The 67,942-nt window shown below is 38.3% G+C and overlaps 5 protein-coding genes and 1 pseudogene across 6 annotated transcripts in view; 5 read left to right on the top strand and 1 right to left on the bottom strand.

Annotated features, from left to right (window-relative positions):
- Window positions 1–292, top strand: part of LOC144667250 (uncharacterized) — a 5,626-nt gene extending 5,334 nt beyond the window's left edge. Inside the window, exon 5 of the mRNA XM_078528649.1 lies at window positions 239–292. Coding sequence (XP_078384775.1) covers window positions 239–292 — 54 coding nt within the window. The remainder of the gene's footprint in view (window positions 1–238) is intronic.
- A 1,763-nt stretch (window positions 293–2,055) lies between these two features.
- On the top strand, window positions 2,056–11,940 carry LOC144667251 (CUB and peptidase domain-containing protein 1-like). Its single transcript, XM_078528650.1, has 6 exons — window positions 2,056–2,205; window positions 2,731–2,871; window positions 7,379–7,544; window positions 10,539–10,714; window positions 10,965–11,130; window positions 11,757–11,940. Exons 2-6 carry the CDS (start codon window positions 2,838–2,840, stop codon window positions 11,938–11,940), a joined length of 726 nt encoding a protein of 241 aa, XP_078384776.1. The 5' UTR covers window positions 2,056–2,205; window positions 2,731–2,837.
- Window positions 11,941–23,293: 11,353 nt separating this feature from the next.
- LOC144628479 (uncharacterized) lies at window positions 23,294–27,353 on the top strand. Its single transcript, XM_078486585.1, has 3 exons — window positions 23,294–23,378; window positions 24,225–25,781; window positions 26,925–27,353. The coding sequence occupies exons 2-3, from the start codon at window positions 24,293–24,295 to the stop codon at window positions 27,344–27,346; spliced, it is 1,911 nt and encodes a 636-aa protein (XP_078342711.1). The 5' UTR covers window positions 23,294–23,378; window positions 24,225–24,292; the 3' UTR covers window positions 27,347–27,353.
- Window positions 27,354–30,245: 2,892 nt separating this feature from the next.
- On the top strand, window positions 30,246–33,524 carry LOC144628499 (uncharacterized). Its single transcript, XM_078486608.1, has 5 exons — window positions 30,246–30,494; window positions 30,616–30,940; window positions 31,454–31,807; window positions 32,098–32,555; window positions 32,925–33,524. The coding sequence occupies exons 1-5, from the start codon at window positions 30,348–30,350 to the stop codon at window positions 33,222–33,224; spliced, it is 1,584 nt and encodes a 527-aa protein (XP_078342734.1). The 5' UTR covers window positions 30,246–30,347; the 3' UTR covers window positions 33,225–33,524.
- A 462-nt stretch (window positions 33,525–33,986) lies between these two features.
- LOC144628524 (uncharacterized) lies at window positions 33,987–37,316 on the bottom strand (annotated as a pseudogene). Its single transcript, XR_013566261.1, has 6 exons — window positions 37,087–37,316; window positions 36,827–36,981; window positions 36,434–36,559; window positions 35,792–36,094; window positions 34,621–34,744; window positions 33,987–34,156 (listed from the first exon to the last, which is right to left on the bottom strand). The product of XR_013566261.1 is annotated as an uncharacterized LOC144628524 (transcript).
- Window positions 37,317–37,557: 241 nt separating this feature from the next.
- LOC144628500 (CUB domain-containing protein 2-like) lies at window positions 37,558–58,226 on the top strand. Its single transcript, XM_078486609.1, has 12 exons — window positions 37,558–37,602; window positions 37,845–37,922; window positions 41,077–41,208; window positions 41,423–41,579; window positions 41,996–42,171; window positions 44,608–44,773; window positions 48,875–49,050; window positions 49,282–49,447; window positions 50,433–50,599; window positions 55,275–55,392; window positions 56,113–56,184; window positions 57,043–58,226. Exons 3-12 carry the CDS (start codon window positions 41,118–41,120, stop codon window positions 57,170–57,172), a joined length of 1,419 nt encoding a protein of 472 aa, XP_078342735.1. The 5' UTR covers window positions 37,558–37,602; window positions 37,845–37,922; window positions 41,077–41,117; the 3' UTR covers window positions 57,173–58,226.
- Window positions 58,227–67,942: the final 9,716 nt, after the last annotated feature.

Here is a 67,942-nt window from a genome sequence, read left to right on the forward strand (position 1 = left end):
CCCCCTCCCTATGGGCCTGATTTATAATTTACGAATTACTTTTATTATATTATTGAGGATAGTGTAATGAAATACTAAATTTGTTTGGATTTCTCAAGAAAAACCCTCTATTCCGAAAGCATAAATACCAACTGAAGCATTTGATTACGTTAGAAAATTGAACAAGAAACATGTAACTTAGCAAATAAACTGCTATCTCCGCTCGGTTCATTAACTTACAATGTTCCAGTGTTTACAGTGTAACGCGCTGTCTGACAGTAGAAGAAAATTCAACAAGATAGGACCTAAATAAAATAATTCTTGTCCTTGAAGCCAACTTTCGATGATTTCCTGCCTTACTGGACTTTAAATTGCTTTTCCTTGTACTGTGAACGGATTTATTTTACCAAATTAAACGAAATGGAGCGAACTTCTTCTCAACTTGCGAACTTCTCAACCTGCCAAGTCTGTCAACTTCACGTGAAATTCAAGTTCACAATTTCGCTTCGAAGTTCCCTATTCGATTGCAACTACGTAATGATATTCCCACTGAAGTTCGTAGCGAACTTCACGAATTTCAAACGAACTTTGGAAACCGTTGGTCAGAAGTTTTGTAGGATGCACTGTAAAAAAAAAAAAAAAAAAAAAAAAAAAACGAAGAAAAAATTACTCAGTCTGCACGGTCTGCAGTCTGCAGTCTGCGTGGTCTGCGTTTTAGAGTGACAGGAAAATTGTCGAAAAGTAAACTACAGTAGTGTCGTCACTGTTGGTGAGCAGTAAGATTGCGGGAAAATCAAAGCAGTTCATTTCTGAAGTTCATCTGAGTCGATGACTTCGTTTTGAGCGCAAAGTCATGATGTTTTGTGCAGCAATAAACTGCACAAATAATATAAAGTCTAAAGTTGGTTCTTTAAAGTGTATATGACATGAAAAATATTTTCTGCTTATTTGAAAGGCCTTTCGAAATACAGAAGAATGGTGTTTTTCTTTTCGAAATATCTTTTTTTATTTCAGAGATATTGACGTTTTTGTATTATGCAAATTAGATCAGTGATGACGTCATAAGATTTGACTCTAAAAAAATGGTAAAATACTGAATAAACAATATCTCTAAAATTATTAAAGCAGTGTTCTTGGAACTTGGCACCACAAATGTGCATCTCAAAAGAAACAAAATGTTACTCTTAGGGCTGTTGCCATGACAACAGTTTTGCCGCTGGTGCTGTCTCAATAAAAACTGAAATTCCCAGTTTTTGTCTTAAACCAAGAACCATCTAGCGCAGCCAAACCAATGGTAGGAATTAAGGCAATATGGAAACTATGTCTGTTCTAAGCAGGATCCTTTGTCTCACTTTAGAGGTCAGATATGGGGATATTTGTCTTTTTGACAGAGAGAGACTAGAGCTGAAAGAGTTGCTATGGCAACAATACTAAGGGTGTCATTTTGTTCCTTTTGTGATGTACATTTGTGGCGCCAAGTTTCAAGAACACTGCTTCAATAGTTTTAGAGATATTGTTTATTCAGTATTTTACCATTTTTTAGAGTCAAATCTTGTGACGTCATCACTGATCTAATTTGCAAAATACAAAAACGTCAATATCTCTGAAACGAAAAAAGATATTTCGAAAAGAAAAACGCCATTCTTCTGTATTTCAAAAGGCCTTTCAAATAAGCAGAAAATATTTTTCATGTCATATACACTTAAATTTAAGGGCGCTTCCCATTTGTCAGAACTAGCCGGCCAAACCGATATAATTCCGTTATTAGTCAGATTTGTCCTGTCGAACCAGTCAAAACATAAATATTGCACATTGCTATGGCGGATATGTAGGAAAATCTCGTGGAAAAGGCCCATTTTACATTCAAAACTACCGGCCCGGCCGGCAAGTTCTGTCAAATGGAAAGCACCTTAAGTTTCCTGAAGATCCAAAAGTTAGAGAAAAATTGCTTTAAAAATGAATAGAGAATCGTTTGAACTAAAACAAGCGCTCACTCATTTATGCGTATCGTGGATAGAGTATCATAGAGTATGTCCGTACGTCCGAGGGTTAACATGATATTGTTTTGCAGGAGTTTTTTCAGGAGTGAAGGCTCAAAAATAAACAGATCGTCTATATCGTCCATTGGACTGTTTATGAATAAAAACACCTTCAGAATCATGTCAGTGGTTTTCCTGCTAATCTTGTTTATGTGCAGTGAAAAGGACCGCGCACTCGCAGTACAAGGTAAGCAGATAAGTAGGCGGTACATAACAGATATTCTGCGATATACGTTGGTTTCCAAGAATCCTTCTTAAGTCTTGCTGCATGACCACAGCTATTCTAGCTGCGAATGTGTTTGGTTGGCAATCTGTTAAATAATAAAACAATTAGCTTGCTCAATCTTTCGGTATATTGTCTGATTTAAGAAAATTCGGCCCAATGCCTCGTCGGTAAAGTATCAGTTAGTATTTTATGCGATTTTGCTTATTAATTGATAGCTTTGCCATTAGGGTAGTTTTCCGCTGTCTGTGCTCGCCGGTTATAAGTTTTCTCTTATTTCACTGCTAAAATTTACTTACTGAATCATGGAACGCGCTGCGGAAGAAGAATTTTGTCTCGTGGAAATTGTTTAGGTGAAACATGCGGGTCTGATAGATTGGAACATTCGGTAAAGATGGCAAGACTTAGTTTTGCTTTAGGACCTTTAGAGAAATATAAATACAGTTTTATCGTTCCGTTTTGTCCTTTTTCAATTTTTTGGTTTAATAGAATGTGGTTCGGTTGTGAACAACACGCTGACAAGTCCTGGATATCCAAATAACTACCCAACTACTCGGTTCCTATTCCACACGGCATGGCGATGAGGATTTACTTTCATGAACTTAACGTGGAGTATCATCCAACATGCGAGTGAGTAAAAAAGGATCAAGGAACTCTTACTCTTACTCTTTTAACACAACACGAAATTCTGTTTATATATAGTAATAATGAGTATGAGTAGTCGAGTTTGCTTTGTCTTCGACATGTAAATGCTAAGTTACCTTATTGTTACTTATTTTCGCGGTTACTTAATTTCGCGAAAATGCAACAGGAATATTTCGCGAGACTTAATTTTCGCGATTTGGCCAAAAATACGTAATTAGCATAAAAAATACAATAGAAATTGTTTAGAATTAATTTTCGCGGGTCTTTAATTTCGCGATTTTTTGAAAATCGCGAAAATCGCGAAAATTAAGTCCCGCGAAAATAAGTAACAATAAGGTATTTCCTTGCCATGTGCAAATTAAACTATAAGAAAACAGGAAATTATAATTTACTAACTTAAAAATGCATCAAAAATATATTAAAAATCAATATAACATACCAAAGAGGCCAATTTATCCCCAACTTTTTATTGGTTAGCCATAACATAATATCATGCTGTTATATTACATAAAAACTAGTCTAACAGGGTTTTGGGACGGACCATTAGAAAAGTGATAGGGGGAGGGGGTGGGGAATTTTCGGCTTGCACGAATTTTTTTTCTGTCCATTTCTTGTTCAGGAATTTTTTTTTTCGGGTGAAACCCTCTGCTCGAATTTTTTTTTAGATAAATGTTTTTTTTTTCTTCAGACAAATGCCATGTTTTGTTACTTTATACCATGTTTTTTTGACAAATGTTGCTTTGTTAATTATTTTTTAAATATTTTAACCCTATTCAGACCGGGCTTTTTTGGACCTTCTCAGACCGGGGGGGGGGGGGTTCGGAAGCCCCCCCTATGTAACTTCCAGAATATTAAAGCAATCACCATGAAACTTATAGGATGTATTGTATGTCCAAAACTCTTTCTTTTGGTATACGTCACGTGGGATGGTGACGTCACATCACGTGACCACGTTTTTATCTGGAACTTTCAATCAATCGATTTTTCTAAACTTGACAACGGAAGAAGAAATTATTGCTATTGCAAACCAATTTCAATCAGGTAAAGCTGCTGGCTGTGACAACATTCCTATGTCTATTATAAAGCAGTCTATAAACATTATTTGTTCTCCACTTGCGCACATTGTTAACTTGTCTATTATGCATGGCATTGTTCCAGACCAAATGAAAATCGCTCGTGTGGTACCCATTTTCAAAACTGGTGACAAAGCTATTTTTTCTAACTATAGACCTGTTTCCATCCTCCCTTGTTTTTCAAAATTCCTAGAGCGCATTGTTTATAATCGCAATCGTGACAATTACATCATGATGTCAAAACAGCCGCCATCTTGGATCCGCCATCTTGGATTTCAAAATTTTTCCAAAATGCCAGAAAACCACCCAAAATCACGGAAAAGTACTCAAAATAAATAAAAATGTGCTTTAAACCCGTAAAAATGTAAAAATAATTCCATTTAAGAACAGAAAACGCAAAATTACAAATTTGGGAAAACATGCCTGTCAAAATGCCGTTGCCATGGTGATGTCAAGTTCCTGACACATCATCCAACCCTACCAAATTGTTGCCAGATAAATTTTAGGAAAACTCAGAAAGTTTGGCAGCGTTTGGTTAAATCTTAAAAAAGTTATAAAAGTTCAAAGTCAGCGCGGGCCTCAAAAGCCCCCCCCCCCCCCGATCTGAATAGGGTTAAAAATGCCGTTGTTCATTGACTTCATCCTTTGGGGACTGTCAATAAGTACTGAAGGAGGGGGGGATGGTCAAAGGGCGGTGCAATTGGAAAAAGTGGAGACCCACCCCTTCCTTCTCAAAACACCCACCCCTGGGCGAGGGTTGGAAATTACATGATCCACCCTTTCTACAAAAAATAGTTAATAAGGAAAAAGTCTGTTTGATTGTATGTAATGGATTAGAGGTTTTTGAATTGATATCAGCTTTTAAAGAGCGATCCCAATCATACGCCACCATAATTGTCCATAATGGACACTTTATTTCTATATATAGTTTCTTACACATCTTCTTTCGCTTCTTAACACACCAAAGCAGGATGAATTTCTCGATCACTTCGTATAATAGATTTGTGTTTTTCATATATTTCTGTGTAAAGTCCGTGGGAAAACTTAGACATAAACATATGCAAAAACTAAAACAATACGTAATAGAAATTCATAAATAATTACTGCAGAAATCCTATTTGACCGGAATTGACAACATAAACTAAGACCACTGTATATCGTACCATTCATGTTTGCAATCTGTTTGATAAATGAGTTAACTAGTAAGCAATCTATGCAGGCTAGAGAAAGACGAGCTAAAGGAATGTTATGATCACAATCCATCTAGGGGGGTGTGGGGTCATGCTCCCGCAGAAAATTTTGAAATTTCTAAGCTCGGAAATGCTATTTTCAGCGTTCTCCACCATATATTTCGTCGAAAAAGAGATCTCAGACCACTGTATATCGTACCATTCATGTTTGCAATCTGTTTGATAAATGAGTTAACTAGTAAGCAATCTATGCAGGCTAGAGAAAGACGAGCTAAAGGAATGTTATGATCACAATCCATCTAGGGAGGGGCGGGGGGGGGGGGGTGTGGGGGCATGCTCCCGCAGAAAATTTTGAAATTTCTAGGCTCGGAAATGCTATTTTCAGCGTTCTCCACCATATATTTCGTCGAAAAAGAGATCTCATCAAGTGTTAAATGATGGCAGGTATTTTCAAGTATTAATAGGACCTTTCCTTCTGCACGAATTTTTTTTCTTTGCCTTCCCCTTTACACGATTTTTTTTTCTTGCCATTTTGGCTTGCAGGAATTTTTTTTTGGTTTTCCCCCCCCATCACTTTTCTAATTGTCCGTCCCTTAGTTAATTTTTTAGATTGTTTTCACTGTATACATCCTACTATGATTTTTTTTGGTTTAAATAAAGCTATGACTACTTGAAGATTGCTAATGAGAACAGCGAGACATTTGGTGTGATCTGTGGCTCGCGGTATGGGACGGATATCATTGTAAGGGACTGGTCAATAATTAAAGGGGGGGGGGGGTGGGCCGGAGCAGAAAGGGGGTGGGTCATCAGTTTTTGAGCCCTTGAAAAGGGGTGGGTTATGTAATTTTGATCTACACATAGGGGGTGGGTCATCTTATTTATTCACTAACTTTCAACTGTTATAGTTCCAAGAAAAGTTGTATTCATTAGTTTTAAAAAATGATAAATTTATCCATGTGTCAGCAGTTTTAAATGAATTTCTAGTGATTTTTAAAGGCCCAAATATAAAAATTTCCCGGGGGAGCCCCCCAAGAGGGCACGTGATCATAACATCAGTTCTGCCTGTCTCTCACCTGCATAGATTCAGGCTTGGTTGTAGTTTCTATCATTACTTTCTGTATAAAAATATGAACTCTTCAATAATTTATTATGAATTAATATTACAAACAGGTTCAGTTTTTTGCATATGTTTGTGTCTGAATTTCCCCATGGACTTTACACACAAATTTTTTGGAAACTTACAAAAGGCTAGTATAAGAAGTGATAAATTCATCCTTCTTTGGTGTGTTGAGAACAGCAGGGTCCATCAGAAAATGTCTATGTAGGGAATTTCACTTTAAAAGCTGAAGTCAAATCAAAAACTTTCAACCCCTAACTGATGATTAAATAAATGATTGGTCACTTGATTTTTTTTAGCAAAGGGGATGGGTCATGTAATTTTCAACCGCCTATCAGGGGTGGGTCAGTCAGTTTTGAGCCAGAAAGAAGGGGTGGGTCACAAATTTTCGAGCCACCACTTTTCCAATTGCTCCGGCCCACCCCCCCCTGGTACTTATTGACCAGTCCCTAACTGGAGACTACGCACGGCTGACATTTCATTCAGACTCTGAGGAACAGAAGAAAGGATTCAATATATCTTTCTCTGTTGTTCCAGTGCCTGGTAAGAACAATCGAAATGATATTTTATCGTACACTCATGGTCGGACGACTAAGTTTATATTTGTCGAAAAATAAAACTGGACAGACGTGGGAATTGCCCACTTTTGAAATTAAAATAGCAACATTGAAATCCTCAGTTCCGTTTATATGCAAATCGTTCAACGATTGCAAAATATTCCCTAAATAGGTAGCCTCTCACGCAGTCGTTTTTAGGGGTGCAAACTTTACTGAAGTGTCGAGCCTAACACCTAACACTTGGGAAGTTTGGAAAGCACTCTTACGCTTCTTTTGTGCCCTCCAAACTTCCCGCGTGCATCCATAGCTCGATATACGCACGCTGAGCATGAACCAATTCGTAATTAACTATCAAACCTAAACAAAGGAAAACTCTGAAATTAAATGCTAGCACTAGTCCCTAGCAAGTTGGTATTTTTATAATCTCGTGTAAAAAGAACTGCTCTTTAAAATTATCAGGGAACTTCCAGAGATATTTTTTTCAAGAGTGGTAGAACTGTATAAGTTGTTGTTACTATAAAGCTACTGAGCTGTTCCTTTGGGATCCTGTTGCAGAGATAAAAGAATGCGGTTCCGTCGTAAACAATACGTTGACAAGTCCTGGATATCCAGACAACTACCCAAGCGATATGGATTGTAATTATTCGGTTCCCATTCCACACGGCATGGCATTAAAAATCACATTTGACAAATTTTACTTGGAGTATGATTCATTATGCAGGTAAGAAAACATATAGTGGAGCTTCAGCGCGCGCCAAAGGCGCGCGAGAGCGGGGCATCCATAGGTAAGCAAATGGGAATCCATTGAACCGAAAAATGTTGGGAGTCGCGTACGTACGTACGTACGTACGCCCGTACGCACGGATTAAGCCTGGGACGAGGTTGCTGGTCGGTTGCCGCCCGTGCCTGAAGTAAAAGTAAGGAAATTATAAACAGCAAATAATGTTCGCAGGGCAAGACAAAATATAGACAACGGGTAAAATTGCTCAGCGACACTACACAGCAAAACATCTGAGAAGTTTATTATCCAACTGCTCTATTTTGTTTGTATTTTTTTATGTGTGAGTGTATCGAAACAACGGTGCCCCTTTACGCAAAAAAAAAAAAAAAAATGTGGCTCGCGTCCAATCGCTACACGGTTAATTTTATTGCTCTCTGGTCGCATTTTTCGTAACCATTAAACCAGCAATTGACCTAATATTCTATCGACTGGATAATGGGAACGTTTTAGTTAGATCTAAACAAAGTTATGGTATGAAATGCGGGAAACTTTGTCGCGCGGTGTTCTCTGTGTAGGCTGAATGAATCCGCGAATAAGAGGAAAAGCCATCTATATTCCGTGAAATTGTGGAAAACAAACAAAAAAAAAAATTACGAGGAGATCCAGAGGAGGTTGGACAGCAAGAATTATGGGTAGAGCGTCATTTCGACTTCATTATTTCGGCTTAATCTGTACTAAATTGCTGAGCCTGATTTTATGACAGAAAATTTCATGTTGTTCTTACTTTCTGAACGCAGTTTCGATAGATTCGGTCGGCACGGTTTAGATCTATCTGTAAATACTTTGCCGCTTTCGGTCGCTTTAATATGTAGCACATTAAAGCTTATGGTTACATGTCAGTTCATTTTTTTCTTCCTTTGAGTTGGTTTTATTTTTCTAGGGATTTACTGATTATCTCTTGCCGTAAGTTGATTTTCATTGGTCGTATAAAGTCGAATTCTATTCCCTTGCCGTGAGGCCTTGTCGTGATGTTCTGTCAGATAAGAGTTTATTCCGACTTTTAGCCGCAAATTTTCTCGGCAGAAGAAATTCATACAGTATAAGTGACTTTTTTCGAAGTGATGAACGACGCCGTACAAAGCAGAAAGCTCGAACAAAATTAATTTATTTAAACTAAACTTGTTCTGAAAGTCATGTTCACCCCACCGAGCGCGAGGTGTGAATAAAAACTGACTCATATATTTTTTTTTGCTTTAGTAAAGCTCACTTTTACACTGAATAACTACACTGAATAGAAATGATTTAGTATGCGTTAAAATTAATTTGTTTAAACTGTGCACACGGTAAGAAATAAAAAAAACACCGATTTATCTCAGATAAGTTTTAAATTTGCGTACGTGAGCAACCCATTTGAGTGCACCGATATAATAAGACGAATACAAGCAGGAAAAGTAAGACGGGAATATATGTCCACGAAATATATTGACGTCTCTTTTTGTATAAAGCAAAACGATAAGAGGATCGCGAAACTATTTTCTATTCTTAGAAAGCAGAGAATTAACCCTTAAATAATTTTTACGAGGCCATGAGTTGTTCTGCCTCGAGTTTATTGTTTTTGTTGTACCGTAATATAAATACATTCATTTCAATGATGATCGATTTAAATTTGTCTTGCACCTATGGGCTAGCGTATACTTTAAAGCTTTGACTGCATATTTATCAGAATGGAAACATTGTTAACTCCAGTGAAAATGAAATAAAGTGTGAGCTCCGCTTTTAGGCTTGCCTAAATCTATATATTATAATATCCACTGCTTCTTCCCTTTGCATCGTGTCCATTATTAACCCTATTCACACAGAAAGGCGAAGGGAGGGGATCTTTAGAGGCTCGTTCCAAATTTGAAGTTGTGTAACTTAATAATGATTAAAGCATACGTTATCCTGAAAACATGACGCTGATGTCACGTGACCACTGCTGAAATGCAAGATGGTGGACAAAACATTGTATCCACACCATATTTCCCCTCTTTTCTCATATTTTTCTACCTTGAAACATACTTTTAAAAGGCACGAAAGTTTTACAGTCCAATTACTTTATTTTTTATATTTGATAAAGTCAATAAATTTAAAATAAGAATGGGGGATCCAAATGGCAGCTTTTTCAAAATAATGATAGCATCATGTCGTTGCTAATGACAACCAAAGTTTTTTCAGATACAAGAATCTTATCAGAGACGTTGCTGTTATGGGCTTGTGATTATACATTCATGCCATTTGTGATGAAAACATTAATTAAATACTATTTCAATCAATAAACTCAAACAAATGGTTTTATATACGTTATGATGACACCAAAGCATTTGTATTTATTAGAATTGCAGTCTACCTTATCCTATGTTAATTTGGTTATCATTAGATAATCAGTTTTATAACATAGCTAGCAGAGACGGGCAATCAGATCCAGTATACGTGAGTGTGCAAAAAGTCAAGTAGTGCATGCCGATAGCACGAGCATATCGCTTTGCCAGAATTTTTTTCTCTCTAGAGCGAGGTTTTGGGAGATGGTTTTTGACCGGGTTTAGATCTAAATTTCCTCTGGCAATGTTATAAAAGATTGGTTCATACTTTTAGCCTTGTAATATCGAGTTATGATACACTTGGGAAGTTTGGAGAACACTTAAGAAGCTAGAGTTGCGAGTAACTCCTACGCTTCTTTCGTGCTCTCCAGAATTCCCGCGTGCACCTTAACTCGATAGTGTACGCTAAAGCGTGAACCAATTAAAGTAATTAAAGTTATCGAAAATTCAAAAAAAGGACCCAGGAAGTTCAAAAAAGCCCGGTCTGAATAGGGCTAATACATGTATAATCATGCCGTTCTTCGATGGGTGATATTCCAAGGTTAGGAAGCACCAGGACTGGCCAGAATGAAATTTAGTTTTACAGCATCTTTGACTTCTTGACTTCGTCTACTCTAAGATGCATTTTACTTTTAAGGTTTGATTACTTGAAGATTACGGATGAGAACGACGAGGAATTTGGTGTGATTTGTGGTGAGCAGCATGACGAACACATTATTGTAATTGGAGACTACGCACGGCTAACATTTCATTCAGATTCTGAAGTACAGAAAACAGGATTCTTGATATTTTTTGCTGCCGTCTCAAAGTCTGGTAAGTAAAGTTTGAGTGATCAGTGGACACAAGTTCAAGTTGGTACATATTTGTGGCAAAATAGCGAAGGAATTTTGCTAATTTGAAGAGCAACGTCGAAAGGTTTTTTTCCAATGCAAAATGTTCAAGAATTACAAATATATTAGAAAACGAAATGCATGTTGAATGAGCCACTCAAAGAGCGCGAGAACCCTTTTGCCGTATAAATTATTATTGTAACTGAGGTTTACGTTTGGATTCACTGTTGCAGAGATCAAAAGATGTGGTTCCGTGGTAAACAATGTACTGAGGAATCCTGGGTATCCAGGCAATTATCCAAGCAATATTGATTGTAATTATTCAGTTCCCATTCCACAAGGGATGGCGTTGAAAATCACTTTTGAGGAATTTGACTTGGAGTATGATTCATTATGCCAGTAAGTAAACATATACTTATATAACTATCTATGTAAGGTTTGCTTACGTTATTGGTAGGCACAACACCAAAGAAGTTCTACTAAATAACAAAAAAATATACTCAATCTTACATCCCTTGGTCCTTGTCCTTACTCTCTTTCTGTTATCTTCTTATCATACCCATCAGTATTTCTTTCTCTTTAATGCATGTATAATGTTTAATGCATGTATAATTAAGTGTCGACCAAACGGTGATATACTAAAGTTAGAAAAAAGCACCAAGATGATACCCCACTGTAATTTTACAACACTCATCCCTCCTACTGCAACAGGTATTAGTAGAATTCTACTAGTGGAAAATAATGCGACAATCTGATTGGTTGAGATACTTGTATACTATCTGTCGTTAGTAAACGAGCTCAGGCAAGCTCGGAGTGTTTGAGGATTAATTAGACTTTATAATGTAAAAATAATTGGAATTCGTTCAATTTAAAGTACTTTAGTGAGAATTCTACAAAAAAAAACAATTAGATTATTTGCCCTCAATTTCAATGAGGTAAAATTTGATTCGGCCTGCGGCCTCATCAATTATTACCTCATAGAAATTTCGAGCTCATAATCTAATTGTTATAGCTATCTTTTTAAGATATGACTACTTGAAGATTGCTAATGATAACAACAAGATATTTGATGTGATGTGTGGTCACCGGCGTGGGTCTGAAATTATTGTAAGCGGCGCCCACGCTCTGCTTACATTCCATTCTGACTCTGAAGTTCAGGAAAGAGGATTCTGGATATTGTTTACTGCTTTCCAAAAGCCTGGTAAGTAAAATTAGTGGAGACAAGGTCATGTTGACACAAGGTCATGTTGGTATAGTTTTGTCGCAAAATAACAGAAGGAAGTTAGAATTGCCTATTTTTGTGATCAGGCGAGAAAGGTCGAAAGGTTTTCGGCGCCACACAAATGGTGTGTAAATATTTGCAAAACAGAGAATATTAAATGGCTACTCAAAGAGTAGGAAGAGCCTTTTCTTCATTTTGACTCTGAATGATTATTATTATTATTATTATTATTATTATTATTTTCAAGCTACTGTTTATGTAAAAAGAAAAAAAAAATGTGAAAATTTGTTTACAATGAAAAGAATCGAGAATGCAGATTTTTCATCGCGCAGTAAAATGCAACTGAACATTTGTCCTGTACGGTAGTGTCATTCATCAGAAATTTAGGAAGGTTGCGTTCAACCTAGTCCAGTCCCTGAACTCTCCCTTCCGCGCGCCCTTTACAGGGGTTGAACCCAGGCGCGAGAAGAGAGAATCCAGGGTAACTTGCATGCACATGCGCCAGTTTCCCCCCCCCCCCCCCCCCAAAAAAAAAAAAAAAAAAAAAAAAAACAGGGAAAAACCATATTCGGCAGCATATTTGAAAACGCGCGCGCACAGGTGACGAGTTCAGCTAGGCAACCGAGTACTAAAAGCAGGATCACCGAGAATAACTTTAAAAATTGCCAAGCTTGCCATAGTTTGTACTAAAACACAAATCGCTATCCGTCAACTATTCCTGATATTTTGCATTGCATTGGCTTTGAATGCAATTTAGCACAGTTTTTTGTTGCATTTAACAAGCAAGTAATTAAGCCAAACTCCTCGTTTCCGATTTGTTAGTTCTGAGAATGCGCATGCAAGTTATCCTAGCCCGGGTTATTCTAAAGCCGATTAACACTGACCCAGGATTAACTTAACTGCAGAGACAACAGACTGTGGTTCCGTGGTAAACAATACACTGACAAGTCCTGGGTATCCAGACAAATACCCAAGTGACACGGATTGCAATTATTCCTTTCCCATTCCACGTGGCATGGCTATAAAAATCACCTTTCAAGAATTTTACTTGGAGCCTGGTTCAAAATGCAAGTAAGCTAAGACGTAACTATAACTATCCTTATAACCCGTATTACATAGAATGTAAAATCCACTAAAAAAGCAATACTGTTGATCTGATGTGAAAAGATCAACCAATCTGTTAATCAATTAATCAATCAGTTAATCAATTGATCAATCAAACAATCAATCATTTAATCAATCAATCAATCAATCAGTCAATTAATCAAACAACTTTATTTAAACATTTGAACATTTGGATTCATGAGCTTTTGACAGTTATCCGCAAGAAGTAGGTAGGGAATGAACCTGAGAATCATAAATAGGGTATTACCAGGGATCTATATAAGGGGGGAACCCTCGGGACAAGGAGAAACGTTCCCTCAATAGAGGTGTCCACTGAATAGAGGTTTCTGCGGTGTTGTTAACAATAAGCTATCTTAACAGAAATAATATGTTAACTTGATTTTGGTTGCAGCCGTTAAATTATGAAACTAAAACAATGCTCGATTAAGATTTGAAACACTAATTGTATGTCAATTTCTCGCTTGTTTGTTGCTGAAAATTCGGACATCCCTCATCTACAAGTATATAAAATTATCAAGACTTAGAGAGGCCTTTTTTATTTTTTTTTTTAACTTAAAGTAAATTGTAATTTATTTAATTTATATTTTACTTTTTAACATTGTCAAGCGCCCTTGAACGTATGGAAAGGGCGCTATACAAATGATTATTATTATTATTATTATTATTATAAAAGATGAATCAATGCATCAACAGCAACTGGCTATGAAATAATTAACTGAAGTCAGTTAACATGTTACATACGTTGAGTCACTAGTCCTGATTTTGAAATGAGATATCTCCGGTAGTTTAAAACAAAATCTGTACACTAAACTTAATTTATCATAACAATAAAAGCTCACCACTTGTGATTAGAGTAGAAATCTTATCAGTTATGTTAAGAGGTCACTTACAAGGGAAGTATAAGCAAAATATCATTATAGCCCTCCCCTTAAATGACGTTGGCTTAGCATTCGTAACGCTAAAAAGGTTTCCTTGCTCCTTTTAATTGAGCTGTCCCTTCATAAGAGTATTAAAAAGAGGCAGAAATTATACCAAACGAACGTTTTTGTCCCCTCAGTGGAGGTCTCCTACTGAACGTAATGAATAATTTGTTGTATAAACGTTATTGGTCGGTTTTTAATCTTGTGATTGGTGACCACAACACCATAAATAAAAAACCCAGTAACTGATACAAAATGAACTCAATCGCACCATCTCCATTGCAATATGTTCAGACATTAATAAGCCATATAAATAAAATGGCTCAAATAACAAATCTCCAAGTATGCGCACAGCCTATTACCCGTGGAATGGCAGCCATGGACAGCCTCATGCCTTAATGATGCATGAACACGTCTTAACGAGCTCCTGAACTTTTCTAAGTAACTTGGGTAAATAAATACTTTAACATTGTTTACACCTCAACCTTGCCTATTTTCCTTCTATTATATGCCTACGTATTTTTCTCCCTTTAACGTTAAGTTTGAACTGAATGAAAGCCAACCCTTGACTTTCTATGCCGTTTTCATTTTAACACCTTTTCTATCTTTTCCTTTTAAGACATGACTACTTGGAGATTACTAATGAGGAGAGGAAGATTTTTGGCAAATACTGTGGTGGACCGTATGGAAAGGACGCCACTGTGAATGTAACTGGTAACTATGCAAGGCTAAACTTCCACTCAGACGCTGATTTAGAGAAAAGAGGATTCCTGTTAATTTTTACTGCTGTTCCACTTCCCGGTAAGTGCGAAAAATGTCAAAATATTAGACTCATTTTCGTGCAGATACGTCACAGATGCCTCATTTTCGTACAGAAACCTCATAGATTGTAGAAGGCGCGGTGGCCTTATGGTAAGTGCGATGTTACCCGGATCGAGGGTCTGAGTTCGAGCCCTGGCAGGAATCACTTTGTTGTGTTCTTGGGCAAGACACTTTACTCTCATAGTGCCTCTCTCCACCCAGATGTATAAATGTGTACCGGCGAAATAATGCTGAGGCAGGGGGGTGGGGGATGGGGGGTGGGTGGGGGTTGGGTGGGGTTGTAACCTTGCGATAGACTAGAATCTCATCAACATGGGATTAGAAAATCTCTTACATAATCACTTTATGCTACTGAAACAGTAATAAGCCCCGGCGATATGAGCCACTTGGCTCGACGTTGACTTACCTTTACTTACAGACACCTCAATGGTGCCTTATTTTCGTACAGAAACATAACAGGTGCCTTATCTTCGTACAGGCACCTCACAGTTGCGTCATTTTTGCGGCAATCTCGTCCACAAAGCATTCTTTTCTTTTGGTCAGCTTCTAGCACGCAGATTTTGGCAGGTTCCGATTTTTTATAGTTTCTGCCAATCCGATTTAAGCTGATCCCCATTTTTAAAATTGAAACTTGCAGAGTCCGTTTTCTTTTTGATTATCAAAAGAAAAAGGGTTCTAGAGGCAAAACTAGATCGTGAGGGCCGAGTTCCACCCCACAGCTGTCCTGTTATTTGTGTAATCTCATATGCGAGTTGCAATTGAATGTAGAAAGTAATCAATCGTGTTTGTTTTTCTGTTTTTCAAACTGGGTCTCTAGTTATCATATCTTGTAATTAATATTATTATGTCGACCATGTCAACTTTATTTAGGCAGGGTACAGTGACCCAATCAGCACTTGGCTGGTATAAACAGAGGCCCTACATTGTAACTGTGCTCATATCGTGGGAGACTCCTTCTAAAATGTTTTGAAATTGGTATATGATTTAATAGAGCCATAGTTAATTGTGGAATTGTATGCAATATAGGTGTCCTACTGATGAACGGATACCGCAATTAGATATTTACTGGAGCGAAAATTACGTTCATTATCTGTTCCCTTAGAATTACTTTATGAAGATCGCACAACAAAGTCGATGGAATTTAAGTATGGGCGTAGCTTTTGTTTTTAATCATATTGATTATCTTCAATGCAAAAATCGAAAACTTAACTGGACGTCTTGGACACTTCATCTTAGCCATTTCAAGGAAGTGGATGTCAAAACGTGGTTTCCATAGCCTTATAAAAAATCATTCAAACACAGTTCACACATTGAAATTTTTGTGAAAGATGAATGAAAGGTAAGGTTTAACCATCAGAAAGTAAATTCCCTTCTCAAAATTGCGTAAAACATCGAAGTGGGTGGTATGGTTGGATGGATTGATAATGTTTATTTGACAACACGGTCAAATCATCAGCTAATAAGAAATTACAAAATATAATACTTAAAATAATAATAATCTAATTATAAGCTATACAGAGAGGAAATACACCACGCCCAACCTCTTGTCTTGTATGACCGAGGATTAGGTTTTAATAGGAAAGGTTAATAAAACATTTAAGCCGTGGAGATCCTTATTTCTCTTGTCGGAAGTAATTCGCGTTTTCTTTGGTCTTACATTACTACGCGAAGTGATTGGTACAAAAAAAAAAAAACAAAAAAAAAAATAGCGCCACTTTCCCAACCAATCAGAGTTACAACCCAAACCAAAGTTACTCGCTTGCACACTTTTTCCCGCACTTTGCACCGGCTTTATGTATTTGCTTCGTATTTTGATTAGTTCACTGAATTGTTTGAGTACGGGCCCTTTTTTATTTAATCAGAGTGATAGCTTTGGTTTTGGTTTCATGAAACTAAAAAAACTTCTTTAATACACATTAATGAAAAAGACGATGATTTGCAAAAAGTTTATGGTCATATAAGCGCCTGACCTCAAACGCCGGTATCTCGAAACTTTCTGCAGCGCGCGTCTCCGGCGTTTAATCGAGATACTATGGTATGTCAAACATTGTTGACAAATATTTACTTCTTTCCTAAAAGAATGTGGTTCAGTGATAAACAATACATTGACCAGTCCTGGATATCCAACAAAGTACCCAAACAATATGGACTGTATTTACTCTGTTCCTATTCCACCTGGTATGGCGATAAAGATCATTTTTAAAGATTTTGACGTTGAATATGACTCATCGAAGCCGTTGTTATGCCCGTAAGTAAAATCATAACTTTAACAAATAACGCTGACTGTGCAAAGACCATGTGTATGACTTTAACCCTATCCAGACCTGCGGGCGGGGAGAGTGCCCGCGCTAACTTTGAACGTTTATTACTTTTTCAAGATTCAACCAAACGCTGCCAAACTTTACGATTTTATCTCAAATTTATGTGGAAATAATTTGGTACGATCGGTGGTTGTGTCGCGAACTTGTAATTACCACCATGACAATAACATATTGACAGTCATGTTTTCCCAAATTTGTAATTGTGGTCCTTTTAATGAAAATTGATCACTTTTCAGTAACATTTCCGATAGTCGACTACTACCAATTATGAACAGTGTGTGTATAGCATCTCTCAGTGGGTGGTTTTTTTATCTCTGGCTATCTCGCTGGTGGCTAGGTTAACATTAATACTATTAATTCATCCAACTTTACCTCGAGTTTGCATCGAGTTATGTAACTAAGAAGAGGACGTATTTTTTTTTCCTAAAACAAAATCAAGAAAATGCAATGGTGGATAACATGTGCAATGCTGCGACTACTTAACCAATCACGAGGACGCGCGTGACATTATCCAAATTTGACCAATACTATTACAGAATAGTGGCCGGTAAAATGGATAGTCTGCTTGAAGACACTTCACTTTCGATATCAAAGCTGAGCGCAAAAATCTCAACTTAATACTCCATACACTATTTTTTGGCCAATCAGAGCGAGCGTAGAATCTAAACGGTCTCAAATATGTCAAGGCAAGGCTCAAATCCTTATGTCCATAAAGTTTGAAAACAGTCAACACTTTTCAGCAATTTAAGATGGTTTCCGCCCAACATTCGAGCAATACAGGCAAAAACAAAGTTACCAAAGAGACCTCATAGCATGGTAACAGTTTAAGTACAGCTAACAAAAACCTGTCAAAACTTTAGCCCTCAAGCTGACCCCGCGAGAGAAAAATGGATTTGAAATTATCTATATTCCAGTTAAAACGGATATTTCGCGCCAGTTCAAAACAAAATGGCGCGCGTTTTGAACATTTTTATGAGGTTTGGCTTTGATTTTCTCGAGAATGGTTTAGAATTTAATTACGGGGTCACCAGGACAAATGATTTTCAGTAAGATCTTTTATATAGTATACAAAATATTGCCGTGCTATAAGCAGATTTTTGGTACTTAATTTTCGCACTTGTTGCTCGAACTTTCAGCGGAATCCGTCTTAATTCACCAGAACACCCCTGAACTTGGCGATGCTATGTCATATAATGATCGTAACCCATTTTGAATATTTAGGTAACGTGGCCTGTAGATTCAATTATAACAATTAAAAATGGGCCGCAGAGATGGCATATAATGAATATAAATTGACATGTAACTGTGATTGTACGTACGGTTCTCCCTTACATGAAATCGGCTGAAATGGATTACCATGATTTCAAGTTTAAGGATAACTCGTAAAAGAGGTGAACTGACATTAATTATTTAACCAGTCGTCTGCTGTCCCTTGGCAGCTCATTTGTCAACAGCCAGGTCATCCTATTTAATGCAAGCCCATCCTATTGTACCGGAAATGAAATTTAAGTTTCCTAAGTAAGTTGTAATCGACTTTTTCTTGAAAAAAAAAAAAAAAAGATTTATGGCGGGTGCAGAACTTATGCAGATCTTTCTCCTTACAGATACGATTATTTGACAATTAAGAATGAGAGAAAAGATGCATTTGGCACGTATTGTGGTAGGAAATCTGGGACGAAAGTTGTCGTAATCGGAGACTACGCTCTACTAACATTCTATTCAGACTTCCAATTTCAAGCAAGAGGGTTCATGATCAGTTTTACTGTTATTCCATTTTGTAAGTAAAAACAAGAATGCATCTTTAAGTCAAGTTATGAGAGGCAGTCCGACAAGCAAGGAGTCAAATAGGCAGGCAGTCCAACAAGTAAACGGCAGGCAGGCAGGAAGGCAGACAAAAAGGTAGACAGGCTGAAAGGCAGGAAGGCAGACCGTTGAACAGGCGGGTTGACGATATAGAGAGGCAACTAGACAGGCAGACAGGCAGGCAGTCAGGCAGCAAGCAGACAGGTAGACAGGCGGGCAAATGGGTAGGCAGAAGGGCAAGCAAACACACAGGTAGACAGGCAGACGACAGGTAGAAAGAAAAGCAGATTGATTGATTCACTTTTATTTGAATACGGTGATTTCATAAGTTGACATAACTTCTTACAAGTAAATACTAAATGAATATATGAAATTCATATATCTGTACTGCGGATATACATTTTAAGCACTGAATGAAAGATCATCGCAGTAATGTACTCAACTTAAGCAGTTGAGAAAAGCAAGTCTGAAAAAAATATCAGGTTTGAACGGGAATCGAACCCATGACCTCTGCGATACTGGTGCAGCGCTCTAACAAACTAAGCCATCAAGCCAACTGGGAGCTGGTCACTCCTGAGTTCATTATAAACCCGTGGATGGAGAAGATATGAAATGAATATTTGAAATTCATATATCGGTACTGCAGATATACATTTTAAGCAAATTAAAGATCATCGTAGTAATGTACTCAACGTAAGCAGTTGAGAAAAGCAAAAAGCAAGCTTTTTCAGGCTTGCTTTGCTCAACTGCTTAAGTTGAGTACATTACTGCGATGATCTTTCATTTGCTTATGAAGTAAATACTGTTACACAAAAATAATTACAAATAATCATTATAAATACAATAACGCAAACAGGCTGACAGACAGGCAAGTAAGCAGGGAAACAGACAAGCAAATAGATAGGCAGGCAGGCAGACAGACAGACGGACAGACAGAAAAACAGACAGACAGACGGACAGACAGACACAGACAGACACACAGACAGATAGACAGACAGACACACAGACAGATAGACAGGCAGACAGACAGACACACAGACAGGCAGGCAGGCAGACGAACAGGAAGGTGAAGGAGCAGGCGAACAGGCAGGCATGCAGGCTGGTAGAAAGACAGACATGTGGACTGTCAAGTAGCAGTGGATGTCATACCAAGAAAATCCGTGTCTGTTGATACTGTCCTGCCTCTAAAAGAGAAACAAGGATTAATTGCCATTCAACGATTATCACTCTGTCTTGCCTATTATTTTATTATTTTTTTTGTTAGATTGTGGATCGGAATGTTCTCTTAAATGGGATCTAAACTTTGGGTACAAACTTTCCTGTTGGAATGTAACTTCACTCTTGGACGTGGTTAAATGCTCCCAAGGATTCTATCAGCTCTGTACGAGTATTAATCACGTTTAATAAAACACAGAATTTGTTTGCCGGTAGGAGGGCCACCAAGACAATACGCTTCCCAAGACTTTCAAGCGCATCTATCTAAATACCAAAGGGAAAGTTATTGTCTATACTGACCAATAATTGGCGGCAAGTTATGCTTGTTCCTTGGACAGACAAAACTGTTTTATAGTGTGTCTGTTGAGTAGCTATATTTTGGCGGTTCAATCAATTGTGTCTTGAGTGCGGCGGCCTCATTTCTCCTCGTATGGACAAGCAGGAAGCAGCGCTGAGACATGGCCAACACACAAAATAAAGGGAAGTTGATTTTTATTAACTAGGATAAAGTGCTTTTTAAAAAAAATGTTAAAGTAAAAATAAGGATAAAAATGATAATGATAATGATTATGGTAATGAAAATCATTTGTATAATAATAATATGGTGCCCGATATTGGCAAATGAGGACAAACATAAAAAAAACCAGACAGCTTACATGCTATTTATTTTTGTTTACCTTAAAAAATGACTTTACTTCTGATGTTTGTAGAACGCTGTTTGTTTGTAGGGAAGTGACTTCAAGCAAACTATCCAGTTTACCAGTTGCAGCCTTTACAAACCTAACAGATCTACAGGCTTTGTAAGTATAAAACAAATCCCCGGTCAAACCGCACCCCGCCAGCAACCCATAAATTACTACATTATTCATCTCTCTTCTTAAATTTAAAATTATACCTTTCAAATAAAAGCTGCCGTCTTTCTAATCAAAATCAGACTTGATGAAAATAACTTTTGGTTGGGTTAATGTTGTTCGATTTCGCCAACCAGGCCTGCGAGAATTATACTGGTACAAAGCATTCGAATTCTTCGCAAGTAATTATATATGTGACAGCATTTCTTGCCATTTATAGAAAAATCAACGACAGCAATAACGAATATTAGACGATAATGTACTTTACGTTCTTTTTCTATTTAACTTTTTAGTTCATCTTTTCTTTTTTTAGGTATCTGGATTCAAACAATATTCAACGTCTTCCCGAGGATGTATTTTTTAATCTTACAAGTTTAATTTCACTGTACGTTTGATCATGATGCGAACTTTTAAATAACTTTATGTTGATCTTAACGCACCGGTAATATAGAACTGTTAAGGAAAATGATATGTAATTATGTTGTATTTTACAGTGAATTGAAATACACTGAACACTTAAAATAAACCTTCAACGTAATTATGTGATTAAGTTTATGATAAAATTGGAACTCTTTTTAATGTTTGGTATTTTATATCACTTTCCTATATTTGTTTTATTTCTTATGTATTTCGTCTTTGCAGGGATTTGAGTTCAAACAATATTCAAATCATTTCTGTGGATGTGTTCTCTCCTCTTAAAAGCTTAAAATATCTGTATGTTTTGTTCTTTTTTCTTACTTTTCTTATATTTTTTTTCGATTTTTCTCACAAAAGTACAATGTTTAACCCTCGGACGTACAAGTCAATTCATACCCCACTGGCACTGCAGCTGTGTGACGGGGTGTTTGGGTTGGGTTGGAGGGGGGGGGGGTAGGGGTGGGGTTTCGTCATGGAATCCCCTAAGGTTTTCTTAAAGGCATAAGAAAAGTATTTTGAATTAGGTAGATAACCTAGAGCTTGCTCTACAAGATGACACAATTTTCATTTTTGTTATGATGTCGTTAAATCTGCCATGTTGTATCTATTGTCTTGGATTTTACTACTTTCTCAAGAAGCCAGAAACAAAATTTACATTGATACGAAATTAGTTTAAAAGCGAAGAATTGTGCCGAAAAAAAATCGACTCAACCTAAATAGAATCTTTCTGTCTAATTGTGACTGCCTTATAGGATATGTTGTTAATTATTTTGTCTTCGTGTTAATGTATTTCTTTCTTCATTGTAGTGTCTTGCGTTCCAACATTATTCAAAACATTACTACAGGCGCGTTCTCTGCTCTAAAAACTTTAGAAACTCTGTACGTATAATTTATTTCTATCCTTCAACGATTTATTTTACCTTTCAAAAATTCCATGATTTATCTTCTGGCGGTGGTATATAGGTTCACTGGATATGACCAATCTAGTTTACAGTTACTGGCAGAGACTCTGGTACATGTTCAGGTGCATCTTACACTTTTTCTGTACGTCAGGTTGTTGATTCATTAAAGAACGTAATGGTGACCAAAACGGAATCAAACATGCAACGTGTTGTGATGTGCAATCGGTGTTGTATTTCACTGTGAATGGAAATACAAAATTAATATACCCTCAACAGAATTGATAAATTACCTTTTAGGAAACGCCTTTTAATGTCCACTTTGTTATACGACATGTTTTATTTGTTTTTTATTTATTATGTCCTTCTTCTTTGTAGGGATTAACACTTTCCCTATAGCTGCACGCACACGCGCATCTTTTAATTCCGTTAACTTCGAAATTTATCTAGCGTATTGTTTTCTAGCGCAATGTAACGTATGATTTGTAACAGGCACGTTTTTAATCACTGTACACTTCCATAACCGTCACACTGACGATGACGGATGTACCGTCGAAACATGTTTGTGAAAATTAAACAAGTCGTATTGTTTTTGAAAATTTCTACATTTTTACTGCTGTCTCGACCACTTAAAGATTGTGCTTTACCAGAACTGGTCTTGCTACCTTGCCAACAAAAACCAAAGTGCATCAGCCCTTCTTTGGCCTTGCTTCTGTTAATAATTGATTCCTAATCTGCACTTAAGTCAAATGGCCCAAATAACAGGAGCTTGGTTCAGGCTTATATAGCATGACAAGACTATAACCTTTACAGTATCTCCTCCAGCACACCCCTCCCCCCACCCCCTCTCAATTCCAATGGGATGCTATTCTATCATTCTTTGTTTTAAATTATTGTATAATTCCTTTGTGTCTCCTTTTGGATAGGGGGTTTCTACTCCGACGATGTCGGTCATGTGGCTGCAAGCTGTAAGAAATGTCCAAACGGCTCCTTTGTTCATTTTGACAAAGCACCAGGAACACAAGCTCAGGATTGCAAGTCTTGTCCACGAGGTAATATCGACAAAACATCAGTGGATTTAACATTATGGTACAGCCTTTTTGATAAAAAGCAAATAAACAAACAAACTGAAAAAGGGAGAACATTATATTTACAGGAAAACCGACCACAACAAAGCGACACCCGAGAAGGTGTCGAGAAGTTGCTATACAGCTCTAAGACAGTATAATTCTTCCATAAATGCTCAAGGATAGCGAGACTGAAATGCTCCTGAGTTCCATTTCTTATCGGGGTAGCGAGGTTTTTAAAAAATTCGTTTCATTTGTTGAGTAATTTTTCGTAAAATACAGTCAACGTTCGTTATAGAGGACACGCTCGGGGCGTCGTTTAGTGTCCGCAATAGCGAGAGTCCGTAATAGCGGGATTGAGGGGAAAAAGCGCCGTTAACAGACGTAAAATAATATAGACCATGACAAAATTATTAACAGGGGTGAAACTGCCAAGCTGTCGTTAGGAATGGAGGGTGAGTGGTGGAGGAATCTGGCGGTAAAGGGCTATGCTGAAGTGAAAAAGCTAATTAAGCTGAAGGAATTGATGCAAAAATAAACAATCCAGAGACGACAGACTGCAGTTTTACGGAATCATGTTATAGGAAAAGTTCATGGTGTCCGCTTAATCGGGAGCCAAAACAATAAAAACTGTTATGTTGGAACCTGGAAAGTGTCCGTAGTTCCGTAATAGCTGGAGCCATTTTAAGTCAAACCTCTATAGCTTTCGCCGGGGATCTAGATTTTGTCCGTAATAGCGAGTGTCCGTAATAGCAGGGTGTCCGTAATGCTGGGGTGTCCGGAAGGCGAGAGTTTACTGTAACTCTATAACTCTTTTTTAATCTTTAATAGGAACAGAGACGGATTTCTTTGCTGGGTACCGCGCTTGTAAATGTTTGGAAGGATTTTACCGAACGCATATGTTCGAGCAATGCTACAAATGGGACAATGGACTGCAATGCAGTGATGAATATGCTTCGCTTAAACCTGGTTATTGGTGGAAATGGAGGAGCGAGACTCGCAAAGATCGCTACATAGTTTTTATAAAAAATCTCAAAACGTCTTTACCAGCATTAGGTGCTGATGATGTTCGATACCCTTATTATATACCAACTCCTTACCAGTGTCCAAGAGAAGAGTCGTGTATAGGCGGTTTAGATTCTCCGTGTGAAGTTGGGTACGAAGGTCCACTGTGTGCCATTTGCAGTTCAGGGTACTATAAGCAATTCCAGACTTGCAAACAATGTCCGTCAAAAAGGTGGATTGTGGGACAATTATCTGTCGTTGCAATAATACTTTTGATAATCATTGCAGTTTTGGCGTGGTCAAGCAAACACAAAACCAAGGACGATAATTACTCCATTATTGACACTTTCTTATCCAAAGTTAAGATCGTAATTGGCTTTTATCAAGTCACTTATGGTTTGTTGGAAACGTTCTCGTACATAAAATGGCCAGACTCCCTGCAAGTTGTCGGCAAGTATTCAGAAGTACTTCAGATGAATGTTCTTCAGATTGCACCCATTCACTGCCTTTACGGAGGACTTCAAGTTGATGCCTTTGGAAACTTGTTTGTCATGATGGCAATAAATGCTGCTGTCATTGGTCTTTCTGGCGTAGCTTATATAATATATAAAGTGATCATCTTAACAAATGGAAGCTTGGAGGACTGGGAGAAGTCAACAAAGCTCTCCCAAACCAAAGAGTTTGTTTACAGGAATGTGTTTTTCTTCCTGTACACGACTTACCTGAGCACGTGCTCAATGACAGCCAATGTTTTGCCACTGACCTGCCGGAAACTTTGTCGAGATGAAGACGAAGAGCTATGCAACAAATATCTGAAAGCAGATTACAGCATTGAATGCCAAGGCCCAAAGTACAGCCACTTTGTAATCGCGGCGTACATTTCTGCAGCCTATGTCATTGCCGTCCCTGTCGCCTCATTCATCGCCCTTTGGAGACAACGAAGACTCCTATTAGCCATAGATGATGCAGAGACATCACAGAATCCAGGTTCTAGCATGGAAATCATCACAGGATTGCGTTTTCTCTATGAAAACTATAAACCTCGTTCGTGGTATTGGGAACTGGTTGAGATGTCTCGTAAAGTAATCCTTACATCTGGTCTGATCCTTGTTGGAGAAGAAAGCAGATCGTACATTGGTTTAACATTGGTAATTGCAGGCATGTATGGAATGACATTCTCCTGGATGAAACCCATACAGGACGGGTTCGAGAACAAAATGATGTCAGTATCCCTTGCCGTAACTGTTTTGAACTTGGCTATTGGAGCTGTGAGTAGAATTCCCGCAGAGAACATATCATCATCGAGTGAACCGAAGATAGAAACTGTTTTATTCAACATGCTGGTGCTGGGAGCTAATAGTTTGGTGATTGGCTTACTTGTTGGTAAGTTTGTAGCAATTTAATGATTGCAACAACTGATAAATGAAGACGTTACCAGTAACTTGTTTATTTTATGTGCAGGATCTTCTCAAATGTGTCGTTACCCGAAAACTCTGATCTCTCTCTGATCTCGCTTTTCAGCTAACAAGCTATTTTTCTCTACTACAAACAAAATACATTAAAACCTGTAAAGAGTGGCCACCCCCGGGAAATGCTCTAGCTTGTCCCGCTTAAAAAATACATGGTGTTCGTTTAAAACAGATCCCCATATGAAACGCCGTAATTTTGGATACTTCGGAATTAACCTTGTAAACTATACTAATGTGTCTGCGCTCATTCGTTCCATTCGAAGTGGAACCTTTATTAAAGTATTATATACAGCAGCATATTATACCTCTAGGTTCAGCTAATCAGGCACGTTGATGAAACACAGCTGAAGTAGTTTCTCTACTTATTAATTATCCTAAAAAGGAGGCAGTTTAACAATGCGAAGAAGGTGATCGTTTAATTCAATTATAATAAAACTGTTTTCGGTGAAAACAAACTATCTATTGAACGGCAATTACAAGTTGCGTTAAAACATATCCTCTGAACCTTGCTCCTGGCCTATTCGCCGAACTGGAGGGGAGCAATTAAAGAGATGTGGTTGTATAAGCAAGCCAGCCATCTTGTGAAGGAATTGTCCATTCATGATGGCTATTGTTTCCGTCGCTTCATTATTATCTGAATGAATTTATTGACTTCACTGATGACTACCGAGAGATCTTTCTTTACATGATCACGAGAATACTTCGTCTCGGTCAATCAAAATGTCCCGTCAGATTTGTACCGTTATAAAATATGTTGGATGTTAGATTTTCATCAGAGGTGGCCCCGTAATGCAAGTTTTAAACAATAGATATCGGCCATATGAGACTAATTTACCTAAGTTTTTTATTGTAACACTTCAACCAAATCAACCAAAAAACGATTGGGGTTTGCTCCCAATGGACATAACCTCTGAGAATGAAAAGCCTGCGCAGAAGTGAAGTAAATGAACGCTTTGTGAACTTAGCTACGTACTTTTTCACGAAGAGAAAATAAACCAAAAATCTTTGAATATGCTGCGCCGTCGCGTGCTGTAATGAAACATTTTTTCCCTTTCAGTTCAGTACCTCCTGGGTGTATATCGTTACTTAAAAGAATGGCGTAAAAATCCACATTGGTCCTTGTCGTGCTGTCTGGCTTTGCTTCTCCCTCTGATCGATTTGCAAGGTGAAATGAGTGGCTTGGCTGAAACGGACGTCCTTACAAGCCAACTTAAAAGCGGAGACATGGAAATGCCCACTATAATGATTGCTGAAGAGGATAATTGTGATGCTGATGACCATCCTGAAGAAGGACAAGGAAGTGGAGATGAAGGCAGTGAGCCGGACAAACGGGCTTATGATAAGACAGCGGCGACACAAGGACACAACTTTCAATATGCGAAATTCAACACGAAGTGGAATCAAGGAACACAGACGGAGTTATTAACGCTTTTCCCCATCAAGGATGCTGTGGAAAGCGAGGCAATTTCAAAGAACTGATTTTGTACCTCTGTAAGTACACTTATGACAAAATTTCATGGAGTATTAGGAAATTGGAATTTTTTTCCCATTCTTCAGACTTTGAATGCGCATATATTTGAACAAGATATCGAATTCTTTATGAAGCTTTCCCACTTTTTCTTGTCATTTAGTAAGTTTTGGGTTGCATCGGAAGGCATTGTTTATGGTGTCATATTGGGTGCTGTGTTACATAATTTGGACAGCCTAAAAGGCATGTTTTCGCAGAAATGAGAAGCTTATCATGACTTTTCTTTTAAAGCTATTTTGCAAATATATCAGATGGCGTCAAGAATGATTACTTATCTCTTCAGGAACGAGCAGGTTCTTATTTCCCATTACCCCATTATTGCTGTCGGTTACTGGCCACGAGAGAAAAGCAAATCAATAACTAAGTGGTAATGTCTTCATGGGAATGTGAATATATAGAAAAAAAAGATAAAAAAAAAATAACGCGCAACAAATTTTTACTTCATAGGACATTTGTAAAGCATGAAATTGAACAGATAAAAACTGTGCTTAAGTACTTTATAAGCTGTTCTTAGTTACACATTTTTAAAAAGTGTTTAACTCTTTCTCCTGCTATAAATATATTATATCCGTCTTGTTTCAGCTGAACTTAATAGAAGAATTAGGTGAACTTAATAGAAGTAGGGAAACGTGTAATCATGTTATTAGAGGCTGTAATTTTATCGATAATATTAACAACTAGTTATATCAATATTACCCGCTGCAGAATGTATTTGTAGTCATGTTTAGCACTTTGTGAAGATTCGTGATAAAGCAAAAACGTAATCAATCGATTTATCAATTTCAATTTGTAATTATAATTATCATTTTGTATTAATGATATTCCTCAGTTATGCCAACTTTAAAATAGGTTTCATTATTGCTATTTTGTAGGTTTACTTTAATTGCGATAAATAAAGTAGTGCACCGAACTTTCAAAGAATGACTGCAGTCTGCCTATAGTTAGTGACAGATGCATGATGAATAAAGAAAGTTGAAAGCAAAATTAAAGACCTTTTGATGTTTTGTTTTGTTTGTTTGTTTTTGTTCTGTTTTTATTTATTTTTTTGTTGTTTTTTGCATAGATAAAATAAGTTTTATTTAAGTGCCTCGTTCTGAGTCAGTTGTCCTTTCTTGGGTCTAATTTTAGCCTAATATGACGTTTTTGGGGAGGAGGAAGTGGTGGTGGGTGGGGGGGGGGGGGGAGGAACTTGCAACTTCGCTACGTCCTACTTACTTTGGAGTTTAAATCGAACATAATGTTTAACGGCAACGCTTGGATAAGTACTTGTGTGGCTTTGAAGGAACTGGGTCGAGTACGAAACTTTTGGTCGAACTGGAAATGTTCGTGACTAGCGAATACTGCAAAATCAGAAATCCGCAGGGAGACTGGAATCCAGGCACTCCAGTTTCTTGCGGTTAGTTCCATTCTGGTTTGCGTTCGGTTACCTTTCATTTCTTAGTAAGGGTAGCACAATATGCAAAAGAATGGGTTCCAAGCGGCCATTGACGCAAACCTCCTTGGTGTATTGCAATCTGTACAGGCCCGCAAATGATTCCAGGACCGCAAATGATCCCAAATTGGACCGCAAATGATCCCAGTACCGGAAATGATTCGTGTAAATGATACAACAGAATACTTGGAATGGCGTGGACTTTATGACTAGTCAATAAATTTATAAAAGACAAGTGCCTCAGCCATAAATGCAACGATGAAAAGCGTGAAAAAAAAACGCGCGAAATAACAAAATTAACATGTGACTATCTAAGTTCTTCATTTAAAAAAGGCATCTAGAAAATAAAGATGAGTCTTCGAAGACGCTTCTGCTGTCTAATTAACCACTAAGAATTTTTTTCCTGTACAATGCTGCCTAAGTAGACACGAGCATTCTTTTCCTTGGAAGCGCACACGATTTCTACCTGCGAATTTTGGAGATTATGACAGATTTGTAGTTTATTTTGAAACCATTATTTGAAAACACATTTCCCTTCGCAATTCGTTCTTGCAAATATTAAATGAAATACAGTAAACGATTTAGTTATTACCACCACAGCGTCTCTGGGTATATTTATTTGCATACCGCACGCGTAGAGCTGTCAACTTTTGAACGTGCAAATTTCTTGCTGTCAATTAATCTGTACTGAAGGCTACGCCAAAATGAAGTCAGGCGGGGTGTAAGTGTGAATTAAAAAAAAAAAAAAACGTGTCTTTGTTCTGGAATTTTTTCTTAGTGTTTTTTTAGGAAATATTAAAATCCTTTACATGTGACAGAAAAAAAAACAATTTAATATTTCATGATCTTTAATATGTCCCAGCGTGTCAACTCAGATATATCTGAGTAAACTTGCGTTAAAGCTGGGAAATATCAAAGATCATGAAATAATTGCATTTTTCTGTCACATGTAAGAGATTCTATAGGTGGCACATTAAACAGACAGTGAACTTAAGAGCAAAGCGCTCCTTTATTGTTGTTATACAATAAATATTGCTGGTTTCTCCTGCTGTCTTTTTCATATAAATACGTCAGTGTATACAGCTCCTAACAGTTGACTCGGTCGGTGCTATTTGTTTTAAAGAAGACAGATCTCTACGCAAACTGCAGATCACGAAAACAGTAAGCTCAAGTACAAGATACAGAAAAGATGTAATGGGAGTAAGAAATCATTTGCCTTTTTCAATTAGTTTATTTTAAGGTTTTCTACAAAAAAGGAACGCATTTTCAACCTTGCAAGCTTGTATTAAGTATAAGTAAAATACATCTATTTTCTTAGACGTCACAATACAAACGGTGATCTGAGGAGTAGTGCGCAACTTTTATTGTCATTATTGCGGTTTTCAGTGAAATGCGAACTCTGAAATTTAAACCTCAAGCGACGGTTACGTTTTTCGCTGCCGTCAATCAAATTTCCGGTGGCTTCCGATGACTGCCGAGCGTGTAGCGCTCACGTGGCCCAATGCAAGGAGTGATTTAATATGGCGGACGGGTCGGCTGATGGTTCCTTGGCGTCCTTGGCGTGTTTGCCGATGGAAACACAGTCAGAAGACAGTTTATACGAAGACGTGTCAATAGAGCTTCCAGACTCGGAAGAAACCCAAATCATAGATAATGAAGAAGACCAGGTTAGGCTATTTTCAATCTCGAACGCAGATTGTTTATTCGTTTCTTGCACGTGGGCGGGTTTGTATACGTGAGATGTCATCATAATATGGTAAGCGATATTTTCTGTTACTTCCTTTCCAGAGAGAAGTTTCATTGTTCCTTGAAATCAAATCTGGAAAGGTACAAGGGCCCGAAAGTACCCCGTTTATTTTACCCAAAAGATGGACGCTAAAAACTCTACAGAACTGTGTCGAAGATTACATAAACAGAAAGAGCGAAGGAAGAGAACCGCGCCGGGTAAAACAGCTGTATTACAAACGAGCAAGAGGTAAAAATATCGTTCGACTTGATAGTGAGAGCGATGTTTCGTCGCTGATAGATGAATACCCTTTGCGGCACCCCACTGGAAAGAAGAAAAACGGGAGATGTATCATGTACTTGGCTGCTGAATTGGAAGACATAAACGGTAAGCGTCTAGGTTGTTTGAAAATACACTCCACACCAGTTTACGTTTGAGGCATGTTTATGTAAAGAGATAGGTAAACTGCATCCCTATTGATGATTCTCTTATTGTATGGAATATTGAAACCCGGAGTAATATTAGTGTGCCACAGTAAAACAGTATGTGGAAGATTCGAGGAAGATCCCAACCAGTGCTGGAAATTGGAAAAAAATCCAGAGCACTGGCCAACTGATACGTGAAATAATTATGGTACACTAAATGGATTTTCTAAATAAAAAGTACATGTACAGAACCGTTTAGAAATATATAATTATCTGTAAGAATGCTGTGTATTTAATTTGGCGTGGAAAGGTTTAAAATTACAGCGAAGATCACCTTTCGATTGCATTTACTAAATAACTTTTTTGGGGTCTGGGAGGGGTTGTAATGATGTAAACTGTTTTGATATCTCATAAGCTTTCCATGTTTCAGTTGGGTGAGCTGCATATTAAAATGTTTTTTTTTTTCTTTCTTCAGATACACCTGCACACACAGTAACCCCTCGCAGGTCTCCTCGTCTAGTTCAAAAAAAGTATGACATTTTTGTCCATCAGATAGAGGAGGGGACGGGTAAAATCTCAAACACTTGCGAAGTTATTCACAACGTGGAAAGAAGTGCAAAGCTGTCTACAATAACAGAGTCTCTGGTGAAAATTGGTAACGATGATGTTGTTTATGTTCCAAGGAAAGCTATCTATTGGTTGAGAAAGGGTAACAAACAACCTGTTTTGCTGAAAACAGAAGAAGATTTGGACACATGCAAGAAGGAATATGGGACAGGATCTATTAGGATAGCTTGCACAGTGGTTAATGTCAGTAATTCCTCTCCAGGTATATGTATGATTTGAATTTTTCAATACATGACAGGCTTTGTGTAAAGAGAAGTCAGTCACTGAGAAATAATTAAGTAAATATTTGGCTGGGACAAGCCAGCCAAATATTTCCACCTCTGTAGAGGCGTCTGTCTTAATGTCAATTTTGAGAGAGTTTACTGTACACACATCAGGGTCAACAATGTTATTTCATTCAGGCTTAGTCAAAGCAAAGAATTGTCAAACACAAGAATGTTATTTAAGACTATTAAAATGCTATTTAAGTAAAAAAACATTATTTTATGTTAGTTGACAGCAGTAATGCAAACAAGAGAAGAAGAAAACTGGATATGCAACGTGGGGAGGCACAGGAGCAGAATGAATTGTGGAACGAAATACATGTAAACTTGGTGCGAGATCTGGAGAGCAAAGGCTTACTTTGGAGGTACGGAGTAAAACACCTTAAACTTTGGACTGACATGATCATGGATGGCAAATGTTCTGGAGTGGGAGAGGAACCACAGTGGGAGGAACACCTTGAGCAGGTCATCATTCCCCCCAAAAGCAGAAAAAGAAGTGCATCCTCCAGCACTTCTACCTCCTCCAGCACCACTAGCCCTGAAGGTGGAAAATCTGACAGAAGCATTATTGAACTGATGATGTTGCAACACCAGCAAAGCATGGAAGCTGAAAGTAGGCGAGCAGAGATGTTTCAGAAAACCCTGCTGACTATGATGTCACCTAATGTTGCTTTATTGCAAAACCAGGTAAAATTTATGAGCTTGTTTTAGCCCTTGTCACTATGTCAGTCCAAACATTGTTTTGCATCATTTAGGAGCAAACAAAAGCCAGAATTGATACAACAAAGTACAGAAATGGTTGACACTATGAAATCATGAGACATACAGTCAAGTTATTTTGTTTTCTTATTTTCAATGGTTCTAATTTTTTATATACTAAAACCAGATTGGTAATTGAAACCTTATTCTTGTACCCATGTGGAATTGGGCTTCTGGCTGTTATTAACTTCAATAGACCCCTGTTTCCCTTATTGTGGATTATTTAGCTTTCAAGTTAGTTTTCCCAATAGTGGGTCTCCTCTATGAGCGTTACAATTTTTGCAATTTCTTTTGTAGCCCTATACAGGAAAGCAGCACAACTTCATCGCCACCCCTCCAGGCTTTTCTTCACCTCCAAGTGAAACCTTGAAAGGAAAGAATCTCAAGAATCTTAATTTAGAGGAATGTTGCGAATTTTTAAGGTCCATAGGGCTTGGTCACTTAGCTCAAGTATTCCAAACAAATGATTTAGACGGACCCTTATTGATTGCCCTTTCACATCCCCACTTTGGGGGGGTTATGCTCAACAGTATGGGTTTTTCACAAACAGAGCAACAGGTCCTGGTTAGTGCAATTAAGAGTTATCCTAATCACTGATGTCATCCATTATTAATGCACTGTTACAGTACATGTAGCACTAAATGGTCACATTTGTTAATCAGTTCCTGTTAAACAATTTGTTCATTATTGTGGTGGCCTTCAAAAAAGCAACCAAGGCGGATTTCACTCTTGTCTATAAAAGATATTGATATTGCTGTTATGCCAGAAAGAGGGCAGTTTTGATAGCAAGAGCTACCAGTAATAAGCGCTACTACCATGATTGTGTAAACAACTTGTTTTCTTGGTAGCTGTTGGAAACTTTTTCCTGTAAGGCCAAACCACCCACCCATCATCCCCCTTCCAACCCCCCCCCCCCCTCCCTGGTTAATGGCATTCAAAGTTTGCTTCATAACTGATGTCACCCACTATGCACTGTTACTCTAAGTGGTCACATTTGCTAATCCGTGACTGTTGGACAATTTGTTTATTTATTGGTGGCAGCAGGCACTCAAAAAGCAACCCAGGCTGATTTAACTGTTCTGTTAATAAGTTGATATTGCCGTTATTCCAGAAAGAGGGCAGTTCTGATAACAAGAAGTACCAGTTATAAGCACTACCACCATGATTGGGTAAACAATTTTTTGTTTTCTTTGTAGCTGTTGGAAACATTTTCCTATAAGGCCAAACCACCCACCCCTTATCCCCCTCTGAACCCCCCTGTTGTGTTGTTACTACATAAATAAACTCAGGTTAGATACTTTTGTGACAGTTGTTTACTGGACACAAAACATCTTCAGTCAGACTTTGTTTATTGCTGTATTACATGTTTATACAAGGTTGTTACCAGCATAGGACATTGGTCCAACACTGAACTTTTAAATCGTTTCACTTTTCTGTGCTAGCTAAATGTAGAGAAGCAAATGTGATACTACGTTTTATTACATGTAGCCACAAAATGCAAAGTACTCTGCACAGCTATCAGATGAAACCTGCAAAAGGAAAAAAAGAATGTTAATATTGCATAAAAGGCAATAAAATGGTATGTTGAGTCTAAAGGTTTTCCATTTTCTGTGTTAAATAATTTTAATTCTAGCAACTTTTTTCAATGCAACTTGATCAAAACATGCAACTTCTACATTGTAAAGGTGTTTTCAATTCGGAATTGTTTAGTGGGACTTGGGTAGGTGGTGACATTTGGGACAAAGCGGGGTGGGATGGAGTGGAGTGATAGAAGCTTTTCAAGACTACCTGATAAATTGCCACTGGGGTGCATATAATTTTGTTGGATATAAAACTTACAAAATTTGTTTATGACATTTTTTAAGACAAACAATGAGATTCATAATGATAGGAATTAATCTGGTTATGCTGGGTTTTTTTTTTTTGCAAACAGTGTTACTAGTCTTAACTTATCAAAACAGAGAGGCTGCAAATGGTTAAATTAATTAATAACCTGTTGAAGTGCTATTTCAAAGCATCGTTTGGGATACTTGTCACACACATCATGATGCCTGCGAAGCCATGACTTCCCATCTCCAAAACACAATTCAATTGGGTTCATATCAGGAGAGTATGGACTAATGAGGCAACACAAGAGACAAAATTCAATTCTGATAAGGCCTGTCTTGCTCCAACTAATTCGTTTATAAAAATATCAGTGCTGAACATTTTGCATATAATTTATTTTCCTCAGTTATAAGGGGTTTTGTTAAGGGTTGAAGTAGGAAGGCGCCAAGAGCAGAGTAGGCAGGCAGAAAAGAATACAATGAAGCAAATTTCTTTATGTTAGATTTGAAAGTAGGTGGGTACTGGCTCTTGAGTATTCTGGTACTGATACCTGGGTCCTGCCTTCTAATGAGAACCCTGAGTTATAAATGAAAAGGTAAATAAATAAAAAGGTGACCACTTTGAAAGAGGGAACCGCAATAACCATCTATATTTAATAGCTGTATAGCGTTAGGGGATAGTTCCTAGTGGTTCTTTGGTTTGAACATATGATATCTTTACATTATGCACCAATCAATGGTTTGCCCCAGGATTGGGGGGGGGGGGGCAACCCCAGGGGAATTTGAAATTTTTTGGAATCCAGAGTTGAATTCCCCACCCCTGGGCACCTAGTGAATGTCAAATTTCACATCTCTCCTCTTAAATTTTTTAACCCAGCAGACCGTTTTAGATGTCTAAATCCCTACCCTGGGAGAACTTATGATGTCAAATTCCCGTGGGTTGCCCCCCCCCCCCCATCCTGGGGCAAACCATTGATAGGTGCATTATTTAGACAGTATTTCCATCAGCCTTCAGTCAACTTCACTGATGGAACATGTGCAAAATAAAATTACTGCTTGTGTGATGTGCATATTATTTTCATAGCTTTCTGATTTAGTTAGAAATACTTCTAGTCTAGCAGAAAACAATGAACGTTCTATCCCAGGAGTGGTCAATATGCAATTTCTCCTTACATAAATACACTAGTGTCAACTATACAGGTGAGGAAAATAAAGAATATTATAAACAAGGGGAACTGAAATTGTCTGATGTAACACCAAACTAAATTTAAAAAGCAATGTATTGCAGTCAGTAGGGAGAATTACTTTATAGTTCATGAGACTACAGTAAGCACTTACGGTAGAAATACAGTCATTCCTCCTTTTTGACGTACAAGTTCAAACACCTGTTCTGAGTGATGAATGCGGCAGTTGTCCATCACGACGACAGAACACCTTTCCTTGTTAGCAAATGAGCCTACATGTGGCAGCACAAAATTCTCCATTGCATATTCGAACTGTTTTATTGTATGCTCCTTCAATAGCATGAGCAGCCTTTACACCATCCACTGCAATGGCACCTAAAACACTGTACCTTGTTCCCCTTGTAAAATTTCCTTTCCGGGACACTCTCATTCCCTTTAGACCTTGGGCATATTTTCGCTAAATTTAAGTGATGAAAAATTTGTTAATATTTAGAAATTCAACTTATTTTCACGAGGGCGGGGAGCTGGTGCTAATGGAGAAAGCCAAATTCTCCTGACCCTCCCTTTTTATGAAGCACATTTTGTTGATGGCCTCCTCCCCTCTTACCCACTCATTCCTTCCTAATATGCATACGTTAAATTATATCCCCCCCTTGCCCCCACTATCTTTTTTCTGGATAAAAATCATTGCCCCCCCCCCCCCCCATTTACCCCAGCAATTCCCACCCTCGCAGAGTATAAACTAAGCAACTGTACTTTTGGCATTAGAGAAGTTTTGTACGCATTGCTACTCTACCTGGAACGTTCTATCGTCTTTTGAAGACTCGTCAACAAATAACAATTCATGCTTGTTGAACTGGGCCATGTAGCGTCGAAAATTTGCTCGTCGTCTTTCATCCCGTTCTTTTGCAATCAACTGCAGCTGAGACAACCATTACACATATTACCAACATGTAAGTACAACTGGTGTTTACATCAGTGTATAAATAAGAACTAGCTAATGAAATTCAATAGAAGATCTGCCGAATTGCTTTTGATACATATCTAAGCAAAAAAGGAAAGCTGATAAATAAAAAATGCAGGACAAGTAAACGTTCGGCCCCGTTTATATTTAGGTCTTCAGAAAGTACGGACGGGAAACGATATTTATTACTCCAATAAGTGGGGTTAAAAGTAGCTTATTACTAACCTTTTTAACAGAAAGACCAATTCTACGCAAGCAGCGGCTAAGCGTTGGAATCGAATATGTTTCTCCAGTGCGGAAATAGATCCAATCGCGAAGTTCGTCCAAATACAACTCGGGGTATTGGTCGATAATGGAACGAACGAGCAAAATAGCTCTCCCTGTGTACATAAAATTATATAAAGAAAAAACAACTTAGTTTTAGACAGAAGGTGTGATGCCGGATAACAATCTACATCTAAGACATCTAAACAATTCAAGCTTACCATCAATCAATCGCGCCTTTTTCCTGCGATTCAGCGAGTAGTCCACTCCTTTGGTCTCCGCGTAAAGTTTTAGCACCTTGTGGACAAATGTTTTTCCCACTTTCAACAAGCGAACTATCTCCCGTGGAGGTAGATGATGATTCACATACAAAAATATCACTCTCCACCGCAATGAAGTTCCATATTTGCGAGCCATATTTACGTTTGAAAATGGGCGCGCTTTTCCAATCGCTGTCGGCAGTCATCGGAAGCCACCGGAAATTTGATTGACGGCAGCGAAAAACGTAACCGTCGCTTGAGGTTTAAATTTCAGAGTTCGCATTTCACTGAAAACCGCAATAAACAATAAATCCTGCTGGGTCTTTGAAGCTTTCGAATCTTTACTCCCCGCTGTGTTTTTAATGCAAGTTGGAATAAATCGGTCCCCAGCTGCATTTGACTCGGGGCTTTTTCCCTTTTTGACTTATGCAGGTCGCTACGCCAAATGAAATCACGAAAGCAGAACGATAAGCTCAGGTATAAATGTAGAAATATAGCATAATAGTATTAAGTTCGTCTTCCTTTTTTCACTTTTTAATATAATTTTTTAAACAATCGTTTGGGAAGAAATTAGCGTTCTTTAGAGTTTTCTTTTTGCCACCTTGCCGCCTTGTACTTTTATTTAAGCCCGACTGCTGTCGCAATTGTCGAAGAAAAATATTGACACGGCATTATCTAGAGCTGTCTCGATATACTCACACGTAGATTCTTATTGTCAGTTTTATTCACATAGGACTCAGAAAGATCATCAATTGTCATCCTCACTATAGGAAGAGCGAAACACGAAGGCTGAAGGGGTAAGACATACAACATGATTAATATCCGTGAAACCATAAAAATGAAAACTGGGCCAACGAAATTTTTTCCATTTTTTTTTGTTAGTAGTATTTTATTAGCGTTTTTGTACACCGATATTTTTTTGCCGCTCTTTTGGTACTATGAGAGTGTTGAAAAGAGTGAGTGACAAACAAAATGTCGAGAAAACTCCGAGTGGGACAATTGACGGTTGACTAGCTGTTTGCCTGTCGCGCGAAGCCAGGGAAGGATCCAATTAGCATTCAAATGTTGAATCGAGTCGTCGTTCAAGGCAAAGTTAAAAAAAATGTTTCTCGTCCGCACCCGCTTCATTTTTTGGCAGAACGCTTCTTTTTTTTTTTTTAATATTTTTGTATTGCGAAAGTTGGAACGAACGTACAAAAATTAACAGGCGTTATTCCTCAATTAAGTACAAAGAAAATTTTGTAAGACGTGGCTTTTGTCTGCGTTTTAATACGATATCAGGCCAAAATTTTAAAGCCTCGGCACGCTAGGTCCGTACTGGAGATCAGGATTTATTTTGCAAGTTGCTTCTTGAGAATTTGACGATGGAGGAAATAACAAATAACAAAAAAAAGCCCGTCCGCCCGCTCTCTTTTTTATAAAAATCCGGATGAGAAACATTTTTTTCTTTTACTTGGCCTAAACATTGAATTACCCATTTCAAGAATGGAATACTTTAGAAGAGAATGGGGCTCAAGTAACATTAGAGAATTAATTTATTTAATCTTGATAGAAACAATTGAAGTGTTTTGACTTTTATTTGTGAATGATTTGATTTTCAGTGAAACATGCCCTCTGAGGTGAAAAAACCAAACCTTCATTTTACTGAATCTCACTGACCATGTTCTTTTACCAGAAATAGCTTCTAGACTAAAATTGTTTTCAAATGTAAAATTTCGAATACGAAATTGCCAAACAACCATAGCAATAGTTTTACTATCAGTATGTGTTTTTTTCAATTTCTATTCCAAAAACCAAACTGACCAATAGAAAGAAAATGTGTTTATTGAGCATTGATCTCTTTGTCTGTTTTTCTTTTTTACTTAAACGAAATTCTAAATTCTTTTTTTTTGCAACCAAAGACTAAAACAATTCATAAATAAGTTACTTTCTGAGCCTTTAAGCGCGAAATACAGCAAATTAAAACCTACGAAGATTTCCGAAGGCTCCACGAAAACGTTTCTACATGACCGTGCGAAGGAATGGAATGAGTTTTGAGTTTGGTGAGAATATTTAAACCACCGAATTGAAATTCTTATTATGGAAGTTTGACAAGCTATATCAACGAACTAAAATTGCTAATGATGATAAAAATATTTTAGCTAGTTCTAATCCGTTTTTAACCAGTGCAAAATCCTTTTTCCAACGTAATTGAGATACCTCGCGATCTAACGCACATCGACAGTGACGTCATAATTGGTGTTTTTGCAACCCCGCTGGTGTTTACGACAATAGGCGATTTGCATGATGGTGTCACTTGACTACAACTACCAGAATCCCCCATTTTGTCTTTTGTCATTCTAATAAGAGCAATTGTTTTTCAAACCCCACTGTGGGTTCAAAATTTGAATAACACAGGAAAAGCGAAATGAATTCTGGTATTTGTAGTCAAATGACGACATCGTGCAAATGTGCTATTTCCGTTAGTTTTCAAGAGAGCTCTACAATTATACAAGCCAGAAATATGCATGTTTTAACTTGAAATTTCTCTGCAGTACAAAGTCCAATTACTTTGGAACGTCGGAATATGTTTATTTGATTCTTCATTAGCACTTTGGTTTAAAATAAAAAAAGAGTAGAAATTTCGGTTCATTTGACCTTTAATTCGAGAGTATACGACCGTGTACTTTGCGGACGCCTTCCACGATGGGGATTCTTTGCACAGTTCCTCATTTTTGATGCAATGAAACTGAAATTTTACATTAATATAGAACTCAATATTCTCTTAAAAGTAACCTTTTCCTTTTTTCAAATTTTAGCACTTTTAGCGGGAAAATAACATCATTCATTTATTCAATGACGCTTTCTGAAAGAACTGGAATCAATTCCAAAATATGTTGAACCAATAAAAAGTTATGGTACTCTGAATTTTTAATTTGTTCTATTTTTAATAACAAAAATGCCGGGAAATTCAAAATTCAACGTGCTATGACTTTTGATTGGGTTTTGATTTGATTGATTTTTCAGTTTTGAGATCCTCGTGTCACGTTCTTTCGAGAAACTTTCATTGAAAAGACCATAATACCAAAAACAATTTTTCGCGCTTAATGAATTACGTCACTTTCCCGCCAAAATGAAACTCCTTTCACAAAAACGCTACTTTGAAAGTTTCACAAGCTGTAAAGATTGTATTTGACATTGCCCGTGGCATCTGCGACCCCAAAGCTTAAATTTGCTGCCCTCCGACGACTAAAAAACAACCCAAAAAGCACCATGAAGCAGGATCGTCTGAATGGCCTAGTTATGCGCGCATTGTCACAAATCGATTACAGACACACCGGACGCAGTTAAGATTGCAAAGAGGTCAACTACCTATAACTAGGGGGTATGCCTCCCCTCGGGGGGGGGGGGGGGTGGCGCTTGGCTTGGTGTACGGCGAGCCCACCACGCTTCAAAATGCTCTGCCGCCTTTGCTATTTAATTACATTTTTGATTTTATTTCCGTGTTTTCTAAAAATTAAATAGGTTATTGTATTGTGCACTACTTTAGCTCTATTTCTTCGACGGTTAAACCATTTTGTTCTTTCTAGTTTTTTTCCATCGGTTTTTCTTGTAGTTGTGACTACTTGAATCTGAATCTGAGTTGTAACTACTTGAATCTTTCAAAAGAGATTTAAAAGGTGGGGAAGATTTAAAAGGTGGGGAAATCTTTGTTTCTAGATTTCTTAAATTAAAGGACGTTGAAGACATACTGAGCCGTATGGTTCAGCGAGAAAAATGTCGGGGCAAGAAATGTTTACCTTAGCTGCATATCCAAACATATCCATGCTGCATATCCAAGCACCCCAATGCAGTTGGCCTCAGGCCTCCAAAGATTTAGCTGTTTCCTAACGTCCTAAAAATCACATAAATAGTACTAAGCATGGTATTGTTTAGAAGAATTCCCTTTTCTACAGCTCTCTCGATTTGCAGGAATGCGAGCTTGAGACGAAAGCTCATCCATTGGTGTGTTAATGAACGAAACATACTTCAGAATCATGACAGTGGTTGTGTTACTGATCATATTCATGTGCAGCGAAATGGACGATGCACTAGCAACACAAGGTGAGTGAAACGTGGGCCGTTTATATCAATTAATCCCGCTACAATGACAACAAAATGCGCGACAGAAAATTAACAAGATAGTCTAAGTAATCTCAAAGGAACAGCGCGTGGTGAAGAAGGAAGGTCGGTAAGGAAAGCAAAACTAACTTTCGTTTCCAGTGATGCATCACATTAAGGTTCAGTATTAAAACTTTTTTCTTTTTTGGCTCAACAGAATGTGGTTCCGTGGTAAACAATACACTGACAAGTCCTGGATATCCAAATAGCTACCCAAACAATTTGTTTTGTAACTACTCGGTCCCTATTCCACACGGCATGGCGATGAAGATTTACTTTCACGATTTTGACGTCGAGCATCATCCATCATGCATGTAAGTAATATTTCAGGACCCTTAGAGGATTTAACTTATTATTCTACTAAAAATTATTTAAAATTAAAGGAATCTTTTTACCCTGTACAAGAAAAATATGAGCAAGGACGGCTTCAACTGAACGACACATAACCCGTGAATAGGCTCGACATTTGAACTTACCTAAGATTGTCTATTAAAATACTTAACCCTAAGGCATTTACGAAAAGAGTAACTAATCCTTATACAATATTTTTAGAAATTCCACTAAAACGGACAAATCCTCCACTAGGGCAGATAATTAAAAAAAAGGTTGATAGGTGCATAAAATGGAAATAAGTGTTTTTGCGAATAACAATCGACTCAAACTGGAAATGAGGCCTTTTTTAACATATGTCATATGTTACGAAACTGAATTTCTGTTTCTTTTAATAAAGCTATGACTACTTGGAGATTAGTAACGAGAACGGTGAGGCATTTGGTGTGTTCTGCGGCTGGCGCAATGAAACTCTCATAATTGAGATTGGCGGCCAGGCTCGCCTAACATTCCATTCAGACTCTGAGGTACAAGGAAAAGGATTCAATTTATCTTTTGCTGCTGTTCCAATACCTGGTAAGTATAATCAGAATAATATTTAACAGTAGGCTCAAGTTTTGTATGGGAGGGGGGGGGGGGGGGGGTGGATGCCACTCTCCCTAGAGATTTACTCTGTAATAGCAATACTCCGTTGCGGATATTTTGATGAACCTTCTCTCTGTCAAAAGGTAAGGAAGCAGTTATAAGTAATCTTATTACAGACTATTAATTTCATGTATATGTATTCTCTTAAATTGTTGTTGTGTCATTTCCTGAATTTTTTGATAGTTAGTCTCATGTTAAGTTCTGAACCTTCTCTAAGTTTCAATATTTTGTTGTGTGGTACATCATTTATGTGTTATTACTTGTCATAGCCATCATTTGTGTGGTTTTCATTTTTTAATATTTTTATATCCATATGTAATAATAACTTTATAGACTTCCCTAATAGTGTGCATTTTCTTTTTCTTTCCTTTTATGTGTGAATCTATGCTAATGTCAACTGGCTGCCTGGCTTCACTAGCCTCTATGGTTATTCCAGTCAGCCAGTTCTCTTAATCTATTTAATTTTCTCTTTGTATTAATTTTTTTCATATAAGTGCAAGAGTAAATTAAAGGTTGTTGATGCAGCGTGTTGAACAGGCGGTTTAGTGCGGCAGAGAGCAGAGCGCGATGCTCAAAGCGTGAAGCACAAGATCGGAGCAACGAAGAATGAGCCGACAGTAGTAACACATGTTTTTATGCTATTCTAATCGTACGCCTAGCACACGTTTTTTGTTTTCTGATTAGCAACCTTAAACTCCATGAAATCCCTTAATTTTTCTTGGGAAAAACGGAACAGTGTCTTTTAGTAGCTTGGGCTACCTGTGGTTCGCCTATGATGAAAATAAACATGCTCACTGATTAGTTTCCTTTTGGTATTTTTTTCCTTTGAATAAAAACATATTTTTATTTCATGTTTGGAGCATTTCGCTTTTTTCCCTTCATGTCTGCCAAACAGTTTTGTGAAAGTGGCCTAAAAATTGCAAACATATGTTTTGCCTTGGTGTGCAAGTAACTTTTTAAGAATTTTTATATCAGCAACGTTTTGTAATTAAAAAAGTGAACTTTTGTAGCTTGTTCGGTCTCCATTCAGTGTTGAATAAATGATCATGTTGTTCATTTTCATTTTTTTATATCTTCATAGGGAACTTACGCTAGTCAAAACATCAACAATTTATAACGATTCACAGCTTTTCGTGGGCTTTTCGAGTGAAAAAGATGAACAACTTGCTATCAACTAATTAACTATGAATCAAAAGAGAACTGGCCCAGGGATGCAAAATAACGTTTGAGTCATGCTTTTTAACTCTAGGGGATTTCTTCCAAACACCAAATGAAATTCTTGTTTTCCTGTGTGTTTAATTTTTGTTGATTAAATGAAACACGAAGATTCTCAGTTTTTCGAGTCTGATTGGTTAAAATAGCAAAGTTTTGTTTTCTCAGGAAGATTTAAATATCAATGGTTCCATGCGTGTGAAATGCGAAAAAAGGCGGTTTTTGCGTTTGATGTTTCTCGACGGTTTTTTTTTTTTTGCATTTTCAGCCAAACAAAATCATTGGAGTTATTTTACTTAGCATAATTTGCAAGGTTTACTTTAGCCAGACTGGTCACCGTTATCACTTTTTTTTTGTTTTGATGTCCAGCAAACTGCAAAGGAGCAAAAAAATGCAAAAAGCTATTGTGTTTTATGCACGGTGAAGACCATAACAAGCGAACTAAGCAGTGAACTTTGTCAAGTTATTCACTATGACCTTAGCAACTGTTCGATAGCTACTGCGCACACTCGGTTGCCCGGCACCGCTATGATCTTGTGGAACACAGCGGTTGATGATGCCCAAATTGTTAGTGCGTCATCTAGAATGGCGAACAAAACCACTAAAAATGTATTCGAATGTGAAATCGAAATAAAACTGACGTTTAATTCCAAGCCAAAAAATCGAAATATCAGCGGTCTGGTTCAGAATTTTTAGTCGTCTCACGCTGTTTTGTTTTAGAAGACGGCAAAGAAATTTGACAAGAGTTATAAAGCACGTGCACAGCTATTTTCCTGCTCATTTATCCTTTTGTTTTCTAAACAATGGTTGTTTCCCATAGTGGTTAGCTAATGTTCCCCATTGGATTGCGCTCGCAGAATTGAAAAAGCATTGACCGCTGTTCACGAGGACAGATTTGCAAGTCCTTTTACGGATTTCCCTACCACCCCCCCCCCCCCCCCCCCTCTAAAGAAAGAAAATATTAACAAATCAATAAAATCCAAGGTTGGATTTCGTAATTGAATCACACTGCAGAGAAATAGTTTGGTGCGTCAACATCCGTTTTTGGATTTCGTGTTTTTTTTTTTGAGAAACCCGAAATCAGGATTTTAAAATCGAAAGCCAGATTTCTTAATCAAATGCACCCTCAGGTTTGATTTGTTTCCACTGTTGCAGAGAAGATTAAATGTGGTTCCATAGTGAACAATACATTGTCAAGTCCTGGACATCCAGCCAACTACCAACCCAATATGGATTGTTATTATTCCGTTCGCATTCCATACGGCATGGCGTTGAAAATCACATTTTATGAATTTGACGTGGAGTTTGATCAATACTGCCGGTAAGTACAAACAATTGCAAAGCTTTGATTATCATAAATGTTATATAAAACGTGCAGAAAATGTGCACAGTGGGCCACGTGGGACCGGTCCATCAACCACCCAATGGGTAATCCATAATTTTCAAAGACAAAGTATCCCTAGCCTGTCTCTGTTAGTGACAGGCTGTGGACGACGGCTATAGTAAAAGTATGGTGTTCAATATAATTATTTTACTTTCTAGTTAACAGTAGCTACTATCCCTGGACAAACCTGACAGAAATACATGGCGAAGCTACAAAAATATATCCGATTAAAAATGAGTTTGAATTCAACTCAATAAACGCCATATGCGAACTATTTGAGAAGCTCCTCGCTACCTCTATTTACATTCCAACCAGGTTGTGGGAGTTGAAAGATTTTAACATAACTATGGGAGGGAAGGGGAACACAATACTGTTAACCCTTACTACACGTTTGGCATAAGTACCTTATGTGTGGTCCTGATTATACGGTTTGCGACTATTGCGTTTTTCGCCGCAGTCCATATTTAGTTTTTCTTTTTTTGGCGCTCTATTACTGGCGACTACTGATGGGGCACTGAAGCACGCGGAGTTTTTGTGCTCTTCTCAGTTACCGATCGCCATATTTTTATTTCCAAGCAACTCATTTCGATATAACTAAAACGAAAAGGACTGACCTATAGTCCCGAGCCAATAGCGGAGCTTCAGCGCGCGGAGCGCGCCTCTGGAGCAAAGGCTCGTGTGTATACCGAGAAAATACAAGTGACTCGTGGGATATTCCACAGTATACCACTCGAAAGCGTTGCATAACTAGTATGTATCTTTCATTTGGACATCCATGTTATGGTCAGTAGACAGCTGTCAAAACAAGGTATCCGCTGAGCAGTACCACATGACCATATTGCGGGCTCAGGTGCACAGTTCATCGAGGCCATGTGTTTTTGAAGCAGACCGCTGACCAGGTTATAGCTTTCCATTGAATCGCGGGCTCAAATTAAACTTTCTTTTGTCTAGCGTAATGACAGGATTTGTAAGCACGATTTCTACCAATACGATTGGTGTTAACAATTAATTTCGGCTATGGTTCTTTCTTGAGTAGTATACGTTTAATGGTGGGATGGTGGTGGATGGAACCGCCTCTAACGTTTTCGTTCTGTTAATGCACAGCGAAATTATTTTGCACTGAGTTGAACGTCCTTAGCCTACTCTACAAGATGGATGTTTTATTTTTTGTTGGCTGTGACGTCATTGAAGCCGACATATTGGATCCGCCGTTCTGGATTTACGTATTTTCTTAGAAAGTCCGAAAATAACGAAAATTGATTCAAAATTTAGACACGAATTTCGTTTAAAACAGAAAGTACGGCAGCTTTTGAGCAACTTTTCAGATTTGGAGCAACTTTTAGTCTTTCGAGCAAATTTTCGGATTTTGTGCATCTTTTTACCTTTTTGAATAACTTTCTTGCTTTTTTAAGGCAATTTATAACGAAAAACCGCCTAGTTCTAATTTAAAGCATCAGTTGCTTTTATGCATGATTTTGCGTAAAATACCTTTTGTAAACAAAAAACACTATTCCCCTGGTCGTCTGCCTGTGGTAGCAGCCGAAGGTGGTCAGCGGATATGCTGAAAAATTCAAAATGGCGGAACCGAGGGATTATTCAAGCTCGAGTGAAGATGATGAATACTAAGATCCTTTAGAAGTAGCGGCTAGTGCTGGAGCTATATTAAATACTCCAGAAAAGGCCAGTATCTCTCGAAAAAGAAAAGTGCAGATTAATCCAGCCGGAAAGAAGAGAAATGTGCGTGGATCAGTCGATCCAAATTTTTCATTTAGTATCAAAGAATTTATTTCTTTGCAAACATTTAGTTTCATAGCGAATATTTGGCAAAATTTAATAACATAAGATTAACTTAGCCGTGACATAGTCCCTTAAAGTTGTTAATCAATCTCTTACACTAACAAATTGAAAGCAATTTTTGAGCGACTTTTGGATTTTGGGGTAGCTTTTGAGCAATTTTTTGAGAAAATTGGAGCAACTTGTGGACAGCCCTAATCATGGGCAAATAGTTGATAACAATTTTTTCGCTAGGGGTGAATGAACAGCTACCGAAAGTTTCGGCGTCGTAGAGTAAGTATCATTTTCAAAATTTCCAAAAAAACTCAATGGCATCCACCATCCACCATCCTCCTACCCCACCCTCTTCCTCTTCGTTCTCGTACGCCTGAGGGTAATTATGCTAAGATTACCGAGCTGGTTTTCGAGCTATAAGCTTCTTAAGCTTAACCCTATTCAGACCGGGGGGGGGGGGGGGCTTTTGAGGCCCGCGCTGACTTTGAACTTTTATAACTTTTTTAAGATTTAACCAAACACTGCTAAACTTTCTGAGTTTTCCTAAAATTTATCTGGCAACAAATTGGTAGGGTTAGATGATGTGTCAGGAACTTGACATCACCATGGCAACGGCATTTTGACAGGCATGTTTTCCCAAATTTGTAATTTTGCGTGTTTCTGTTAATAAAAATCAACTTAAATTGCATTATTTTTACATTTTTACGGGTTTAAAGCACATTTTTATTCATTTTGAGTACTTTGCAATGATTTTGGGTGGTTTTCTGGCATTTTGGAAAGATTTTGAAATCCAAGATGGCGGATCCAAGATGGCGGCTATTTTGACATCATGATGTAATTGTCACGTGATGTGACGTCACCATCCCACGTGACGTATACCAAAAGAAAGAGTTTCGGACGTACAATACATCCTATAAGTTTCATGGTGATTGATTAAATATTCTGGAAGTTACATAGGGGGGGCTTCCGAAGCCCCCCCCCCCCCCGGTCTGAGAAGGTCCAAAAAAGCCCGGTCTGAATAGGGTTAAATCGAGGGTGTTTATTATCAGTTTATAACATAGAGGACAAAATTTCTCAATTTTAGTAATTTCCCGACAAAAAATTACTTGATCCTGATTGGATAAGCAGAAAAAATCATCTTTTCAAATTGGCCAAGCGCGCTGCACTTGCATGGATTCTTGACGGCTGGATTTTGAGCGGATTTTTCAAACACAACCCTCGCTTGTACGTCGCTTCGGAATAAGACTTCAGTTTCCAGAGTTATTTGATGAAAGAAGGAATGGAAACCGGGTGATATCTTGAAACAAAATGTAGAAAGCTGAATATCAGGAAACAGATGATTACTTCAACTGAAAACAAAAAAACTTGCATCAACTGGACACGCGACGAAATTCATTCATGGCGGCCAACTGACTTCTTCGTTTCACTTCTGTCAAATGCGGGTTAATAACATGCAAGCCGGCCAGAGAAAAGAGCTCAGAGTTCGTCCAGAAAAGGAAGATGGTCATACTTATACAGGGGAAATTGTTTGGACTCATCGTTAGCTGTTTATCGATGTCCGAGAATTGGCTTTTTATCATCCTACAGGGGAAAGATTCAAACCTTTCAAACAGTTGAATAAAATTACGTTTTATTTGCCATATTGAATGAAGGTTTGTTTCTTCTTTTATTCTCAGGACTTACATTAAGAATTAAGCTCACAAAAGCTCACTTGTCGACGTTATTTTGTTCTAAGCGAAAGGGTATGCTTGATCTTGTCGTTTTTCTGTGTGATTTTACGAAGTCATCTTTGTTCCGCCTGCTAAATTTAGCTTCCCCCCTTGAAGAATTTCCGAAAATCTTGCTCTCTATGTCATAAACTAGTAATCACACGTAAAATTAAGAATAAAATATCACTTATGTTTTCAGAAGTTGCAGAAATTGCCCTCGTCGCTCATTAATCCTTAATTTTACTCGGCCCCATGCGATAAACTATACTTATACTGTTGCTATATATGATAATCCGTTATGTCAAGAAGATGACCACAACTTCTTCACCAATAATTTGGTGTCATCTTTACAGCACCATGCGATAAAATACAGCAGTACCGTCGCATCAAAGTATAGGTACTGGGAACTAATGAAGGTCACCTTGAGCATCCATGCTCATTTATCGATGGATACTCAGGATAGAAAGAGGACTGAAACGGAAATCCCAACAACGTTATGACTGTTTGTCCCATTTTCATTCTGAAACTTTTTGCTGTTAAGGTATGACTACTTGGAGATTATAAATGATGAGGGTATGTCATTTGGTAAATACTGTGGTGAGATTAATAACAAGGAAATCAATGTAACTGGAATGCTGGCACAGCTACAATTCCATTCAGACAGTGACACACAGAAAGGAGGATTCCTGTTATTGTTTAGTTTTGTCCCACTTCCCGGTAAGTGCAATACATATATGCTGTTGCATTTAAATCAATAAAAACGCACTGGAATAATGCTTAAGGGGATCAGGGGTTAAAAGGATTAATATTTCGACCTCTGGTCGATATTCTCCTATAACGGCCCTCGCGAATGGGCCATACTTTATATATTTAATGTATGTAATGTGATGTATAAAATACCGTCTGTATTCAATATAATTGAGCTTTGATTTGTATTCACTGTTGCAGAGAAGATAAAATGTGGTTCCATAGTAAACAATACATTGACAAGTCCTGGGTATCCGGACAAATACTTAAACAATATGGACTGTAATTATTCGGTTCCCATTCCACACGGCATGGCCTTAAAAATCACCTTTGATGAATTTGACGTGGAGTTTGATCGAAACTGCGAGTAAGTTAATTCAAAATTGTGACTATCATAGATATTATATAAGACGTACAGAAAACATGCACAGCGACAACCAAAGTTTTATCAGAGTCAGAAATCTTATCAGAAACGATGGAAATATTAATACATTCCTTTTTCAGCCAATAGGGAGGCGAGGTGGCCTTATGGTTAGCACGCCGGCAGTGCGGATCGCATGGTCCGGGTTCGAGCCCTGGCCAGGGTCGTTGTGTTGTGTTGTTGGGCAAGACGCTTTACTCCCATAGTGCCTCGCTCCACTAAGGTGTATAAAATGGGTACCGGCGAAATAATGTTGGGGGGTAACCCTGCGATGGACTAGCATGCAATCCAGGGGCGAGTAGAAATATTCCTGGCCGTTTAATGAAATCGAAACCGGGATAAGCTCCGGCAGTATGGGCCACTTGGCTCGAGGCTTCCCTTTCAGCCAATAAAATTAAATAAATTACGTCATAAATTACGTCACGTCACATTATGTCAAAATAACACCAAAGGAACAATAGTTACTACGATTACTGTATACATCATCTTTTTTAGTTTGGTGAACAAAGAATTAGCTGCTTTAAAATTTTATAGAAGGTAACATAGCCCCCGTCCGCCCTCTCAGATGGTTTCATAAAAGCCCGATGTGAATTAGGGTTAAAGTCAAGCCAAACAGGTCAGTCCTGAACTTTATTTTGCAGCGGTGGTTTGTATAGAGAAGCTGGGCTGAAAGTATAACAAACTAAGTTGTAGGCACTTGCGTCCTTTAATCATCTCTTTAATGTAATGCTTTAGATGAAAGCAACGCTATAGATAGAAGACCTCATATAAGAGCGGTGTTCGCAAAGTTTGATACGTAAACAACACTTCGCAACATGTGCAAACAACCCTCGGATGTTGCAAGTTTACTAAGTGCGTTATTATGTCTGTTTCCAAAAGAAGTGATCTGTAGCAACTGTAAAGCCTATATAGGATATATTTCTTTTTACAGATATGACTACTTCAGAACTACAAACGAAAGAAAAGATCAAATTAGCAAGTTCTGTGGTAGGAGATCTGGAAAGGAAGTTGTCGTGACTGGAAACTACGCTCTGCTTAAATTTCACTCAGACTACATCACTGAAGCAAGAGGATTTAGATTATTTTTGACGTTTTTATGTAAGTTAAAACAGAACGCGGTTTCAAACATATTGGACAGAAAAAGAGTGAGACAGACATAAAGACAGACAGACAGACAGACAGACAGACAGACAGACAGAGACAGACGAACAGGCAGGTACATAGAAACCGACTGTCGTTCATACTAACAAAATACAAAAAAGTAATGATAATAAAATAAATTAAATAACAAAGGGCGCTATTATTGTCATGAGGAAAGTAATGCCTGTTGTTTTCGATTAATTCATATTGTGGAGTCCTGGGACTAGTAGAGTCGTCACGTGACAAGAGGACCGTGTACGATCGAGTTAGTTGAGTTCTTGCCATGTGAGTGTTGTAACTCGGAGTTTACACACTGTTTTCTGTATTAAATACACCACATTTTTGGCAACGAGGAACGTGATCGAATACCACGACCAGGTAGACTAGAGTGAAGCGAAGTCTACACGGAAAATGCCTACATTTGGGAAATTAGACGAATACAACGAAACGGAAGATTGGCGCCATTACACTGAGCGTGTAAATCACTTTTTTGAAGCAAACGAGATAACCGATCCGGACAAAAAAAGATCCATTTTCCTGGTTAGCGGGGGAGCCAAAACCTACAAGCTTATACGAAGTCTGGTCGCTCCGGAGGACCCGAAGACCAAAACCTATGAGGATTTAGCGAAACTCGCCCAGGAACATTTCATGCCAAAGCCTTCCGCTATTGTACAACGATTCAAGTTTAACACTCGCACTCAACAACCAGGTGAGACAATTGCCATGTTTTTAGCTGAGTTGAGGCACCTGACCGAACACTGTGAATTTGGGGCAACATTAGATGAAATGCTACGTGATCGGCTTGTGTGTGGTGTTCACGACATCAGAATACAGCGTCGTTTACTAGCCGAACCGAAATTAACCCTGAAGCGAGCGCTCGATCTGGCTCTCGCCATTGAGGCCGCAGATAAGGATGCCTCGGAGATACAAAAGGGGGACCCTCAGGAAGGGGATACTTCGCTCAACAAAGTCGATTTTAAAGTGGAAAAGGGTGGCGAAGTTAATTGTTATCGCTGTGGCGGTAATCACTACCCCAAAAGCTGTCATTTTAAGGATGCGAAATGTTATGCTTGTGGAAAGTTGGGTCACCTATCTCGAGTGTGCCAGAACAAAAAGAAAGGGAAACTACCACCTCCTAGTACTAATAAGAAGTCAGACACCCCACAGGATGCCCATCTCCTAGAGAGGGGAGAGGAGGCAATGGGGAGAGAACAGGGTGTGGGTGCATATTCTTTGTTTACCCTTGGCGGTAAACGACCTTTGCCATACAAAGTACAACTTAGTGTTGGTGGGCAAGCACTAGAAATGGAAGTTGACACAGGGGCTTCATTGTCAGTGATAAGTGAAGGCACCTACAAACACCTTGTCTCACAAAACGGGGCACCGCCACTGGAGAAATCAGGAATTGTCCTTCGTACATACACTGGGGAAGAGGTCAAGCCCGAAGGGGTGTGTACAGCTAATGTACATTATGAAGGGGGCGAATACTTCTTGCCATTGTTAGTTGTAAGTGGAGAAGGCCCAGCTCTGTTGGGGAGGAATTGGCTGGAAGAAATTAAGCTAAATTGGCCAAGGATTAAGCAACTTACTTTGCATGACAAGCGACTTGGAGAGATTTTGCAGAAACATGCACAGCTATTTGGGGAGGGTCTGGGGACCCTACAGGGGACAAAGGCCAAGATCCATGCGGACCCCACAGCCACCCCCATTTTCCATAAAGCCAGACCAGTGCCATATGCTCTCAGGGAGAAAATTGAGCAAGACCTGGAAAGACTTGAGAAGGCAGGAACCATTGAACCCGTTCAATATTCCGAGTGGGCCACACCCATTGTCCCAGTTATGAAAAGTGATGGCACAGTAAGAGTCTGTGGAGATTACAAGCTTACCGTCAATAAGGTCTCGAAATTGGATGGCTACCCTATCACCAAGCTCGATGATCTATACACAAAGTTGGCTGGGGGTCAAACGTTTACTGAGTTAGACTTGAGCCATGCTTATGAGCAGATGCTTGTGGATAAGAACTCAAGGGAGTTTTTGACAATTAACACCCATAAAGGCCTTTTTAGATATAACCGCCTCCCGTATGGGGTCTCTTCAGCGCCCGGCATCTTCCAGAGAACCATGGAGGGTTTGCTGCAAGGAATACCTTCGGCAGGAGTCTTGCTAGATAATATCCTCATCACAGGGCCCAGCACGGAAGAGCACCTAGACAACATCGAGAAAGTTTCGGGACGCCTTTCTGATGCCGGCTTGCGGCTCAAAGCTGAAAAGTGCCAATTTATGAAGCCCGCTTTGGAGTTCCTGGGGCATCGCATTGACGCAGAAGGGTTCCATCCAGTTGAAGCAAAGGTGAAGGCCATCAAGGAGGCCCCAACCCCAACCAATCCCTCTGAGCTGAAGTCCTTTCTAGGGATGCTTAACTTCTATGGCAAGTTCATGCCCGACCATCGTCCACCCTGGAGCCACTGCACGAGCTTCTGATGAAAGATATCTGTTGGAAATGGGGTACAGAGCAACAAGAGGCGTTTGATAAGGCCAAGAATCGACTTCAATCATCAGATGTACTCGTGCATTATGATCCTGAGAAAGAGTTGGTGGTATCTTGTGATGCTTCACCCTATGGTATTGGAGCAGTGCTGGCCCATGTTATGAAAGATGGCTCAGAGAAACCAGTTGCATATGCCTCACGAACACTCTCCACAGCAGAGAGGAACTATGGCCACCTAGATAAAGAGGCACTAGCTGTAGTTTATGCCGTGAAGAAGTTCCATCAATTTCTTTTTGGACGTCATTTCAAGGTCTACACAGATCACAAACCACTTTTGGGGCTGCTTAACACTGAACGAGCCACAGCTCTAATGGCCTCAAGTAGGATGCAGCGATGGGCATTGACTTTGCTTGCGTATGAGTATGAGCTTATTTATCGCCCTGGTGAAGAGAATGGAAACGCAGACGCCCTCAGTCGTCTACCCCTTCCAGTTGCTCCAGAGACCACGCCCATCCCAGGGGACATTATACACCTTCTAGAGACCATCAACACCAGCCCAGTGGATGCCACTAAAGTGAAGTTGTGGACAGCCCGTGATCCAGTACTTTCTCAAGTTCTGCAGTTCGTCCTTCACGGATGGCCCATGGCAGTCGAAGAAGAAGCCCTGAAGCCTTATTTTGCTAGAAGAGAGGAATTGAGTGTCCATGCTGGCTGCCTACTTTGTGGATCCCGGGTCGTGATACCCCCACAGGGGAGAGAGGAAGTGTTGAACATACTACATGAGTCCCACCCCGGTATTGTTAGAATGAAAAGCCTAGCTAGGAGCTATGTGTGGTGGCCGAAAATGGACTCACGTTTGGAGGAAAAGGTGAAAAACTGTGTTACCTGCCAAAGCCACCAAAAGAAGCCACCCAGTTCACCGTTGCACCCTTGGGAATGGCCAGGCCGCCCTTGGTCTCTAGTACATGTAGATTATGCCGGTCCTTTTATGCGCAAGATGTTTCTCCTAATTATTGATGCGCATTCTAAATGGATGGATATCCATTGTGTGAATTCTGCCACTTCCTGCGCAACCATTGAAAAGCTGAGGACAACCTTCGCTTCACACGGCCTACCAGAGATTGTAGTGTCAGACAATGGGTCCAATTTTGTTAGCAGCGAGTTCAAGTCATTTCTACAGAAAAATGGCATCAAGCACATTACCTCTGCTCCTTATCACCCATCATCAAATGGCCTCGTAGAACGAGCGGTGCAGACGTTTAAGCAAGGGATGAAGAAGCAAGGTGATGGTACTGTCGAGACCAAGTTAGCTCGGTTCCTATTAAGTTATCGTATTACCCCCCAAAGCACCACGGGTGAGTCTCCTGCTCAGTTACGCTGGGGACGAAGTCTGAGGTCACATCTCGATCTGCTGCGACCAGATGTAGCGGCAAGGGTACATGCAGCACAGTCAAGACAGAAGATACAGCATGATCAGCATAGCCGAATGCGTCAAGTGGAAGTCGGCGATTTAGTGAATGTTCAAAACTACTCCAGAGGCCCCAAGTGGATTCCAGGAACTATCATCCGGGAAACTGGTCCTTTGTCTGCGAGAATTGAGTTTGAAGATGGAACTGTGGTTCGAAGACACCACGATCAACTAGTTGCTCGACCCACAGAAAGTTTCAACCCTGGTGTCACATTACCAATTACTAGCCTATTGCAGCAGGAAGGTGTGGATCCAGAGATAATCGTACCTGATGTAAATGACCCCGAGGTTGCCCATGGAGACAGAGAACTACCCAGTGCAACAATGGTTCGGGACTCGGGGCCAACTACCCCTGTCAGGCGATACCCAGCGAGGAATAGAAACCCCCCGCAGCGTTTTTACTAATGGACTCATTCCCTCCCCCGTGAAAAGTTTTAAGTTTTAGGGCAGAGGCGTTATTTTTTTTTTCTCGTTGACGTCTGTTTTCTTGCTTGTTTAAAAACTTGGGGGGGAGGAATGTGGAGTCCTGGGACTAGTAGAGTCGTCACGTGACAAGAAGGCCGTGTACGATCGAGTTAGTTGAGTTCTTGCCATGTGAGTGTTGTAACTCGGAGTTTACACACTGTTTTCTGTATTAAATACACCACACATATATTAATATACGTTATTTACTTTAGACTGTGGACCTCAATGTTCGTTTAAATGGCATCCATTTGCTGGCCACATACTTTCCTGTTGGAATGTAACTTCATTTTTGGACGTAATCAAATGCTTTCCAAGGACTATACCAACTCTGTACGTGGGTTTTATTAGAAGATAAAAAAAAGATAAAAGTAATGCATTTTACTTGTTTCAAGGCCCCATGATAGCGAAAATAGATACATAGGAAGAAAAATAAACTGATTAATGGAATTTCTGGCGTTTAAGTGAACATGAATAAGCCGGAAATTAAATATTTTTGCGGCACTGGGGCAGTGGGGACTGGGGCTAGCCCAGTCGAAGTGATTATAACGTGGGAAATCATTCAAGGCCGACACCTCGTTTAAGATCAGTTCGTTATTTTTAATTTTGGTTAATTACTTTTAAGTATGTCATTCTTGGTTGTCGAACATGCAGTTTTTCTTATAGTCTATGCGGGTGGGGATGTTTCGAATTGCGAAGCTTGAGTCATGGTTCCTACCCCGATTTCCTACCATGTTTTTCCCCTCCGGGTTTTTTATTTTTTCTGGCAGGTTTTTTCTGGCCTCCGTCTGACAGTAGTATCCTTATGAATTGTCGTTCAGCTCTGTATCATGTTACGTATTGCTTACTTGGAGGTAATAATAAGTTGTAGTATAACGTATTGTTGTAGTCCCGGTGTTCAGCCAAAACCGCCAAAAATAAACATAATGGTTCTGTAAATGTTGTCTACTGCGTGGTGGAGCTAAAATTTAGGTTACTGTTCAGTTCTGTATACCTATAAAAAATGACTACACCTTACGATTAATTGAGAACGTACGTAATGCTTCCTTGCAGAGAAGTGACTTTAAGCAACCTGAAAATTTTACCAGCTGGAGTGTTTTCAAATCTCACAGAACTACGGCATTTGTAAGTATAAATCAAATTGTATACATTATTTCTGCAGCAAGTCATGATAAGTATATCTTTACGGTCTGCCACGAGAAAACATGCCATCAATATTTTATTGTATGCCCCCGGGATTTCTTGATTTTCCTTTTCAATGCTTCTGTTTCTTCTTTGCAGGGATTTGAGTTCAAACAATATTCGAAACATTGCAGGGGATTTATTCTCTCCTCTTCGAAGTTTAACATATCTGTGTGTTACATTTCTTGTTGTTTTTACTGTTATGTGCAGTTTTAGAAATACAATATAAATTTGTCTAACCATTCTCACGCTTGCTAAGATATTTTCATTTATGCACCTCTCTAAACCCTGTCTAAAGCTGACGAGAGGCTTGTTTAAGGAACATTATGTAGAATAATTTATCCCATGGGAATTCCTCACCTAGTTTTTTCTTTCAAATTCTTTTCTTTTTAAAGGGACACTGTTCGGGGATTTTAATGTTTTTCAGTAAAAAGTACTAAAATTGGCGAATAGGTCTTCTCATACAAGAAATGCACCTAATACATCGAGATGGGGATATAAAGTAAATTGTTGTTGAAGGAGGAAGGAAGCCATAATAACTTTTAGGTGTTTTTCCAGTCCACAAGGACAAAACTTGAAAAAATCAGCCTGACATTTTCAAGTTGAGATCTTACGTTCCTGATGGCATCACTAATATCACTTGTTTATCGCTTCAGTACGCTTGCATGGTGATTTTTTTTTTACAAAAAGTGGACCACTATTCGTAGTTTCCATATGTCTTTAGGCTCTCGAGTTTTTGAAGTGAAACTGGTGACAATGTCTCTTTAATAGATGCTAATTGCTTTTCTCTCTTTTTTGTAGGGATTTGAGTTCAAACAGTATTCGAAACATTACAGGGGATTTATTCTCTCCTCTTCAAAGTTTAACATATCTGTCTGTTACATTTCTTGTTGTTTTTACTCTTATATGCAGTTTTAGAAATAAAATCTAAATTTGTCTAACCGTGCTTTCGCTTGCCAAGATATTTTTCATGTATGCACCTTTTTAAACCCTGTCTAAAGCTGACGAGAGGCTTATTTAAGGAACATTATGTAGAATAATTTATTCCATGGGCATTCCTCACCTAGTTTTTTTCTTTTACCGCCATATTCGAATTCTTTTCTTTTTAAAGGCACACTGTTCGGGGATTTTAATGTTTTTCGGTAAAAAGTACTAAAATTGGCGAAAAGGTCTTCTCGTACAAGAAATGTACCTAATACATCAAGATGGAGATATGAAGTAAATTGCTGTTGAAGGAAAAAGGGAGCCATTATAATTTTTGGGTGTTTTTCCAGTCCACAAGGACAAAACTTGAAAAAATCAGCCTGACTTTGTCAAGTTGAAATCTTACCTTCCTGATGGCATCACTTATATCACTTGTTTATTGCTTCAGTACACTTGCATGGTGATTTTTTTTTACAAAAAGTGGACCACTCTTCGTAGTTTCCATATGTTTTTAGGCTCTCGAGTTTTTGAAGTGAAACTGGTGACAATATCTCTTTAATAGATGCCAATTGCTCCTCTCTCTTTTTTGCAGGGATTTGAGTTCAAACAATGTTCGAAACATTACAGGGGATTTATTCTCTCCTCTTCAAAGTTTAACATATCTGTGTGTTACATTTCTTGTTGTGTTTACCCTTATATGCAGTCTTGAAATACAATCTAATTTTTTCTGACCATGCTAACGCTTGCCAAGATATTGACATGTACGCACCTATCTAAACCCTGTCTAAAGCCGACGAGAGGCTTATTAAGGAACAATAAGGTAGAATAATTTTTTTTTTAGAATCCCTCGCCTAGTTTTTTCTTTTACTGTTTTATTCGAATTCTTTTCTTTTTAATAGATGCCAATTGCTTGTTTTCTTTTTTGCAGGGATTTGAGCTCAAACAATATTCGAAGCATTACAGGGAAATTATTCTCTCCTCTTCAAAGTTTGACACATCTGTGCGTCGAATTTCTTGCTATTTTTATTCTTACAACAGAACAGAGCACAGTCGAGGCTTCTTTATTTGTTAACTATAAGAATTTCTCGCCTCGTTATGACCATTTTGCAAATAGTAGTATAATGATGGGGCTAAATTCACACCTTCGACCAAGTAGTCAGTTGTTTTTAACTCTCAAGGGAATATATTTCGCTGGAGCGGTAAATACGGGGTGAATACAGGATGTGCATAGATATCAGACGATACGATAAATGTTACAAATGTACTCTGTACTTCACCAACTGTATGACTCGTGAAACATTGTTTTACACTCTGCGGTTCGTTCAGATAAACAGAATGGGGAGTCTTATCGAGAGAAATGCTTCATATAATAGTGAGTTTGACATCTTTTGATCCCGAGCTCTGATCTATTGAAAGCTAGATAAATAAAGTTCACTTACCAGTCATTGGTTGTGTTGTGTTTTGTGATTTGATGGGTTTTTGAGGCCTTTAATTTCTCGACGGCGGCCGCCATCCCCAACAAAAGTAAAAGAAAGAGTCAAGGTCAGCAACTTCGATGGCCCCCCAAGACCTACAGCCTCCCGAATTGTTTCCAATTTTTTCCACCTCCACGCATCGTTCGCCATCCAGAATCTTGCAAATTAAAGGTAGGTATTTCTGCCAAATATCGATTCAATCGCTTGAATGTAATATGATTAAAAGCTGTGAATCGCCATGGTCAGAGGATATGAGCCAAAGTGGTGGATCATACTTCTGCTTGTGCATCCTCTCTGGCTTGCATTCCTCAGTTTTGAAACATGTCTTTAAAAGTTTCGGATCGAAAATGGCGTTCTGAATTTCGACAGGCTTCTTCAGGCAATTTCACTTCACTGTGTTGATTCTGTTTGGGTGGAATCTGCATAGGTTGTTATCATTTGCCGCTGACTTGCAGAATTCACAATTGCAACATTTCTGGTGTAAAGTGACATTAACCCTCGGACGTCCATAAGGTTTTTTGACATTTTAAGAAGAGGATTTCCTCTACAATGCTGAAACTTTCAGTACCTGTTCATTCATCCCTTGCGGAAATTTTGATATGTAAACCATGTGTCCATGATATTTGTTGTTGCCATGACAACGTCATTGTTACAGGCAGGTCTGGCCAAAAATCGTCAGTTGTAACATTTTTCTTTATTTTTTTCAGTTTTTTTTTTGAGACAGAATCGTAAGATTTGTTTATTTTTTACATTCCATAAGCATTCTGGCATGATTTTATATTATTTTGTTTTTTCTGACTTTTTAAGAAAATGGTAAAATCAAAGATGGCGGATCCAAGATGGCGGCTCTAATGACGACACATGACGTCATATGGCGTAACAGCCAACAAAATTATGTATTTTTGTAGAGTTAGCAAAGGGCTTGCTACTCAATACAAAAAAAAAATTGCTGTGCCTTTATAGAACGAAAACCCTGAGGAGGGGTTCCATCCATTCCCCTTTGTACGATGGTGGGAGTCTGAGTTTACTTGTACGTCCGAGGGTTAACAAGTGTTTTTCTCCCCTGTTATGAAACTACTTCTGGTAAATCAACTTTGTTTTAGAACGAGGGTTGCAAGTAACACTTTTGCGACTGACAAACTCGTGGCCCTCGGACTCTTCATCGAAAAGGAATTTAGCAGTGTTGTTTTTTTTGTTGAGGAAGAAAAACCGGAGAGCCCGGAGGTAAACCCTCGGAGCAAGGACGAGGACCAATAACAAAAATCAACCCCCAAATGACGCTAGTGTAGGCAGTAAAAACATTTTTTGGTTACATAGAAGGCGCAATTTAAAACTATTTTTGTTATTTTCTTGGAGCACTCGAAAGGTCTTTTCATGTCACGCAAAGGTACCAGTGATGTTTGGTATAAAAGAGTTAAAGATTCATTTCTGGCACTGGGAACGTGACACGTGCTGCTACAGTAGCTAAAATCCCTGTGTTAGCTTATTAATCCTTTATTATCTTCATTCGTGTTTTTTTTCTTTTACTTTGACTCAGCCCTCAATGTTGACAGCTTTTCTGCAAACAACCGCTATCAAACCGCTAGTGTTTACACGTTCGTTGTTCCTTGGTTTGACGATTATTTTTTCACAATTTGCATATTGTTTACCCACAATTTTCTCGTCTTTTTACGTCCTCGATCTCGAAGATATTTTTGATTTTTCTTTTACTGTCATACTTGAATAATTTTTTTAATTGATGCTATTTGCTTTTCCCTCTTCTTTGCAGGGATTTGAGATCAAACAATATTCGAAACATTACAGGGGATTTATTCTCTTCTCTTCAAAGTTTAACATATCTGTGCGTTAAATTTCGTGCTGCTTTTATTCTTATACGCAGTCTTAGAAATACAGTCTCAATCTTTCTGACCATACTCACGCTTGGCATGGAAGCACCTCTATTAACCGAGGGTCTGGATTGGGTGAAGGGGGGAGGGGGAGTTCAAATGTCAGTTGTCAGTTAAAATCTTGACCATTTGCCAATTGTCAGTTAATTGACTGTTAATAATAAACCAGGTAGCATAATTATTTCATTTTGACGCAACATTTAGCTAAAAAGGCACATATAGTGTAAATCACACGCGAAATCAATTTTAATGCAAAGATCATTGCAAGTGGCCTTCAATGTTTTTTCAGTCTTTTGAGGTCACTGCACTCCTCCACACAAGTCCGTAGTTTATTTACTGTAAGGGACCTGTCGATGTAACTGCATGCGTAAATCAAGCTAAAGAAGGAAGGAAACGTCCTATTGTAAAATGCATTTGGGTGAGTTGGCTAGTACATAGGGTTTTGGATTTTTTACTACTCGTGATCGCAAGGAAATTAATCGTTACCATGATTACGCAAAATTTAACTACGAAAACTGTAGCAGAATTGTCGAATTGGCAGATTGTCAAGTTGTCAAGGACCTCCAATAGATTGTTAACCGTAGACCGTAGAGAGTGATCACCGTAAATGGAACTTGGAAATTAAACGAAGATTCGATACAGCCTTCATTGACCAGACTGACCAACGAAATCACATAAATAATATTTTTTTGCTCCATAAAAACCAGCGAGAGGCGTAAAAGACCATAGGACGATTATATTTCATCTAGAGACATTCACCACCTGTTTTTTAACGGAGGAATTTTCTTTTTTTTACTTCTTGCAGGTTTCTGGATTCTAACAAGATTGAAAACCTAAATGCCGGTGTATTCTCCACGCTCCCAAGTTTAGAACGGCTGTACGCCTGTAGTGATCTTTACTTATAACTCCTAAGAAGCCACTTCCTTTTACATTTAAGAGGCCGTCTTTCTTAAAAACACCCACTCAAATTCGCGTCAAAAAATAATTTTCCCTGAAACTCTGGCAACTGAAAGACTTTACCAAAACATATTTGGTTTGATTCAAAATGATTTTCAGGCCGCGTTAGGAGCCACTAAATGTTTTGCCCCTTCGGGACCCGCCACAACGTCTGAAAAATTAGAATAAATAGGCATTTTTCGAGCCGCTGTCAAATATTTGCCCCCGCAGGGTTTTGGCCAAGAGGCCAAAACCCGAGGAGGCACACTAGGAGTCCCCGGGTGTATACATACAAGGACAATGAATATTTGTTGAAAAAGTAAGAAATGTGTCTGTAGGTGGGCGAAGCATTCTCGATTTGACGAAACTAGGCGCGCACGGTCGTGACGGGTAATATTTTTGCAAGCGCGCACGGTGGTGTCGGGTACTTGCAACCACGAGGTCGCGTTTGGTCACCTTCGCGTTTCGAGCTTCACCATCTGCTAGCAGCGTTTTGTTTTCCGGTTTTGGCCTACGCGTGTTCACAGATTTGTTCGAGCGGTTTCTCTGCTTTGGTTGTGTTAAGTGATATTTGATGCAAATGTTAGTAATACGTCGAAAGATTTCGAGCAATTGGTTTCGTGTTCTTGGCTACGTGCCGGCTACCTATGTTGCAAGCGTTACATTTGTAAGGTTTGCTTTCGGAGGTTTGTTGTATCGTATACATCTTACAAGTTACAACGAGTAATAAACAAAAGCGTGAAATTTGTCATGTAATTCGTTTCGCTAACAAACTGTCAGATTATTTGATCCAAAGAGTGGGTTGTTTTCTCGAATCTTGTGCCATATTTTGTTACTCGTGGAATTTTTTTAGGCTTTTTGGCCTGGAAATTATTGTAAGTTTATTTTGAATGTTATAAGCCCAGGAATAAGCTTGTGCGTTGTCATCACGAATAATGTGTTATGTGTTATTTCCGCTAGGTGTTATTTACGCGCGCTAGGTAATATAATTCGACTTGAACTTGTGAATATTTTTAGGACGTAACGGTGTCACACAACAAGAAATTCCGCATGACACAGTAAAAAAGAAGCCTAATTGTGCAGTCCATCGGCATTAATAATTAAAGGCGACAAAAAACAAATTATAAAAAGGCGGGGGCAGCTTTATAGTGAGAACTATTACTAGTTTATTCGTATCGAACACCGACAATTTTTATATTAAATTGTTTATAAACATTTCTAGTTTTCTTAGAAAGTAGAAACTTTCCCCTCGATTTATCTGGAAATGCAAAATCAAGGATATAATGATCACTACTGATCGCCATTGAACGAACGTTGAAAAATGGCTTTGATTTATTTCACAGTCGAAAAGTGTAGTCCTTTATCTGATAAAATATGCAAAATCACATGTACTTTTCAGTATTTCGAAAGTTATGACCGTTTGTATCAGCACATGTGCGAGTAATGACGACAATATAAGCAGAAATGCTGTTATTAGTTGCACATGTGCTGATACAAGGCTGATACAAATGGTCATTACAAAATTTCCTAAATTTCTTACCTTCGTAAAGCAAAGCAAAAATCTTATTGGCAGAAAAAGTCTCCATGCTTCATGCAATATATCAAGCACTTGAAATATATTTTTTTATTGAATTCCCAAACACCAAGAAGAGAATTGAAGATATGACACGCAGAGGGGTATTTTTGCAAACTTTGAGTGGTTTTAGAAATTTGTTGAAATACTATCTTGAGTGTTTGATCTACTCGCGCGATTGGTATCGAAACCAAAACTAAGGAGTAAACGGAGAAATAAAATCGTTATAATATATGCTAATTTAGATCAGATATCTAAATCACCGGCATGGTTATCATTTTTTTTTTAACTTCATGAAATATTAGTGAATTTGAGGATGAACAAACACTTAATGTGATGACCGTATTATAAGGAATGTTCAACAATAAATTTGTCAAAACTGTTCGTCTTTTCAGGTTTCTGAGTTCAAACAATATTGCGAACCTTCATGCGGATTTATTTGTCAATCTTACAAGCTTGACCTTTCTGTACGTTTGTCGCAGTTCTTTAATTTGCTGTTGTTGCTGCCTTGTATTTTATAGTTGTGTGTAATCTTAATGTTAATTTTGATAACTTACAAAAATAAATTATAATATTAATCTTTTTGACCAATCTCGATTTGAACATATCTATCCTGGATCGATGATGTTATTTCAGCGTGGTGTGACATCATAATCAAACCCTGACCGCCACTAAAACCAATAGTTTTCGATGGGTGGTTTCCCTTCTCAAGACATTTGCTTTATAATGAAACTTACTCAGCCGTCGCTCCTCTACATTGATCATTTGCGACAAACATTGAGAGGTACTTGGTTGTGACATGCTTTTAAAAGTACTTGGTTCTCTTTCTTGGCTTACTTCCTTATTTTGGTTGACAACTCTCTGCACATACTTTATCACCATTTCTCGTTGTTATAGTTCTCCACCGCTTCTTCTTCTTACGTGGTTACCCGAAATGGATGATACCTGGGATTAAATGAATCCAAGGATTTTCTCCCATCCACCCGTACATTGATGGTATGCTTTAAGCACCATTTTCTCTAATTGTTGCGTCACGTTGTAACGTTGCCGTCCAGTCTTCTAGTGATCGTAGAACATAGCCAATTAAGCTTTGGCGGAGTAAGTATCACAAAATGGACTACATTCCCTAGAATCCATCTGAAATTGACACATCGTCATCTGCAAATCTGACCGGATGTTTAAAGTCTGCCATCGGTACAGCTAGCATGCATACAACAGATTAACAGGCAAAAAACGGCCTTTGTTGGTCTTTGCTGTCTTTAAATATAATCCACGTGAGGTAACGATCAAACAGGAACATTTGCGGATCAACGATTTGAACATACTCGTTGTCTTAATTCTTTACCCTTATTTTTTAGAGACATGCGAAAATCTGTCTTTTAAAAAAGCGTGTCGAAAGCGTATGTCATTGGTATGAAGTTTATGACATAGCGACGGACCCGTTTGGATTTTGTGCTTCACTACGATACTCGCTCATTACGCATGCATATTCACTAGTAAAAAGCAGCGCGTGAATGAGTTTTATCGACGTCTGAATACCATTAATCCCAAAATACAATACAATTCACTGCCGAAGAATTGAAGGAAACAAGTGTACACGGTATTGCGAGAGAACAACTATCGAGGCCATCATCTTTCGTAAACCATTGCGAGAGATCGCAGACAAAACCACTGTGATTATTTTTTTTTTTCACAATCAAAATCCCGGAGTTATGTTGACTACCCAAAATTTTGTGCAGAGTACAAAATCATTTGCACACGCCACATTTCTTTTGACATTTTTAAACGGTTTTTTTTTCAGCACGCGCTTTTAAAGTGCTGTTTTTTTTTTTAAATCACGTGATTTAAAAATCATGTCGGTTTAATGCCCTTTCATCAACTGACGAAGGAGGATAAAGCAAAAGCTGAAACGTCTTTTAGATTATGTTTCTAACACTAATAACACCACTTATAAACTATGTCGTCCACTAACTACAATAACACTATTTATCATATGACCCGTACAGACCCACGCGCAATTTCCTTGGAAAACCATATGAAAAAAAGTCCCGTATGAGGGCCGCACGTCTCGCTTTAGCAGGGCCGGAAAAGCCGTACGGCCCTACTAGAAAAGCGTAGGGCCCCGCTACTGCCGCGAGACGCCAGGCATGGGAGCAGTTGATTTCAAAGCTTTGAATTCAGATGAACGATAGTTAAGATTTTTCTAAAAAGCGAGGAATGTCCAGCAAGTTTAATAGAACTTTACTATCTAGAAAGCGATGCAGTTGGCAGGCGCAAAAGTTTAAACAAAAGTAGTATAGGAGTTGGGGGTACGAGATCATAAAAATTTTTATAATCTCTTACATCCCCAACTCCTATACTACTGCACAGCACTGGAATCAAAAATGAAATCAAAAATAGAATCAAAAATGAAACCAAACCTCAAAGCCAAACTGAAAACCAAAATTGAATCAAGTTTGAAAACCAAGCCTGTAAAACCAAGCCTGAAAAACCAACCCTAACTCAACCCTAGGTTCAAAATAAAAAAAACTTCTTATACTCTTTTTCAAACTTTTTTTATACTGCGTTCGAATGGGATTGTCTTATATGGGTCCACTTGCTACCCAGACTGTACTCTTTTTTACATTGCTCACAAAACCATCGTGTATTTCGCATATAACGGGCTTTTGTGCGCCTTATAGCTTTCATTTTGTCTTCTTTGGTAAACCATCTCTGGTATCGGCCATTAACAATATTATCATTCCAAAACATCAATTGTTATATATTAATAACACAATATATTAATTTCTTATATCATTAATAGTGCGTTTATATATGTTGTAGATCCTTCATTGGTATCCAACTATTAAAATCATCATTATATCCTTTCCATTTGACAAGAGCCTGTTTCTTTTTGTAGTCTCTACGGATCACTTTATCAATTCTGAATACATCCTGCTTTGCTTTCAACAGTTCAGGTTCATAAAAGCTACCTTTTATTTCTTCATCATTCAAATCTTTTATTTTGTATGTAATGGGATTTGTATGTTGGATCTTAGTAATTACGAACATTTCTTCACTCCAATTCGGTGTATAACCCTTATCGAAAACAATTCGTTTATACTTAGATATTCGGACCTTGTCACCAACCTTAAATTTTGGTTTAGCTGATAATGGCTCCATATCACCGTATAGGTTAAAGTAAACAGTTCCTTCATTCTTTTTCTTTGAAGCTTCTGTGGGTGCCATTTTGATAGAGCTATGTTTTGTATTATTATATTCTTTTACTATTTTTGGAAGTATTTCAAGATACTGTGTATTACCTTGAATAGTAAACTGTTTGTACATTTTATTTTTCAAAGTTCTATTAAATCTCTCAATAACAACAGCTTTACCTTCATTAAAAGTGGAATATATGTTAATATCATTTTGCTTTAGCCATTCCTTGAATGTTTTGTTATAAAATTCAGATCCCTTATCGACCCAGAGATATTCAGGTTTACGCTTGTCATTAATGACAATATTGTTGAAAGCGTTAGTTATTGATGCACCTTTCTTATCTTTCAATTGTATAGCCCAAGCGAATTTACTGAATACGTCAATTATAGTCAATAGATATTTATAACCTTTATTCCATTTTGAAAGTTTATCCATAAAAACTAAATCAGCAGACCATATGTCGTCAATTCCATTTGATATTACTCTTCTAGTTTTAAATTTTCGTCTGATTGGTTTATGTAACTCATCGGCTAATTGTTGAGACCAATCATTTTTACTCAACGCCGTTTTCCGTTTTTTGTCTTCTTTTGTTTTACACCCATACCTACTTTAGCCTTGGTAGCAATAGTGTTCCTTGCAATAGCATGACCCCATTGTCTGTCTTTCCATGGGATAGCATCAAGGGCTTTTACCATCTTTTTATCAGCTTCGTTTTTGCATTTAACCTGATCTTTTGAGGGTTTATTTGCACAGACGCTGTAATCTACATCATGTTGCATCGATACAGCATCTGTTTTACCAGTTGGTGACTGATATATTTTTAGTATTTTACCTGTATTTGGATCCCATTTTACCTGTTTTTCAAGAGGATTACCCGGGCCGGTATATTTATGGCCGGGCATAACAAACCCTTCTTTTGGAGCTACTTTCAGAATAGCTTTGTGGATATCAAAACCTCTCCCGCTTTTCTTTTTAATGAATTTGCTTTTATTTTTTCTGCATATTGAGCAAATACTTTTTTCCATCAGCTTGTTATTTTTACTTTTGACTGTCTTTGGATTGATTGAATTAGTTTTCATTTTACACGAAACACAGTATGACTGACACATATATATATATTGATTAGATATTAATCACAGTATTTATTTCTCCATTTCCCTGCTTTTTTATCCCAAACGGTTCCAGAGCATGACGGATCTTGATGCTCACTTGGAGATGTCCAGAATTTCTTTGAGAATAATCCGGTTTTCGTGTTGAAGGCACCTTTTGCGATGTCTCCACTCCAATACTTTTTGAACAGATCTTTATCACCTCCTGTAGCACCCATGATAAAGGATGCTACGTCTTGAGCCTGCTGAAACCCTGGGATCTTATTGCCGATTTTATTGTTGATCGATTCTCCGAGTCCTTTACCAGATTTGTTGCTTACAAAACGGGTTTTAGTGATTTTGCATTCAGCGCATATGCATTTCATCATAGTTCGGCCATTTTTGGTTTTTACATATCGCTCGCTATCAGGTATGCATTCAGTCTTTTTTTTCTGTTTTACACAATACGATTTGACCATTATATATATTGATTATACAATTTCATCAAAATTTTTTTTACAGCTTCTCTTTTGTTTATCAATGAACAAAAATTCGAAGGGCATCAGTTTGTCAAATAAATTGGGATCTATTCTGTTTTCTTTGCCGATCAGATTGGAATGG

This window comes from Oculina patagonica, chromosome 10, assembly GCF_052425735.1.
Source record: "Oculina patagonica isolate OP01 chromosome 10, crgOcupat, whole genome shotgun sequence".
Classification (NCBI taxonomy): domain Eukaryota; kingdom Metazoa; phylum Cnidaria; class Anthozoa; order Scleractinia; family Oculinidae; genus Oculina; species Oculina patagonica.

Coding starts and splice junctions, on each gene's coding strand:
- LOC144628479 (XM_078486585.1), top strand. CDS start 24,293: ATGTTCGAGCAATGCTACAAATGGGACAATGGACTGCAATGCAGTGAT. Junction 25,782..26,924: donor GGTGATTGGCTTACTTGTTG/GTAAGTTTGTAG, acceptor TTTCCCTTTCAG/TTCAGTACCTCCTGGGTGTA.
- LOC144628499 (XM_078486608.1), top strand. CDS start 30,348: ATGGCGGACGGGTCGGCTGATGGTTCCTTGGCGTCCTTGGCGTGTTTG. Junction 30,941..31,453: donor TGAATTGGAAGACATAAACG/GTAAGCGTCTAG, acceptor TTCTTTCTTCAG/ATACACCTGCACACACAGTA. Junction 31,808..32,097: donor TGTCAGTAATTCCTCTCCAG/GTATATGTATGA, acceptor ATTTTATGTTAG/TTGACAGCAGTAATGCAAAC.
- LOC144628500 (XM_078486609.1), top strand. CDS start 41,118: ATGAACGAAACATACTTCAGAATCATGACAGTGGTTGTGTTACTGATC. Junction 41,580..41,995: donor GAGCATCATCCATCATGCAT/GTAAGTAATATT, acceptor CTTTTAATAAAG/CTATGACTACTTGGAGATTA. Junction 44,774..48,874: donor GAGTTTGATCAATACTGCCG/GTAAGTACAAAC, acceptor TTTGCTGTTAAG/GTATGACTACTTGGAGATTA.
- LOC144667251 (XM_078528650.1), top strand. CDS start 2,838: ATGAACTTAACGTGGAGTATCATCCAACATGCGA. Junction 7,545..10,538: donor GAGTATGATTCATTATGCAG/GTAAGAAAACAT, acceptor TTTACTTTTAAG/GTTTGATTACTTGAAGATTA. Junction 10,715..10,964: donor TGCTGCCGTCTCAAAGTCTG/GTAAGTAAAGTT, acceptor TCACTGTTGCAG/AGATCAAAAGATGTGGTTCC.